Source organism: Eleutherodactylus coqui, chromosome 4, assembly GCF_035609145.1.
Source record: "Eleutherodactylus coqui strain aEleCoq1 chromosome 4, aEleCoq1.hap1, whole genome shotgun sequence".
Classification (NCBI taxonomy): Eukaryota; Metazoa; Chordata; class Amphibia; order Anura; family Eleutherodactylidae; genus Eleutherodactylus; species Eleutherodactylus coqui.
The window spans coordinates 113534138-113606226 of NC_089840.1; the positions used below are offsets into that span (position 1 = coordinate 113534138).

Sequence of the window (72089 nt, forward strand, 5' to 3'; positions counted from 1 at the left end):
CTCATGACAACCTGGGCGGGGTGGCAGTTCTGGATTAGGACATTGTTGGAAAAAAATCATACATCAAATATGGATAAACAGATATGTAATACCTGTATAATTTGACTGCACTGTGTATTATATGCAGACCTATTATAGGAAGCCTAATAAATAGAGATGAGCGAACCTACTTGGCCACGCCCCTTTTTCGCCCGAGCGCCGCGATTTTCGAGTACGTCCGTACTCGGGTGAAAAGACTCGGGGGGCGCCGTGGGCGAGTGGAGGGTTGCAGCGGGGAGTGGGGGGAGAGGGAGAGAGAGGGCTCCCCCCTGTTCCCTGCTGCTACCCCCCGCTCTGCCACGCCTCCCCCCGCCCCCGGCCCCCCCGAATCTTTTCACCCGAGTACGGAAGTACTCGAAAATCGCGGTGCTCGATCGAGTAATTACTCGAAACGAGTATATTCGCTCATCTCTACTAATAAACTTTAGTCACAGTTGCAATATAAGGGTATATTCACACTGAGTGGATTTGTTGGAAACATTCCTCTGACTCTCCCCTTCATCTGAACGGGTTTTACAGAAATCCATGCCTTTGCCACTGAAACAACTTAATTCTTATGAGTTCCATGAGGCTTTCCCTGCCTGTGAATATGCATGGATTAGGGGTGAGGGGTGTGGGGGGGGGCAGAATGAATGGCTGGGTCTACAGCAGTGTTTCTCAACTCCAGTCCTCAGGACCCCCCAACAGGTCATGTTTTCAGGATCTCCTATAGTAAGAACACCTGTGGCAATGTCTGAGGCGCTGACAATAATTACATCACCTGTGCAATACTGAGGAAATCCTGAAAACCTGACCTGTTGGGGGGTCCCGAGGACTGGAGTTGAGAAACACTGGTCTACAGCTAGCTAAGGTGTAATCTTTACTTCAGGTGGCTATAGGTGGGCCAACTATTGACCAAATAATTGCTCAGAGAGAGAGAGTGAATGCTAAAGACAGGGGATCCACGTAAGCATGGCCACCAACTGGGTGCTAAGTAATAATTTGCTCCCTAGTTACCAGTAGTTTCATTTACACTCACCTAAAAAAAAGTAGCTGGTTGATCGAAAGTCGTTTGGTGGAAACTCGCAATTGTTTATATTGGAACAACTTGTGAAGAATTTGCATGGAGATCCCCTCTATGAATGTTATCTTACGATTAGTGTTCTGGATAGAAGTTTCCCAACAACTGTGACTTGTAGGCTTCAGTGACTTTTCTGAGCAACTATCTGATAAATAGTTGCTGAGGGTAAAGGTACCTCAGGCAGACCAGTATGAGGAAGAGAGAGATAAGGGAAGAATGTAGCCTGCACAACAATGCACATTACCAGTTGAACCTGGTGAAAGCTGTTTGGCATCCCATATTGACACTGCAAGGGCCTTTTGTCATTTTATCCCTGAAATCCATTGTTCATTGGGTCAAATGTTTTCTAAATATCACATACAACTAAAGGACCTTAAAGTGGAAAATGTGTATGCAAAATACGTAGAGCAAAGAACTCATTAATTTCAATAGGTTTGTTCACATTTCTGTCTTTTGCGCGTGCATTTCGTGCCCCCCCAAAAAATAGAAAATGCTCTTTTTTTCTGTGTATCTACGCACCAAAGCTCTCCATAGAAGTCAATGGGGGGTGCACAACTGTGTTTGCAATACGCAAGGAGATGTGTGAAACAACGCTTATGACCAAACCGTAACTGTCCAATATTCCTCAGCTCTGCCCTTAACCTCTTAAGGTCATGGCCTATTTTGACCATAAGAATGCAAAGATATTGGGGGGATTTTCTTCTCCCCTTTTCAAAAGCCATAACTTTTTATTTTCAATTTTTTTGTGTGGTAAAAATTGTAGTTTTTATTGGTACCATTTTTGCTACAATATAGTGCATCATAAAACTTTTCTAATTTTTTTTTCGTGGGCAGGGAGAGAAAACATCAATTCTGCCATTTTTAAAAATTTTTTATACAAAAGAAAAAGTTTGCAAAAATTTTTTTTTTGTTATTTTTTTACATATTTACAGGGACATGAACCATAAAATCTCTAATCAGTATGATAATGCATGGCAATACTTGTAAACTGCAATGCCTTATCACTCATAATAGCAATCATAGGCCATGGTAAGCCGGCAACCCTTCGCAATTACATCACATAAGTCCTCTGTAAACCCTTTACATGCCATGATGCACATTGATCATGGTATGTAGGGGGTTAGCAGTGGGGATCGCTGTTCTCGTTTATCCCGCTGTTGCAGCAGGAGGCTGATTGTCAGTCCCACTGTGTGATGTAGTGGGCTCAGCATCTGAGCCCGTACCATCCATGGGACATAAGTTCACGTCCTGTTGCAAAAACTACCACCCTACCAGGACATACACTTGGATCCTTTCACATTAAGGGTTAAATGACCACTTAAAAGACCTAAGATATCCAAGTACATATGAAGTTCAGACTGTAAGACAGAACCATATTGTCATACTAGCTGATATACCCGGCTTCACCAGAGTTAACTTGGTACAGGTGTTTACCTGTTGTTGCACGGAAAATTTTATGGAGTCATGGTTACTGCAGAGGAACCGAGGAATAAAATATGTATACACATAGAGGAGCATTAGATTCTCCTCAGGCTGAATGTACTGATATCCCTCTGCAGAATGTGCCACCCCTCCCACTCTCCTCACTTTTTACCCTTAAAGGTAGCACCTCTTTTTATTCAAATTTACCCCCAGACTGGAGGTTGCAGCCTTTTTTTGGCCTTAACGGAATGCTCTATCCCTGCAGTCCATGGCTCCTTCCTTATGTACTTTACAGCCTTTCAGTATATGCACACAGAGGTCAAAATCATTGCCTGCATGTAGATGTATCAGTTTGTCATATCATGTCATGTGGTATGAGTGAAAGTATAAATAGGAGTGCTTGAGAGCGGGAAAGGAGTCCATCTTCAGGAGGAGAGAGTGCTAACACAGAGTCACATGGAAGCACCTTCAGCTTCCATGAAGGTGAAGATGGAGGAGGAGGAAAGACATCCCATAGCGAGTGAAGTCTGGATGTGAATGGAGTGAGAAAGAGCACTTCAAACTAGTTCTGTATAGAAGAACCCATCGAACAGGTACCAATTCACACTACAAGCTTTTCCTGTGTGTCTGTCCAAAGTCTGGATCACCGCACAGGCGTACTCTACTAAGTCACACCCACGCACCTGCAATGCAGGGTGTTATTGCTATGTTTTTTGCTTTAAATAATTGTCTGCCAGAGAGTCTGCAGAGTGACCCCTTCCTCCTCTGGAGTGCTCCCAGTCCAGGAGCGGTGCCGTACGGATAACGTGGACTATAGGACCGGTTTTCATCCTGTGTATCCTCCCTGACCTTTGAGCTCCAGCCTGCTAGCACTTAAAGAGAATTGTACCTGCATTGCCTTGAATGCCTGTTTGTAAAAGTTTATTCATTTATTAAAGTTATACCGGGCCCTAACTGTTCCTGGGGAGCCGAGGTACTATACACAAGTCTCTGTGTTATTATTCTGCCGTGTAGCATACTGATGTGTGGGAACGGTGGCGTCATGAGTGATAACTACTACTACTCCCATCAACCCGTTTATTGGCATTCCCTATCCTAGGGGTGTCGAAGGTGGCCTGCAATACTGCTCTGGCCTTGGCTGCGTGTCATTCCTCTGGGAACAGAGACTGGTAAGTGATGCCGTAACAAGCCAACACTTAACTCTCCTAGCTCTTCACGTTAGTCAAGTGTCCGGGGTCATCCCTCTGGGCTGTTGCAACTATGGCAGCCAATTGTGTAACACAGACAAAGGACAGGTCCTAACTTTTTGCGAACAAAAATTTTGTGCTGAAAAAAAAAACAGTCGTCTGAACAAATCTATTGAAATTGACTGCATTTTTTTGGCGCGTTATATGGGTGAAATTTGCACGTGCGGAAATGTCTTCGCAAATATGCTCGTCTAAATCTGCCCTCAGCCTGTTTAGGGCCATCACAAAACCTTTTTCATGCCTAAATACACTCCACTGCAACAGGCATATTTGTACAAAGCACATATGAAAACTACATTTCTCCTGGGAGATAGTGAGACCGCAGCAAGATACAAAAAGAAAACAAAACACAATGATTAGTGCAAAACAACAAAAAGTAACAAGAAATCAGGAAGTTCCAAATAGACACAAATATACAACTTGGAAACAATGCAGAAGGGAGAGCTTCAATGACACAATAAGATACATTTGCTGGTCCTAATGAAACATGAAAAACTCAAGCAATGAAAAGCATACACTGTAGATCCAGTAAAAGGGTTGTGTCGAGCATGTTTATTCTGCAGTAGAGTTTCATGAAGTGTATAAGTTCAGATGAAGTCTTAGGTTAAGTGCACAAGTTGTACGGATCACATTGGCTCAACAGAAGATTTGTATGAGGAACATAATATAGTTTGAGAGAAAGTGTAGTATGGAGCTTGTAGATTCAGTGGAAGAGTAAGGGCGATTTCAGATGGCCGTAATCACAACTATGCTCGCCAGTACAAAGCGTAGTTGCGCATTACCATGCTTTTTCCCCCCTCATCGGCCTTTCAAACTCCACTGCATAGCGCAGGAAGTTGAAAAAAATAGTGGGAAGATAGGACCTGCCCTATCTTTCCCCCGCACATAGTGTTAACTATGTGCAGGAAAGATAGGGCAAGTCCTATCTTTTCTCACCTGTGCAATTAACAGGTCAGAATCCTGACAGTGAAAACGAAACCAGTGAAATCAGTGTTTTGGTTTTGTCCCATTATGTGGCCGTGATTATCGTGGCCCCATAACGGGAGAAAAACACGTTCATGTGTTTAAGCCCTTATGTAAAGCACACAGATGTAGCAGAGGAGATGTACAGAGTACTTATCTTTAGCAAGAGAGTCGTAAAGACTTTGAATATTTAGTGGAGGAGTCAAGGTATCTTTACACGGCCAATAGTCACCTGAATAGTCCCTCAAATGAGCAATTATGGGTGACTGTTGGTCCGTGTACACATGGCTCCCTACAGGACACTGAGTGAAAAGTCAATCAGTAGTCACTAGTCATTTCTTTTCAGTGAGCTGAAACAGAATGACCTTGAGCAACTTCTCACTCAACTGCCTATTTGTAATCAATGCTCCTATGTGAAACAAGGAACGATAGACGCTGGCATGGCTATCAGGCACCCGACAGTCATACTGTATATAGGTACCTTCAGGCTACTATACACATAAGATAGCTTGTTTTACTCTCTCTAGCTCTCTCTCTTAATCTCCCCATACTCATGCATGCTCAGCTCGGCCAATTGTGCATGTGGTAGTTGTGGGTGCAAGACCTTCGACAAGAACAGACCTCTCCACCACATCCCATAAATGATCAATTCGGCTAATGTCAGGTGAATGTGTAGGCCACACTATTCATAGGGGCTCTCCAGAATTCTCATCCAACCAATTCTGGACAACTGGGGCCTTATGGCACATACATCATCCTTCCGGAATATCCTATCATTGTGGGTGTACATGAAATTTCTGAAGGGCCGCAAATGGTCAACAAACAGTAAAACGTAGCGGGTACTGGTCAATGATGTGTTTAGGCAGACCAGTGGACCCAACCCATGACATGAGATGACACCCCACACTAGTAAGGAACCACCACAAGCTTGCACAGTGCCTTGTTGACAATGATAACTAGTATCCATGGCTTCATGGGGTCTGCGCTACACAAGAACTCTACTACCGGCCTGAAACAATTGGTACTGTGACACATCAGACAACGCCTCATGTTAGCGGTCCTCTAGGGTGCAGTTATCAAACCTCACGAGCCCAAGTGAGGCGTTGTGTCTTGTGTTTTTAATAGGCACTCTGATGGGTCTTCTTCTTCCATATAGCATCAAAGCTAAAGAACTCTGCAATGACTTGCTGGGTATGTTTGTGGAGCTTCCAGCATTGAATTTGGATGTTATCTCTGCCAGAGTCTCTTGTCTGTTCGCACAGACAATTCTATTTAGACACTGCTGGGTGCAATCATTAAGCACCCATGAACAGCCATATCCCATCTATCTGGCACCTGCTATAATGCCTCATTCAAACTCTGATAATTCACGTTGCCTGCCCATGAGCATGCTGGCCAGTGTTCAACTTCAGAAGATTTCATAATCAATTTACATCTTCCTATCCCATGACTTTTGGCATGTCATTGTAGTTAGCAGTGCAGGCAGGAGAATGGCGCTCTAACAGTTTATAATTACTATTAGTAACAGCTGTATAATTACCTCTTCTGTCACAGATTAAAACTTTTATTGTTGGATGTCCTATTTGAATCTGGAAAGGCCCCTAGTTGGTGGAGGCCCCATGGCAAATGCCCCTTTTGCCAGGGGTGTAACTATAGAGGATTCAGGGGATGCGGTTGCACCCGGGCCCAGGAGCCTTAGGGGGCCCATAAGGCCTCTCTTCTCCATATAGGGAACCCAGTACTATGAGTAAAGCCTTATAGTTGGGGGCCCTGTTACAAGTTTTGCATCGGGGCCCGGGAGCTTCAAGTTACGTCTCTGCGTTTGGCCCTCCATATAATCTGACCCTGATTACAGTGACATGCCTTGTTCAGTAGAACTAGATAGAAATAAAGTCAATTCACAGCTTGAGTCATTATAGAAAAACAGAACAGCAGTGAAAGACTACTTCCCAAAAATACTACCAATTAACTTTATGGACCTCTAAAGTCTTTGCCTTTGATCATGTTATAAGGTGTCTAAATGAAGAAGAATGTGGAATGTCTGAAACATTCAAAATACATTTGGGTCTTTCTCCTCCAGTCCACAGGCATACGTCTTATTATCAGGATAGTAGGAACAGTAGCTGTTGTGAGGCCCAACAACCAAAGGGGCTGGTTATTTACCTTGCTTGGTTCCAGCGGTGAGTCTCTATGGGTGGCCAAGGCACCTCTTCATCCCCTGCTCCAGTGATTCGGCCACAATCCCTGTTTCTATCCATTGGTTATGTTATGTCACCATGATGACCAGCGAGCATTGCTGATGTCAAGCTTGGAGACCTATTTAAAGGAGAAGCTGCCAGGGGTCTCATTCTTGCAGATCAAGTTGCATCCTTGCCTGGCTATTGATCCTGTTTCTATATGGTCTCTGTTCTCACCCTGATTGCTATTCCAATTACAACACCCCGATACGTTCCTGACTTTGCTATAAGTTCTTTGCTACAGAACAACTGTTGCTAATATGTGACCAATCACTGCAACCTGGGACTGTAACTGGAAAAGTGCATAACTCCTTGAGGAGGTGGAAACTGGGGAGGTTGCTCACACTGAATACCCAAATGAACCAGTGCTAAGCCAAACGCAGTTTAGAAGAACCACCTCACTGAGGAGTAACATAAGAGGGGCACATTTCCACACTAAGATAAGATGCAGCCCATAATCAGTTTGGATAATGGATGGAGGTGTGGACAATTGAATGCAACCCCACTCTGATTTTTACTATGGAGTCCCTTGGTTAGCCATGATGTGTACATTATTATTTATCGGCTAAATTACGTTTCACATTATTTCTGTACTGGGATCTCATGTATGCATTATATCTGCATGATATCTGGGTTTCTTTGACCTATTCTGTGATGTCACCGTGTACATGTTGACATTTTTCTGTGATTTATTCCTGTGCTATAAAATCATTGTGTCTATTATCCCTGTACTGTGACATCACTGTTCATATAAATCCTGTGTTGTAACATTACCCTGTACAGTGACATCAGTTTGCAGATTATCTCTGTGCAAATTATGTCACCAATGTGACATCACCGTGTGCATTATCCCTGTACTGTGACATCACCCAGAGCATTATGCCTATATTGTGACAACACTGCATGCATTATCCCTGTACTGTGATATTACCGCGTGCATTATCCCTGTACTGTGACATCACTGTGGTTACTATCCCTGTACTGTGACATCACCCAGTGCATTATCCCTTACTGTGACATCACCGTGTGCATTATCCCTGTACTGTGATATCACCCAGAACACTATGCCTATATTGTGACAACACTGCATGCATTATCCCTGTACTGTGACATTACCGCGTGCATTATCCCTGTACTGTGACATCACTGTGTACATTATCCTTGTACTGTGACATCACTGTGGTTACTATCCCTGTACTCTGACATCACCCAGTGCATTATCCCTTACTGTGACATCACCGTGTGCATTATCCCTGTACTGTGATATCACCCAGAGTATTATCCCTGTACTATGACATCACTGTGTGCATTATCCCTGTGCTGTGACATCACCGCGTGCATTATCCTTATACTGTGACATCACCGCTTGCATTATCCCTGTACTGTGTTATCACTCAGTGCGTTATCCCTTTACTGTGATTTTACTATGTGCATTATGTCTATGTATTTGGGGAAACCAAAATAATTATAAGCTTTGTATGAACTTTTTGCTGAAGGAGGTAATGGTGGGATGTCCTGTTGACTACAAAAACATTGTTGAGTGAAGATGTGAAATATGACCTAAGCAGTAACAAACATAGGTACCTTTGTACAACAAATAAATACCTGAATATATTGTATCGCGTTAGATTAGATAATTAGAGCATTATCTAGTGAGGGAAGTTGACTTGGTTAAAGTACACTGATTGTAAAGAAAACAAACCAATCCCTCCCTAGAAGTTGTCAAATCTCTGTGTGATTGTAACGTTGATATATGTAAGTGATTGCAAGATCAGAGCAAAAGGGTCTTTTATTGTGAAAAACTGGACACTTGAAGGGAGGCTCTAGTGCCCTGTTGTACCGGCACTACTGACAGAACATGCCGCGATTTGTTTTCCGTGTGTGTTTTCACATGGACAAATCGCGGCTGTGTGCATAGGATTGCGTTTTACAATGCAATCCTATGCAAGCGGGCACGGGCGGAAATTCTGCGGGAAATCCCGCTGCAGAATTTCCGCCTGTGTGCAGGGGGCCATACGGACGCGCATGGAGGCTCTAGTACCCTCTTGTACCACGTCTAGCTTGGATACAAGATGTGATACAGGTGGGCATGGAGGCTCTAGTACCCTGTTGTACTGCCTCTAGCTTGGATACAAGATGTGATACGGGTGAGCATGGAGGCTCTAGTACCCTGTTGTATCGCCTCTAACTTGAATACAAGATGTGATATGGGTGGGCATGGAGGCTCTAGTACCCTGTTGCAACGCTTCTAGCTTGGATACAAGATGTGATACTGGTGGGCATGGAGGCTCTAGTACCCTGTTGTACTACCTTTAGCTTGGACATCAGATGAGATACAGGCGGGCATGGAGGCTCTAGTACCCTGTTGTACTGCCTCTTGCTTGGATACAAGATATGACACAGGCGGGCATAGAGGCTCTAGTACCCTGTTGTAATGCCTCTAGGTTGGATACAAGATGTGATATGGGCGGGGGAATGGAGGCTCTAGTACCCTGTTGTACCACCTTTAGCTTGGATACAAGATTTGATACAGTTGGGCATGGAGACTCTAGTACACTGCTGTACCACCTCTAGCTTGGATACAAGATGTGGTACAGGTGGACATGGAGGCTGTAGTACCCTGTTGTACCACCTCTACCTTGGATGCAAGATGTGATACGGGCAGACATGGAGGATCTAGAACCCTATTGTATCACCTCTAGCTTGGATACAAGATGTGATATGTGGCATTGAGGCTCTAATACTCTGTTGTACCACCTCTAGCGTGGATACGAGATGTAATATGAGCGGGCATGGAGGCATACAAGTTCTATGATATCCTGTGGCATATTATCCGTATTTGCTGTAACTGAGCCTATAGATCATGCACTATTGTAGGCTATGGAAGTTGGCATCCCAGGTAGTCCCATACATGTTCTACCGGCAATAAATCTGATGACTGGGCAGTCATGACAGTGTGACAATGTTGTTGGGACATTCCTGTGCCACGCTTTTGTATGCGGCAGAGCATTATCCTGCTGGGAAATACATCTTGGAAGTCGCCATGAGAGGAACACATGTGGCTGCAGGATGTCCTGAACATATCACTGTGCTGTCATTGTCCCTCATACTACTACTAGGGGTGACCGACTGTCATATGTAATGGCCCTGCAAACCATCGCACCAGCAGTAGGGGCAGTGTGCTGCTCCACAGCAAAGGCAAGATTGAGGTGCCCACACCAAGGTCTACAGACACGAACATGACCGTGAACGGTGCCCAAGCTAAATCTGGATTTATCGCTGAAGACAAACCGGTTCCACTTCAAAGTAGTCCAGTTTCGGGGCTTCCAACCCCACTGCAAATGGATTATTTTAACCAGTTTAAGAGATTTGGGGTGAGGGGACCCAGGGAACTGCAAGAGCCAGGAGAAGATCGGTGAGTAGAAGATGTGGTAACCAGACTGCCTGGGGAGGAATAGGTAAGTGTAATTTTAATTTTTTTTTATGCCCAAACTCCTATAAGGTCTGTGGGGTATTTTCGGTCTATAGGACTCAATGCAGCTTAGTTTTTCTAGTACAGCTGTTAGCTCAACAAGTAAAAGTTATGCGGTAGTTAATCAATGCCATTTTTGCAATGTCTTTTCATAACCAACATGGCCGCTTAGCCAATCACAGACTTCAGTGGTGACTCCACCATGATTACTGAAAGTATAACTAAACTTTCAAAAAACTTTTGACATAGTAATGGTGACATTATGTTGTTTTGATGTTTTGATTGCCAATGGGCTGTTTAAGCTGACTACATTCAAAGTAATAGCCCTGGTATGTTTTGCAACCCTGTGTCATTGTTACTATAAAATCTTATTTGCAGTCATAAACTGAAGATAAGGAAATGAGCAGCACAGCTGCTTAGTGACAAGCAGAAGTGCCAAAAATTCTTTCGTTTTCAATTCGTGATGTCAGGATTGTTTTTTTAATTCAAATGTCAAGGGAACTTTCTAATATTAAAATCCCATTGCACAAAAATCACAAAGCACAAACTTGCGATTTTTGTGCGATGCAATTTTAACATTAGAAAGTCCCATTGACATTTGCATTAAAAAAAACGCAGCGATATCGCAGCGTTAAAAAAAACACTAGTGGGTAGAAGCCTTAAAGAGGACCCGTCACCAAGTCCGTTATAGTAAGTATTCATATTCTTCATGAAACAACAATTCTGGAGCATTTTTTCTTATGAATAAATTGACAACTGGGTGTTACCAGTTGCAATGTTTCCTGACACACTCACACTGTGCAATCCTTGTTGTCACTGTCACACAGTGTAAGCCACCCCCCTTTGACAAAGAAAGTGTTAACATCTAGTTCCCAATTTAATCATACAAAATTCTGAAGAAATAACAAAGGAATGGCCCAATGCAACAGTTTTAGGCCTAATCACATGGCCAGGTCGGATTCCGTTGCGGGATGCCACATGTGGAAACCAACCCTGTGCTCGCCCAGGGACCCCTGTGTACCTGTCCGTATTCTTTTCATCTGTGCTGCGGATGTGCCGGCCGGCGTGCATGCGCAGTACAGATAATGCCGGGCCATCACTAGGTGATGATGCGAATCCTGTGGCCTTTCCACAATGATGGTTGCGGAAGGGCCACAGGTTGGAGGTCTTCTATTGACTTCAATGAAAGCCGACCACATGGAATCCGGCTCAATATAGAGCAAGCTGTGATTTTTTTCACCGAGGGCAGAAAATCGCTATTTATTTCCGCTCATGGGCATGAAAACTCACTTTTACATTGCATGCTTATTGCAGGTATTTGCTGCGAAATCTGAAGGTGGACGCCCACTTCGGATTCCGCAATGCAAATCCGGCTGTGTGCATTGGGCCTTTATGTACATTCACATTTCATCTTCACACCCATTTGGGGGTTCAGTCTTTTGTGACAATACGGTGATGCTGAGGTTTATGAGTGTCTGAGGGGAAATCCTAAGATTCTGCTTGAGGAGGCCTTTGTTGATGGTATTATAGATCAGAAATTGTCTCGCTTGTTGAATGTGTCCTCCCCCTTGGTGTCAGTATTGTATAAACTCCCTAAGATTCACAACATTTCGGAAAACCCTCCTGATCATCCTATTGTTTTGGGACATGGTTCCCTGTTTAACAATATTGCTAGATTCCTTGATAGGGTGATGTGAATATCAGACCCCTTTATGGGATACTGGAGATTTTCTCACTAAGATGAGTAATTTTAAGGTGACTGATAAGTGGAAATGATCAGGGTATTGGGTTGAAAATAGGTGGAAGAACCATCAGTAATCTAAGATACGCAGACAATACGACCCTGGTAGCAGAGACAGTGAAGCATCTAAAGACATTGATCCTGAAACTAAAAGAAGAAAGTAGGAAGATGAAACTTTGCCTGAACATCGAGAAGACAAAGCTCATGGCCACTGCCAACAAGGAAGTCTGCATAAAGGTCAACAATGAGGAAATTGAAGTGGTTAATAGTGTCGTATTCCTAGGACTCGTCATCGATCATAGTGGCAGATTGACAGGTGAGATAAAGCGTCGATTAGCACTGGGGCATATGGCCATGGTGAGCATGGACCCAATATGGAAGTGCAAGGATGTCTCAGTCACCATCAATATAGATTTATTACAGCCATCGCCTTCCTAATTGAAACATATGGCTGTAAAACGGGAGCATTGAGAATAGCAGACCGAAGAAAAATTTATGCTTTTAAACTGTAGCGTTGAAGAAAACTTCTACGAAACCCTCTGGACAGCTGGGGTCACCAACACAGCTGTCCTGGACCCAGAGGTGTCCCTGGAAGGCAAGATCACGAGAGAGAGATTGACTGACTTTGGGCACGTGATGAGGGTGAACTCACTAAACAGATAGAATTGGAATTGATAGGACCATTTGGCCTCTTTTGTTGTGGTGAAGTGCTGAGCTAGAAGCACGCAATCCAGCGACAAAAGGACCATTTACACGGGATGATTATCGTTCAGAGTTGTTCAAAGCCCCTCACTCCCGCAGGAGTTTAAGCAATAGTAATCTAATGTAAATGCATGCAGCGACTGAATGACTGAGTTGTTCAGTCGTTCAGTTTGTGCATGCAGAAAACTGAACACGTGTTGTTCAGTGTAAACAGCAGTCATTCAGTTCTGAACGAAGTGAATGGAGATGGAGGGGAACGCTTCCCAGCCACCATGCCTGCAGCACTTTCAGCAACATTCACTCCTGTGAAGCAGCACTGGAGTGAGCATTATTTGGGAGGCGCTGTTGGGCAGAGTTTACCCAACAGCTCATCCCGATTGGGGTAGAACTCCTGTGTAAATGCTCTGCACAAGTGCTAACGACCTTAGCGGTGATGTCAACAGTTATGCAGTCGTTTACCCAACTGTTATCTGAGCACGTGTGCCATAGGTTCACCACCACCGGACTAGTGTGCAGGATGAGGAGTCACTAAAGTAAACATGACTTTTTTCTTTTTTTTCACAACATTCATGGCCTTAAATTATCTTTTTTTGAGTCCTGAAAAACCCTTTTAAGCATGTGCATTGACTGCTGTATGTATACGGCAAGCGGTCATTAAGTGTAGTGGCCCCCTCCATAAATGTCATACATGTATTGTCTTATGTGGATGCACTGTGCAAAGCTGTCATGTCATTTTCTGTATATGTATTGCACAGCTGCAGCGTCTGAAGGGTTAACTGTAATAAAATCCTTGCCTGTCAGCTCTGTCTGCTGAATGTAGCTATTCTGTTGTGTCATGTGGTACAAGTGAGGTGATAAATGAAAGAGATTGAGAGCAGGAGAGGAGTCCATCTTCAGGAGCAGAGAATGCTAACACAGAGCCGCATGGAAGCACCATCAGCTTCCATGAAGGTGAAGATGGAGGAAGAAGAGCGACATCCCAGCGCTTGGAGTGTGGATGTGAGAGGAGTGAGTCCCTGCAACAGAAAGAAAGAGCACACTACCCCAGTTTCTGAAAACAGGTACCTGTTCACACTACAGGCTTTTCCTGTGCGGCTGCCCGTCATTAGGATCACCGCACAGAGGTACTTGATTGAGACACCCACGCATCTGCTGTGTGGGGTGTATATTGGCTAAGCCTTCCTTTAATAATTGTTTTGCCAGAGTGCCTGCGGAGTGACCCTTACCCCCTTCATCCTCTGGGGTGCTCCCAATCCAGGACCGATGACATACAAATAACATGGACTATAGGGCTGTATTCATCTTATGTATCCTCCTTACCTCTGAGCTTTAGCCTGTAACTCCTGAAAGTGAATTGTACCTGTATTACCTATTATACCAAGTTATTACCAAGTAAAAGTTATACTGGGTCCTAAATGTTCCTAGGGACCCGAGGTACTACACACAAGTCTCTGTGTGTATTACTCTGTCTCATAGAATAACGGTGTGTGGGAACGGTGGCGTAACGAGTGATACATACTACTACTCCCCCATCCCATTTATTGGCACTCCCTGCCAAAGGAGTGTCGAAGCTGCAATCCTGCTCTAGCCTTTGATACGTGGCATCCCCCAGGGCCAGAGCCTGGTAAGTGCCACCGTGACAAGACAGCACTTATCCCTCCCAACTTTTCACGTTAGCCAGGTGCTCAGGGTCACCCCTCTGGGGCGTTGCATAAGCAGCAGATAATAACAACCGTAAAAATGTACTACAATATGTAACCTGTGATTTGCTATTGAATTTCTAGTAAGTCTAATGAGTTTTCCTAAGTAAGTTTTTTTCATAGTGCACAGAAAAAAAACCATTAAAAAGATAAATTCAGCTTTGTTCTGTGTATAAAGGCACACCAATAAATGAGTCGGACTTTACACACTGATGAATAACACATTCCTACCTTGGACAGTGCTACAACTGTTCAGCTGACTACATGCATTCGTAGGAATAGGCCCGGGCATGTTTCACAGCTCTGTTATTGTGAGTATTAAACCTTTCATCTGCAGTCATAAGCCGGAGATAAGCCGCACAGCTGACAAACGGAAAAAGTGCCAAATATTCTTTCATTTTCATTTCATGATGTCAGAATTGTTTGAACACACTTAGCCGGCTGCACACGACCGCATGCATAAACCCCTGCATGAGTTTAACTGCTGTGAAGATGGTGGTGAGCCGGCCCCTCGCCGCGTATAGCAGCAATATTGTACTGCGCATGACAGCATATTTCACGCAATGAAATTGCATATGGGCGGGTTTGATTATACACCCATAGAGAACAATGGGCTCTCTCGTGCGGCAAAATAGAACATGTTGCGTTCTTTTTGCGTTTGCTTGTTATGCAATTCCTACACGCAAATGTGAGCGAAACTGCGAAGGGCAATCTATTTGATTGCCTGCAAAATCGTACATCACATGCGTAATACTCTGTGAACGTACGCACGTGTGAGCCCGGCCTTAAAGAGAACCACTGCCATTCCTGACAGGTCTATTACAGAAAAAATATTCATATTCTTCATGAAACAAGAATTCTGCGGCATTTTTTCTTAGAACTCTCTGTTGTTCCTCCTGGAAATTTATGGACAAATCACAACCGCAAAACGGGCCAAAAAAAATCCATTGATTTCAATGGTTTCGCTTTCAGTAGCGGGATTCTCGCTTGTTAATAGTACATGCAAAAAATGATAGGACATTTTTTTCAAACTCATGTAGAGTTTGAATAGTCGAAAAAAATAAAAATCACTGGTTCATACATTGAATTACCCCATAGTGGCGAGCACCCTTCTATTTTAGCTCTTAGGGTGGCTTCATGTGGGTGCATTGGTTTTCGTCTCGATTTCAGGAGGTTTTTGCACTTTGGCTGGACAGAATAGGTTAATTGACCACGAGTGGGTTTTGCTGAAGCTGAAAGCAGGTTGGAAGCACAGTCACGCCATTCCTCATATAAGCTTGCATCATGAATCTAATTCCTCTAAATATAAATTTACGGTACCTTCAGACAGTGCAGTTGTGTAGTTTTGAAGCTTGGACAGCAGAAAGCGTTTTAAAACTTTTGCAATTAATGGTAAACTTGTGGGGTTTTTCCTATACGGCACCGTCTGAATACACTAAGAGCTCCTGCACACTGGCGAAGGCAATATCGGGATAGGATTGCCGCCCCGATATCGCTCTCACAATCCTTCTGAAGCCCTGGATGCGAGGCGTTTCCTCAGGGAAACAGCCTCCCATCCCTGCAGGGCTGAAGGAATCTCCTGCTGTGGCTATCACAGCTACGACAGGAGATACTGTTCTTCCCCCTTTGTTTCCAAAGGACTCGGCGGCAGCAGCACCAGTGTAATTAAAACCAAAGGGACACGGTCGCGATGCTCTGCCACTGCTGCGACAGCAGTGGCAGGGGACTCTCCGCGACGAGGATTTTTAGGGGGGTGAGGGAGCTTGAAATGTAAGCCCTTCCCAAAAAATAATCCATAACTGTAAAAAAATAAATAATTAAGAATACATCATCTTAGTAGCGCTGTCATCAGCGGCACGTCTTCTTGCAGGTCCTCGCATTCTTTTTCTGCTTCTCTTCTGGCCTGCCGGGGCTTGAAAATTCCCACCTCCTGAAAGCGCTGCCTTTGATTGGCTGACCGCTGTGACCAATTAGAGGCAGCACTCAGCTGTCATTCATTGCTGAGCGCTGCCTCTGATTGGTCACAGTGCTCAGCCAATCAAAGGCAGTGCTTTCAGGAGGCGGGGATTTTCAATCCCCGGCCAGAAGAGAATGCACAATTCCAACGGCAGTGTGAAGCCACCCTGAGACTAACTTCACATTGGCGAGCGCAATATGGGGCTGTGAATCCAACCCCCATATCACGCTCCCCACCATGTGAAATCCAAGAGAATGCGAGGTGTTTTCATGGCAAAACAGCCTCGCATCACGTTGGGTATACAGCGATCCTCCGTCGGAGGATCGCAGAGTTTCTCCTATTGTTTCCAATGGAAGACTTTGCATTGCATCGCGTGCATCTAGCATTTGGTGTGATGCTGCCGCCGGCCCCATTGAAGACAATTGAGTGGTGAGATACGAGGGTATGCAGCAAAATAGAACATGCCGCTATTTGTTTCCCACATCACAACGCCATGCAGGAAAATGTTGCTCAGGTTTGTGCGAGATTTGTGCGTTCTGCAACACACAAACCTCCCGAGATTCGGTGTAAGGGGGGCCTAAGGGAATGCTGCCACACTGCAAATTTTCCACAGTAGAAAATTAGCTGAAAATTCTCAGCAAATGTACAGCAGCAAATCTGCTGTTAAGGCTCTCATTGATGGCTATGGGACCTTAGCTCCACCCACATCCTGCCCCTTGTCCACAGCTAGCAATGGAAAGAGGCGGGATGGCACTTAGCTCCGACCCATCCCGTGCCCTCCCATTGCAAAGAGCCAGCAGGGAGAAGAAGAGATGTGAGCTTGCACGGGGGGGGGGGGGGGGGGGGGGGGGGGGGAGGAGAGCATAGGGAAGGAGTTTAGCAGCCACGCTGCTAAACTCCCTTCCATCTCCTGCCGCTGTCATGGGCTCCCATAGGAGCTCATGCAGCGGCCAACATATTACGGCCCAAAAGATAGTTCCAGGACTATCTTTTGGGCCTGAGGTAAAAACGCCCAGCGCCATATTGGGGTCTGGGCGCTTTTACGTCTCAAGAATTCGGCCATGTGATCTGATGCATTGAAATCCAATGCATCAGATCACAGTGTATATCAGCTGGCCGTAAAAACGGACGACTGATATTTGCTCGTGGAAAAGAGCCCTCAGGCAGTTTCAGATGGTCATAGGCACAACTACGCTCACTGGTACATAGCGTAGTTGTGCATGAACAAGGTTTTTCTCCAGCCATTCAAACTCCACACCATAGCTTAGGAGTTGGAAAAAATAGGAAGATAGGTCCTGCTCTATCTTTCCCACATGTAGTTAATACTAAGTTCGGGAAAGATCAGGCAAGTCCTATCTTTTCTCGCCGTATAATTAATGGGCGAGAATCCAAATAGTGAAAACAAAAGCAATTAAATCAATTGAAATCAGTGGATTATTTTTGTCCCGTAATTATCACAACCGCATAACCGGGAAAAACACGTTTATGTGCTTAAACCCTCAATCCGCAGCTGATTTTGGCAAAGAAAGACTGCGGATTAGCTGCATATTTCAGTGAATCTCCATTGGTCCAACTGAAGTGACTAGAGCAGTGATGGCGAACCTTTTAGAGACCGAGTGCCCAAACTGCAACCTAAAAACCACTTATTTATCGCAAAGTGCCAACACGTCAGGGGGCGGGGCTTATCTTGACGTATAATTTTACCCCCGTCGTTCTAAAAAGGACAGGGCCGCTTCAAAATAGACAGGGAGTACATTTTGACTGCTTTTAGGATGCGGAAATACTGCAGAATGTCCTCAGCGGAAATTTCTGTGGAAAATTCTGCAGCATTTCCGCATCCAAAAAGTAGTCAAAATCTGCACCCTGTCTATTTTAAAACAGCCCGTCCATTTCTGCCACCTGTAAACATACCCCAGCGGTAATAGTGACACCCCCCAGCAGCCCCAGCGGTAATAGTGACCCCCACACCACAGCGGCCCCAGCGGTAATAGTGACCCCCCACAGCGATAATAGTGACCCCCACCACACAGCAGCCCCAGCGGTAATAGTGACACCCCCCAAGCAGCTCAAGCGATAACAGTGACCCCCACCCAGCAGTAATAGTGACCCCCCAGCGATAATAGTGACCCCCATATCACAGCGGCCCCAGCAGTTATAGTGACCCCCACAGCGGCCCCAGCGGTGATAGTGACCCCCACCCCACAGCGGCCCCAGCGGTAATAGTGACCCCCCACAGCGATAATAGTGACCCCCACCACACAGCAGCCCCAGCGGTAATAGTGACACCCCCCCAGCAGCTCAAGCGATAACAGTGACCCCCACCCAGCAGTAATAGTGACCCCCCAGCGATAATAGTGACCCCCACATCACAGCGGCCCCAGCAGTAATAGTGACCCCCACAGCGGCCCCAGCGGTGATAGTGACCCCCACCCCACAGCGGCCCCAGCGGTGATAGTGTCCCCAACCCCACAGCGGCCCCAGGGGTAAGTGACACCTCCCACAGCGGCCCCAGCGGTAATAGTGACCCCCCACAGCGATAATAGTGACCCCCACCACATAGCAGCCCCAGCGGTAATAGTGACACCCCCCCAGCAGCTCAAGCGATAACAGTGACCCCCACCCAGCAGTAATAGTGACCCCCCAGCGATAATAGTGACCCCCACATCACAGCGGCCCCAGCAGTAATAGTGACCCCCACAGCGGCCCCAGCGGTGATAGTGACCCCCACCCCACAGCGGCCCCAGCGGTGATAGTGTCCCCAACCCCACAGCGGCCCCAGGGGTAAGTGACACCTCCCACAGCGGCCCAGCGGTAATAAGGACCCCCACCCCACAGCGGCCCCAGCGGTAATAGTGACCCCCACCCCACAGCGGCCCCAGCGGTAAGTGACACCACCCACAGCGGCCCCAGCGATAATAGTGACCCCCACCCCACAGCGGCCACAGTGGTAATATTGACCCCCACCCCACAGCGGCCCCAGAGATAATAGTGACCCCCCACCCCACAGCGGCCCCCAGTGCATTAGGGACACCCCACAGCGGCCCCAGAGATAATAGTGATCCCCCACCCCACAGCGGCCCCCAGTGCATTAGGGACACCCCACAGCGGCCCCAGCAGTAATAGTGACCCCCACCCCACAGCGGCCCAGTGGTAATAGTGACCCCCACCCCATAGCGGCCCCAGCGGTAACAGTGACCCCCACAGTGGCCCCAGCGGTAATAGTGACCCCCACCCCACAGCGGCCCTAGAGGTAACAGTGACCTCCACCCCACAGCGGCCCCAAAGGTAATAGTGACCCCCACCCCACAGCGGCCCGCAGTGCATTAGGGACAACCCCCAGCGGCCCCCGGAGTGCAGATCATCTTCTGGTGTAATTATTAACCAGCGCTGAACGATATGCTCCTTCAGGTTCGGCGTTCCTTACCACGGCGGATGATCTGTCCATGTAATAGGATTCTCAGCTATTGAAAAACTACAGATATGCAGGTTCAGAATGATGGAGGGATTGACACATGAGGTAAGACATCCTGGTATACTTCACACAGAAGCGAGAAGTGTGGATGGGAACTTTTGTCATTTCTACACAGCTTTTATCATGAGCTGATAGAGAAAACAGTTTTCCCTGGTACAGAGTAATAAGAAGCCGTTGGATTGTGTTTGCTAGTAGTGCAAGTAGGAGAATTTAGAGTATTGTGATAACCTCTTGATTACATTAAGGGCTTATTCACACAAACGTATTTGCACTGCTTATTATGCGTATAAAATTTGTGTGCATTTAGGTCATGCAAAGAAAAAAAAAACAGTATGCCCTTTCTTTATGCACAAAAATAGCACATATTAAACTAATTAAAGTTACAAGGGGTGGACAAAAATATGGAAACACCATATGAAATGCATGGGATTTTAATCATTAGCACTGAGCTACCCTCTTGACCCCTGCTTGGTGGCTTAGAGCTTTCCCGCAAAATTTTTGTTTACTTCACCTCTTGCCATGCTCTGGGTGGTTTTGGGAACCAGCTGGTAACAGCAACTGAGTAGCTCAAACCCCTGAGCAATGGAATCTTGTTCCTCAGGCAGATGTTCACTTCTGCCCGGCAGTATCTGTGCCATATTACCTCCACTTAAAATCGGTCTCTATATGTCTTATTGAAATATTATTAATAATCCCATGTAACGTAAGGCTTGCATTTTGTACGGTGTTTCCATATTTTTGTTCACCCCTGTACTTTCCCATTGAAATGGCAGCATACTTGCGTGTTTTTTTGTACGTGTAAATATGTTCCGGCTCCACACAAGGTGGGTGCAGTCTGTTTCTTACAGCTGACAACCGACCGCAACAGCTGAGATCAGCACTACCACTGATCGCAGCTGTTAACCCTTTAAATGTCACCATCAATTCTGAAATCCGCACTCTCATGCCTTCATTGGAGTTTTGGCGTCGCGAACAGCCCTCCATAATTAGATCACAGGGTGAAGTTCAGCTGCTATAGCAGCTGGGGGCCTATTGAAAACCCCAGGGATGCCATAGCAGATTGCCTGTAGTGTGGCTTGCTTGTCAGATTGTGGTATAATGTAATACTATGGTATTACATTTTACGGCAGGAGAGATCAAACTAATGCAAATTCTTGTCCTCTATGGGGAATTAAAAAAACGGAAAATCAGTTTTGGCAGGCGTACCCAGGGCTGGTTCAAAGTCTGTGAAGGTCCATGGGCAAAGTTTTTGTGGAGCGTCTCCTTTTTTGGATGAATATGATGAAAGATGTATGAGCTACTCTATTTATCACCATGGGGGACCCCTTTATATACAGATTATATAACTCGGACAGCCCCTTTAATACAATGACAATCTTACATCCTACAGCTTGTCTAGCTTGACAAAGGAGAATGTATTTGATGAACTCATATAGTAGGTTTTGGAGAGGGAGGATTACCATTATTTCACAGAAGAGGAAGTGTTACAAATTTGGATCATACTCAGACTTTATGAGCAAGAATATTTAGAGTAATTGCCAAGAAAGCCTTCTCTGAAAATACAACACTTGATATGTAACAACACCCGAAAGGAAAACATAGCACAACCCATCTCCTCAAATAAAACATTAACCCCTTCAGGACGCAGTCTGAGGGCTTGTTTTTTGTGTGGCAAGTTGTATTTTTAATGGCACTATTTAATATACCATATAATATACTGAAAAACATTTAAAAACTTCTATGTGGAGTGGAACGGAAAAAAAACCCGAAATTTTTTGGTGGAAGGGTCTTGTTTCTACAGCGTACATGCTGTAGCAAGAATGACATGACGAATTTATTCTATGGGTCAGTACGATTACTACGATACTAAATTCATATCGTTTTTTTTTGCTGTACTACTTTAAAAAAATAGTAATAGGGTAACTGGAACGACTACTATGTCTTTTTTCAGCCTTGCATACAATGATACTACCGTATGTCTGTGTGTCAAATTCTGCAGAGACAAGTTGTACCGGTGTGCTGGTGCACTTGCGCAGTACAGAAAATTCTGTGCCGTCGCTAGGCAATGACGCAGAATCCGCGAAACCTTCCGCAATGGTCGTGGATCGGGCAGCTTCCATTGAATCAGTGCTAGAATAGAACACACAATTGATTTCCACTCATGGACATGGAAAATCGATTTTCCATAGCATGTCTATGGCCGGTATTTGCTGCGGAATCCGGTAGCAGATGCCCGCTCCGGATTCCGCAATGGAAATACGCCCGTGTGCATTGGGCCCTAAGCCGGGTGGTTCTTGCTGATGCTTTAACCTTGACAGTTTTTGTTGCCCCTTCAGTGTGCCAGTTCTTACTGCATCTTCATTTAGGTCAGTTCTTCCAGTCACGCAGACAGTTCTAGCAGCCCCTTTATCCTGGGCAGTTTCTGTACCCCTTTCAGCCCAGAAAGTTCTTCCTGCTGCTTCAGCAGCAAAATTTCTTATAGTTCCTTCATTCTGGACAGTTATGGCCCCTTTATCTCAAACAGTTTTTGCTGCCCCTTCATCCCCGTCTGTTCTTCCTGTCCTTTTATTCCAGAAAGTTCTTCTTGTTCCTTCATCCTTGAAAGTTCTTGCTCCTTCAGACCTCACAAACCAGACAGTTCTTGCTGTCCCGTCCCTCTGGACAAGTAGTGGCACTGACAATGGAATCACTGGAGCTCCTAGAACACTTTGTTTTACCCGTCAGTTGTGCAAGTAACACTAACAACATCAATTATTACAGTTTAACTGGAGCCAAATCCCAATGAAGCTGTAAAAGTCACTTACTCAAAACTAAATCTACCTTTCTTGACCCTGGAAAAGCTGGGTAAAATGCACAAGAAAACATCTTTATCTGGTACAGTCTCTTCACTCACAGTTCTTGCTGTCCCTTCCCTCTGGACTAGTAGCGGCACTGACAATGGAATCACTGGAGCTCCTAGAGCACTTTGCTTTATCCATACGTTGTGCAAGTAACAATAACATCAATAATTAATTTCACTAGTTGCAATGTCCAGTCAGACTTCAAAGGATAAGTCTGCCTAGCTATAGTATACAGTGTTATACCTGACGTAGTGTAACGTGACAGATTTGTTATTCAGGGTCCCGAGAAAGATGGGTAACAAACCATGCAGTGTTGTAATAGATATTACTGGATACTAATTCTATCTAAATAAATACCCTTCCTTACTTCCACAATGTGCTAATGCTAGGCAGATTTACCTTTTAGGGATCTGAGAAAGATGGGTATATTATATAAATAAACATCTTCATCCCAGTCTGTGCTTGCTACCCCTTCATCCCAGTCTCTTCATGCTGCCCCTTCATCCCAGTCTCTTAATGATACCCCTTCATCCCAGTCTCTTAATGATACCCCTTCATCCCAGTCTCTTCTTGCTACCCCTTTATCTCTGTCTCTTCTTGCTACCACTTCATCTCAGTCTCTTCTTGCTACCCCTTCATCTCAGTCTCTTCTTGCTACCCCTTTATCTCAGTCTCTTCTTGCTACCCCTTTATCTCAGTCTCTTCTTGCTACCCCTTTATCTCTGTCTCTTCTTGCTACCACTTCATCTCAGTCTCTTCTTGTCACCCCTTTATCTCTGTCTCTTCTTGCTACCACTTCATCTCAGTCTCTTCTTGCTACCCCTTCATCTCAGTCTCTTCTTGCTACCCCTTTATCTCAGTCTCTTCTTGTCACCCCTTTATCTCTGTCTCTTCTTGCTACCCCTTCATCTCAGTCTCTTCTTGTCACCCCTTTATCTCTGTCTCTTCTTGCTACCCCTTCATCTCAGTCTCTTCTTGTCACCCCTTTATCTCTGTCTCTTCTTGCTACCCCTTCATCTCAGTCTCTTCTTGCTACCCCTTCATCTCAGTCTCTTCTTGCTACCCCTTCATCTCAGTCTCTTCTTGCTACCCCTTCCTCTCAGTCTCTTCTTGTCACCCCTTTATCTCTGTCTCTTCTTGCTACCCCTTCATCTCAGTCTCTTCTTGCTACCCCTTCATCTCAGTCTCTTCTTGCTACCCCTTCATCTCAGTCTCTTCTTGCTACCCCTTCATCTCAGTCTCTTCTTGCTACCCCTTCATCTCAGTCTCTTCTTGCTACCCCTTCATCTCAGTCTCTTCTTGCTACCCCTTCATCTCAGTCTCTTCTTGCTACCCCTTCATCTCAGTCTCTTCTTGCTATCCCTTCATCTCAGTCTCTTCTTTGTATCCCTTCATCATGAACAATTTCTGCAGCCCTTTCAGCCCAGGCAGTTTTTGCTGCCCAGTCAGCGTAGAAATTTCTTATGCCCCCCTCATTCTCGTTATCTGGGTCAGTTCTTACAGTCTCTTCACTCAAACAATTCTTGCAGTCCCTTTAGTCCAGACAGTTCTTGCTGCCTCTTCATCCTGGTCTGCTCTAGTTACCCCTTCATCCTGGTCTGCTCTAGTTACCCCTTCATCCTAGACAGTTTCTGTAGCCCTTTCAGCCCAGACAATTCTTCCTGCCCCATTTCTCATGGCCCCATCATTCTGGACAGCTTTTGTTGCCACCTTATCTGGCAGACTTCTCACTGCTCATTTAGCCCAGAAAACTTTTGCTGCCCCTGTCTAATCTTCCTGCCCCTCATACCGTACAGTTGTCGCTGCTCCTTCATTCTTGACACTTCTTGCTGCCTCTACAGCCAAATCTGCCTAGCTCTGCAATAACCTTTCATAGTGTAACATGTGACAAATATTCCATTCAGGGTCCCAAGAAAGCTGGGTAACAAACCCTGTGGAGTTGTAGTAGAGAATACTGAATGCTAAATCTTCCTACACAACACCTCTTCCTCACTCCCAAACTGTGCATTGCTATGCAGATTTGCCTTTCAGGAACCTGGGAAAGTTGGGTAAGAAAACATTTAGATTGTAAGTTAGGAATATGTCTTATTCCCCTTGATATACAAGCGCTATGCGACATAAATCAAAGGTTAACCCTTTGTTTCCACAACCACCGGTAGCCACATGTGTATGTATTACATTGGTTTGTATCATAAGGTTGTGTTATATCAAGACATCCTATATAGAAGATTGTTCCAGATACCTCTATATAATACATATATGACCTAATAATTGCATGTAGCGAGTATATAGCAGCAGACAACTGCCACAAATCTGACCTTCCTCTTTAAATACAAGTTTTCCAAGAAATAAGAGCAGTTAGTAAAACTTTAGTTAACTTTTTTAAATAAACAATGTAACAAGAGGAAGTTGCCATCCCGTTGCTTGTAGACTTCTGCCCCCCATGAAGCATGACTTGCTACATATGTAACTATGATGTCTTGATAGTCACAGTGTAACGAGGTGCGGAGCTTCGGTTTTGGGTGCACCAATGCAGTGATTCCAGCCAGTTTGGTGACAGCTGCCATCACAACACAGTATGAATGTGACACAATCTTGTATGCACTTTCATAAGTCTTGTGCCTATGGCCATCGGAGCAGACGGGGAGGAGCGGACATGGTGAGAACGCTGAGACCACGCCCACTGGACGCTGAGAACACGCCCACGGGGCGCCCCGCCCTCCCCGGGATCTCCAGTTTTCTGACGTAATCCTACTCAGTTTAAATAGCCGGCTGTGGGGAGATCTACAGAGAACGTACAGTGAGTGCTGGAGAGCAGATTCCAGTGGATCCCTGACTGCTGATCGCCCGACAGGTAGGAAACGGTTGGAATCATGCAGAACGATGATATTGGAAGTATTCTAGATCTCAGACATTGCCTGCCGGTTGGATGGGTTAGAATACACCTGACATGACTGTGCTGCGACTTGTAGTGACTCTTGGAGATGACTTGGATGTGGCAGAGGGAGAGATGAGCTGCTGATGAGGATGTCTCTGCCCAGGCTTTTGCTTTGTAGAAGTACCTGTCTGTCACCTAGTAATCACCCTGCCATCAAAATCTTTCATTTCTTTCTACCTCCCCCCGCAATGTCCATTCTGCCTACCTCATCCACCAGTATCCTTTTTTCCTACCACACCTGCCAGGTGGCTCCGTCCTTTCTATCCCCAAACCAGGACTGTCCTTCTTATGCATCACCTTGTCCTTCTTGTCTCTAATCCGGGACTGTTCTCCTGCCTTCGACATGCAGCTTCATTTTTTATCTTCTGCTCATCTTGGCCAATTCTCGTAGTTCTTTCTTCCTGGCCACTTCTTGATGTCTCCTTTTCTTCCTGGCCACTTCTTGATGCCCCCTTTTCTCCCTGGCCACTTCTTGATGCCCCCTTTTCTCCCTGGCCACTTCTTGATGCCCCCTTTTCTCCCTGGCCACTTCTTGATGCCCTTTTTTTCCTGGCATCTTCTTGATGCCCTTTTTTTCCTGGCATCTTCTTGATGCCCTTTTTTTCCTGGCGTCTTCTTGATGCCCTCTTTTCTCCCTGGCCACTTCTTGCTGCCCTTTGCTTCCTGGCCACTTCTTGCTGCCCTTTGCTTCCTGGCCACTTCTTGCTGCCCCCTTTCTTCCTGGCCACTTCTTGCTGCCCCCTTTCTTCCTGGCCACTTCTTGCTGCCCCCTTTCTTCCTGGCCACTTCTTGCTGCCCCCTTTCTTCCTGGCCACTTCTTGCTGCCCCCTTTCTTCCTGGCCACTTCTTGCTGCCCTTTTCTTCCTGGCCACTTCTTGCTGCCCCCTTTCTTCCTGGCCACTTCTTGCTGCCCCCTTTCTTCCTGGCCACTTCTTGCTCTTTATGGTTCTTGCTGTCTCTTCACCCTGGACAGCTCTCTTGACCTTTCAGTCCAGACAAATAATGGCACTAGCTATGTAAGTCCTATAATATGCTGCTTTACTCACCAGTTGGGCAAGTAACACTAATAACAGCATTAAGCACTATATATACTGATGTAGATGCATGTACGGATATGGGGGTATACTGCAAATTCCAATAAAACAGTCTATGCAATTATTTTGAATTTAGAATTTCACTATTTTAGTTTACAATCCTATAATACAACAATAGTATTTACCAATGCAGAATAAACAGCTAATATTTAGTGACAGCAAATATGTGAGCTGAACTGAAGATCTACAAGTTATACTAGTTAATGTCTAACTAGATAGACAAAAGCTTATTACATCCCATGGAGTGTGGCAGGATGATCAGCACAGGCTGCTGTGTACAGGGCACACTGGTGCTTGTAGTTCCACCCTCAGAGTAGATACAGGATTTGCCTGGACTTGTTTCAGGCTATATATTGCACATGATAAGGATAAAGCATGAGCTAATCCTCCCTTCGTAGCTCCCAGACATGTTGTAAACAGACAGACGAAAACTATTACTGCAGTAGTGATATACATGAAATCCTCAGGTATCACAGTTGAGGTCAGGTAATTCCACACCTCCCAGCTTGTGTGACAAGGCATTTCAAACATTTGGTCTGTAAGATAGCAATATGCCTAGTTGGAAGCTATTATGCCTCGATTCCTCTTTTTGCCATGTGTGCTATATGATAAAAATTAAAGGTTAACAGTTTGCTTTTACAAGCGTTTGTGTTCTCGTCTTTCACTTGAGACAAAATTGTCCGCAGGATGCAGATTTTGTCAATTAGTGTGGATTTTGTTGCATTTTAACTGCGGAATGCATTCTGTGGAATCTCTTGCACTTTTTCCCGCAAACTTTAATTGTGGAATTACATCTCCTGTATGTTAGAAATCTGCAACAACAATTCCACAAGATTTTCCGCTTTGGAATTTATTCTTGTGGTTTTGAAGTAAAGGCATGCGGATTTAAACAGGTGCAGAATTCAAGCCCCATAGGGATAGCATTGTAACACAAACATGTCCACGCTGCCTAATTGTGTCCCATGTGAAATGTCCCATCTTATAAGTTTGTGCCGTAATGTTTTGTTGCTGCAAAATGTCATGTCAAGGGACCATACCCAAAACTGCAGACTTTTCTACATATAATAATACATATACTACCTAATAATAATATATATGTGTGTGTATATATATGCAGAGAGTTGTGACAAATACGACTCGTATGACCTTCCTCCTTAAATACAAGTGTCCTTAACTTGCTATTAAAAGAGTTTTGTAATACGCAGTTGCCATTTCATAGTACTGTCCACCCTTGAGGCATGTCTCGGCATGTAACTGATGTCTTAATAACAGTATAATGAGCTACAGTGCTTTGGCTTTAGGTGATGTAACCTTGAGTAGACGTTGACTAGAACTTAAGTCATGATTCCCAGCCATTCTGGGAACACCTGCCTCCACCTAAGCACACGTTGGAGGTGACACGTCTTGTATGTTTGGTGAGGCGCTATCCTAATTTGGATTTAATATATGACTTTACTTTTGGATTTGCCCTCAATAGTCCTGGTGAGATGATGTCATTAGGTATGTCCCAGAAATGTAAGGAAATACCCGGAACTATAGTATATTGATTTCTAAGGCTGGATGTAGTATCTTGTCATTGCTTATTTGAGGACTAGAACTCACATATTCTAAGTAGGCATGAGAATAACTATAAAGGACATCTAGTGCCTCACAGAGTTACCAAATGGCAGAAAATGAAACCCCTATAGTTTTGCAGACCAGAAAGAACTTTGCTTCCACAAGGCAGTAATTCCCAATCGTCTTGACAACTGAAACCCCCTGAATTTTTTTATATAATTTTTTTTATTCTGGGATACCCCAACAGCAAAGGTGAAAGATCTTGCCGTCTTTTGGGGATTAGGATTCTAAGGTTACATTCACACCTGCATCAGAAGCTCCGTTTGGAGCCGTTGGCACAGATCCAGCAGAGAATCCAGTATGAAATGGGACACTAAGCTGCACTATTTCATCCAGAAAAATGGCAGCCAACATGATGGAAGTTGGACCAAACTCATTATAGTCAATGGATCTGTCCAGTGCCTCTCAGATTTCGGATGTGCAGGATCCAGTGGCTCTAGTATTTTCACTGTTGGGCTCTAAGGATGGAGCTGCACAATGGATGTAACACAAAAGCCCAAACACAAGTGTATCCTAAAATATACACAAAATGTATCCCCTATGCATTTTACACAGAACGATTCTAGTTCAAAACAATCTTTCAAACGAGCAAAAATGAACGATAATCGTTCAGTGTAAACGCAGCCAATAATGGAACAATAAATCGCTTGCTTTTTGTTCGTCAATCATTTCATGCAGCATAAAAACAATTGTTGGCTCGTTCGTTTATCGTTCGGTTTAAACGGCGATCGTTCAGTCTCTCAAGTCACTTATACAGCGAATGTGAATGACTGAATGATTTCTCATTTGAACGAGCCAACCATGTATCTGCTGTATAAACAGCCTGCATCAGGGAACTTTGATATCGTTGACTTATGCAAAAGACAAATCCTTCGGTGGATATGGACCCTAAGGGCTCTTTCACATGAGCGTGTGTTTTTATGTAATTTTATCGTAATTTCGCATGAATGGATGATTTTCTGCGATCACAGCCAGAGATAATTAGCATTTTCTCATGCATTCACACAACCGTGAGTGACGTTTTTAGCGAAAAGATATGTTGCATCCCGGAAAACCCTTGCTCAGCATAAATCCTCTGGATGCCTTCAAATGCCTAAATAGAGGCACCTGTAAGCTGTTCCCTGCTTTGGACACTGCTGAAATGTCTCCCCCTCCCTTTTTTTCTAGCTCCCATGGGAGTCTATGGGAGCCGCCAGAGTATATCGATCAAAAGATAGAACGAGAACTATCTTTTTACCCACTGTATGTATTCGCCGCCGTATTTCGGTCGCGCATGTATCATTTTTTACAGCGCAACCTTTTTTCAAGGAGTACATTGGATTCAATGCATTCCTTCTGATGGCTGTCATATTTTTGCGGGTAAATAGCTGCGTATATACGCTTGTGTGAATAAAGCTTAAGGCTGGCTTTTCATGGGCATATGCACTTTTGCGCGTGCATGAATGCACCATTTTTGTGGAAGAAACATTGCACTTTTGTGTACACAACTGGATTTTTTTGCATGTGCAAGTCGTACAAATTTGTGTATGCAAAAAAATATGCACTGATGCTCGCAGCCATGGAAATGGCTAATTCATCTGACTTCAAGATATGTTACTTTCCTGCACAATTACGCAGCATATCACGCATCGTCTAGCGCTTTGCATGTATGTTTGTGCATCTCTATGGGGACTTTTGGTGTGCAAATGCGCCACGCTGCGTTTTTTTTTTTTGTGCCCAAAATGTGCAAGAAAAATACAGGTATCTGAATGAACCTATTGAAATCAATGGGCTCTACTAATTGCGTATTGTGCGTGTAAACTCGCTCATGTGAATCTGGCCTAAGAAACTCTGCAACTGTATAATGGTGATTGCTCTCATCCTAATCTAGGATGGCAGTAGCTGAAACAAACTGGATTCCTGTGGTGGCAGTTATGTCATTATAATGATGCATTGTGCTCCTAGTTGTTGCAACAATTCTTAAAACAGCCTTTTTACCCCCAGATCACATTATAGTAGTGTAAAAAGGCATGTGTGGCTTTCTTGCAATATTTCCTTGCACATCTACAGTACCCGATACTGTTCTGTAGTCTTCATAAACATGTTGAATAATTTTCAGTTTTATTTCTTGAAATTGTTACATTAAATGCAATTGTTATGATTTTTCTTAACATCTGAAGGCTGAATAAAGTAGCGAGTCTTTTTCAGCATATCCAAACAGACCTCATCTGAAATACTGTGTCCAGTTCTGGGCACCCCAATTTTAAAAAGACATAGGCCACCTGCAGATGGCCGGCTCGGATCCCCTGCTAGAATTCTCGCAGCGGGATCCGACCCGCATCCCTGCAGGGACCAGTGCGGGTCTCACCTGCTCCTGTGGCTCTAGCTCTGTGATGTGCCGACTGCCGGCCAGCCGGCGCATGCGCAGAACGGAGCTGGCCCGGCACTACTGACATTTCTGTTCGGGCGTCTGCGAGACCCGCACAAAAATAGAACATGTGATTTCACGCGGACAAATTGCGGCCGTCTGCCTAGGATTGCGTTTTCTAATGCAATCCTATGGCAGCTGCCACGGGCAGAAATTCTGCATGAAATCCCGCTGCGGAATTTTTAGCCGTGTGCAGGGGGCCATAGACAAACTGGAGCAAGTTCAGAGAAGAGTTACCAAGATGGTGAGCGGTCTGCAAATCATGTTCTATGAGGAATGGTTAAAGGATCTGGGAATGTTTAGCTTGCAAAAAAGAAGGCTGAGAGGAGACTTAATAACTGTCTATAAATATCTGAAGGGCCATCACAGTACAGAGGGATCAGCCCTATTATCATTTGTACAAGGAAAGACTAGAAGCAATGGGATGAAACTGAAAGGGAGGAGACAGATTAGATATTAGACAGTGCGGGTGATCAATGAGTGGAACAGGTTTCCACAGGAGGTGGTGAGTTCTCCTTCAATGGAAGTGTTCAAACAAAGGCTGGACAGACATCTGTCTGGGATGTGACATAGCGAATCCTACACTGAGCAGTGGATGGAAATTAATAGATTATAGAGTTGAAGGTTGATTTTTGACTCTTGCAGGTTATGAACATACCATTCTATAATGTCACTGAGACTTTGTATGGTCTCTGTGGTTTCTGTAAAATTCCTGGTCTTCCCTTCACATTGTAACCTCTTCTAAAACCTCAATGTTTTCCCTTGAAGTTAGCAGAGTTTTCCAAGTCTTGGTGTCCTCTTTTCTTGTATACAAAACATTAAACCTTTTACAGGTCTCTCATCCACGACTACAAAGATCTCTAATTTACGTTTTAACCTTAGACGCTTTGGTAATAATAACCCATAATTTCTTTAGAAGGGGGAAAAAATCTGCTTAGCTGTACAAAGTATTAAGTGGAACATAAGGAGTGGCTGTGGCAAGCGCAGCGTCTCCTGTGGCTTGTAGAGACCTAATGGTAACTTATGCATAAGCCCTAATTAGAGGTGACACACCAAATTATCGTGCACGCTATCATAAACATGTCATTTAAGGCTTTGCATATTGTATCTGTGAGAATTATAAGACCAGATTAACGAGACAGTCTCCTCCCTAGAGATGCCGATTTCCACATCATGGCACAATGTATTCATTATATATTCAGTAGATACCTACTAGCAGGTGGTTTTGATTCAAATGACAGCAGTTTTCATTGTACGCTTGATCTTTATTATGTTCTTGGATGATTTCTTTAGGCTAGGGTTGTACCTATAGTGTATGTACTTTTTCTACTCTACAGAGTAATCAAAACTTTCACCAGCGAATATTCAAGTATTTCCAAGCAGTTTTTTTTAAGACTCTTTGGAGGCAAAAAAGTAGTTTCTGCCTTTTAAAAGTGATTAGAAATCTCAGGATATAGCGATTTAAGAAAAAAAAAAATCACTAATGACTCGCTTGCCTGCAGCAACTCTAAGAGACTTTAAAGCTATTTATTGCATTCCTATGGACAGGGGTTTCACAGCAATTGTTCTGGTGACAGATAGTCTAGATGTAATCTTAATATATATATGTGGAAAGATGAAGAAATAAGTTTGAATTGTACAGGTTATGGCATCATTATCTGGAGACAAACCCCCTTTTAGCAAGGGCGTCTATAGATACCCATAAAGGGTTAAAAAGTGGGTATTAGGGAAAAACCCTATATAGCACCTGGAACCGAATTTGAAGTGGTTGTACACTCTGCCAACTGGAACGGATATTTGAGGAAAATAGTGGGGGAGATTTACTAAGGCTGCTTTCACATCTGCATCAGGTTTCTGTTTTCCTGCTCCGTTCTGGAAGCAGGAAAGGGGAATCCTCTGGCGGAATGGGTCCGTTTTATGATGGAGTCGTACAGCGCCGAACAGAGCTCATTGACTATAATGAGGTCCATTCGGTTTTTGCTGAGCTGCCCGGCATTTTACCAAATGGAAAAAGCGCTGCATGCCCCTCAGGGCTCCTTCACACGAACGTATGTGCATCTGCGCATGCTGCAGCACATTGTTTTTGCGCTATGAACGAGGTTGGCTTGTGTGCATCAGTGCATTGTAATGTACTTTTTGCGTACACAGGGCATAGTCATTTGCTCATGGCAGACAAACATACCACAATATATGACTATTTAGCCTAATGATGTGCAGATATGTCCTTTTTTTTCTGCAGAATTATGCAGCATATTGCGTATATGAGTGTACATTTTCCCACCTCCCATAGTCTTCTATGGGACCCTTGCTGCGCAAAGGCACAACAAAATAGAACCACTCCTCACGCGCTCATATACTTCAGTGAGAGTTTTACATTTCATCAATTGGGCTACCTTGCACTTGGATGACACTTATGCATTAAAAATGCAATAACGGAACAGAAATAGAGATGAGCGAATATACTCGTTTCGAGTAATTACTCGATTGAGCACCGCGAATTTCGAGTACTTCCGTACTCGGGTGAAAAGATTCGGGGGGCGGGGGGAGGCGTGGCGGAGCCGGGTGGTAGCAGCGGGGAACAGGGAGGAGCCCTCTCTCTCTCTCCCCCCCACTCCCCGCTGCAACCCCCCACTCATCCACGGCGCCCCCCGAAAAAGGGGTGTGGCCGAGTAGGTTCGCTCATCTCTAAACAGAAACTGATGTGAAATGCCGATACACATAGTAAATTTGGTCAGTTTTCACTGAACAAATGTGCACACACCTATGTGCATAAGGCTCTATGGTGATCTCCCAATTAGGCTACTTTCACAGGGCGAGTGTGATATTGGGCCGAGAAACCCAGCCAAATATCGCGCTTGCCAACATGCGGTTTTTACAGCGATGCAATGTGTTTTGTTTAAAAATCACATTGCTTCTGTGAAATTGCAATCTTTATGTGTGTGAAAAGATCGCAAGTGTTTCCCATAGACTTCAATGCAATATTTTTTTTGATTTTTTTCGCCCCGAGGTCCCATAGCGAACACCAGGCGATGCCTCCTGTGGGAACACCCAAAAGTAGAATCGCTGCGAGGAAAAAAAAATCACTTATGTGAATAAATTCATTCAAAAGAATGGATTTCATATTCGTGCAAATTTTAAGCGCCTCGCGCAGGTGTCTCGTTCGTGTGAAAAAGCATAACAAAAGGTTTCACAAGTCACTGTGCAGGTGGAATAGATGTTCTAGTTTTGTACTGGTATAATATTTGTGTTACATGCTGTATAATATAGAGGAATATGCTTGGGCATGCCCAAGACCGTATCTATCATCCACCCAAGTGTAACTAAAACTGGGACCCAGATGACAGTGAATGATGCTGTAGTATAGCCTGCGGCCAGCTGAATCAGCCTTCGACATCAGCATGGGAAATCTCTCTGTTGTAGGAACAAGAAAACTAAGTAGTCATATAGTGTGTTAATAAGGGATCATTTTTCTTTGCATCTTCCTTTAATTCATGTTAGATGTCTCTTACCCCATTATCGAGTCTACTCTTCCTGATGACTAGCCGACGCTGTTTGTATTTTAACATTATAGCTCATTGCACTATAGCTATGATATCTCTAGTTCTATAATGGAAGAACAAGCGTATTAGATTGGTCTACTATTGCAAATATTTCTTTCTCCTACCATTAATATATATATAATACACATATACAGTACGTACACATATATGTACTTCCGTGTACTCCCTTCCTGTCTGCTTTCGTGATACGCCTTCTGACCTATTGCTAACCTTGGTCCTTCGGTCGATGACCCTCTCGGTGAGGAACAGTGAGTCAGAACTGTTGGCTTGGAGGTATCGAGCTGCTTAGCAGTCACACCAGACCAACTGTACCAGATTCTTTGTTCCTCCCTTACTTCCCAAGTTAACGTTTCAACAGTGTCATCATGCCTAAAGGCTCTGCTGTACCCAATCGAATGGAAAGAGGACCTTGATGTACCCCATGTTAATAGGACCACAAAAACGTGGTACCTGTTCTGCTGTTTGAAAATAAAACTGTTTCAGCATAGTCTATCTCACGGGGTTTACTACATTTCTATGAACCCTCAGACGCTTAGCAAGTCACCGACTCTATTATAAAACCCAGAATTCACCTGAATCTGTGTGGTCAGAACTGGGCCACGAGTCCCTAGTGGCACAGCTGCCAAAATATGAAGACCAAGGGACTTTAATCTCCCTAACCAACCTCAGTCTAGCTCTCCCCATTCCCAATTCTGGCCAGCCTAATACCACCTGCACTGACCTCAACCTGGAAAGCACCGAACCCACTGCATACAGTCCCCTACACCAAATGCTGGTACATACTAGCTATAGAATAACTGTTAGTCATTTTAGCTAGGACCTAGTTTTAATGCATTTTGTACTTGACCTGTCACCTCGTGTAGCCATCCATTCTTTCAAGGTTTTTGGCTATGACTGATATGTTGGAAAGCCGTAACCCACAACAACAGATTGTTACATGGTTACAATATTGCCTGAAGAATAATCAGCTGTCTAGTAATATCTGAAGGGCTGTCACAGTGCAGAGGGATCAGCCCTATTCTCGTTTGCACAAGGAAAGACTAGAAGCAATGGGATCAAACTAAAAGGGAGGAGACACAATTTAGATATTAGACAGGGAGGGTGATCAGTGAGTGCAACAGGTTGTCACGGGAGGTGGTAATTTCTCCTTCAATGGAAGTCTTCAAACAGAGGCTGGATGGACATCTGTCTAGGATGATTTAGTAAATCCTGCATTGAGCAGGTGGTTGGACCCAATGACCCTGGAGGTCCCTTTCAACTCTACCATCCATTAACACTTCAGCAGTGTCGGCAGAGTAGTCAGACATGCACTCAAACTTTTAAGTTGCCCTCTGTCATAGACCTACAGTGCAATAAGATTATGATTGTTCCTTTTTCTATGAACATAGGGAAAGATAGCAACGTTTCCTTGAGTAATATCAAGTGCTTCTAAGCCCTCGCTTGTACACATGGCTCGTTTTTAATCCAGTTGTTCTCCACTCGGGATGAAATTTCAATTTCTGTACTGTAGGACAACTGTGTACGGCTTTTCCTTAGGCTGCTGTTACAGTTTTCACAATTTCTTCCGTGTATTCTCACACAGGGGGTTTCAGTATCATATAATTCGTGCTAATAAAAGTTCGATAGTGTTATCTATTCTAAAGGAGTTAACATAAAACGGAATACACCCTACTGTTTAATTTCTTGAGATAAAAAGTCAACAACGGGCGAGATGCCAATGCATAGCTGGTTACCTCATAGTTACGGTACATAGTTATTGAGATTCAAAAGGCTGATCCTACAGTTTCACCCCTTAACAATAATAATGAAGGCTATGGCGAGCAAGAGGAATGGCACAATAACTCCATAGGTGGGTAAGCCGTCTGTTGGATTCATATAACGAAAGACCAAAATTTTGTTTTCCTGATCGCTTGCCCATTGACTACTTGAATCCTCCCTAACTGTAAACGTAAAAGCTATAGACATTCCTTGCAAGGGAGGCAACCAATCCTACCATCTGTTTCATACTTATTTATTTGTAGTCTGTAACCATGAAGCTCTGCATTATCTAAGAGGTGTAGATGGAAATACGTAAGATATATTTACCCAACACTGCAAAATTTTCTTCATTTTTCACCTTCAGTGACACTGTAAATGTTTGTAGATCTGCGCAAATTATTCAAAGAGGTCAAATCTTTACAGACAACCCCTGCAATCTGATAGCCGCTGCAGTGATCAACTGGTCACCATGGATCGAGCTTCCAAGACCTCTGGCAAACAGCTAATTTTACTGTAGGAAGTGCTGTTGGCCGCCTATTCCCTGCAGTGGCAACTGCTAGAAAAATGGTTAATTTACATGTGACTATGTCCGCAGTGATGAGGAGATTAATTGGAGCAGCAGTCATGCATGTGCAATGCTGCTCAATTCATTTGAATTGGGACTGCCTGAGATAACCAAGTCCAAGCGCTCAGCTATTTCCATTTGCCTCATTGAAATGAATGGGGCAAATTTAATCTGACAAAACTGCAGGTGAGAGAAGGGATGCTGCAGTGACAAAAAAGAGAGGGACACAGGACCCCCATTCTTGGGATCGGTGGGGGTCTCAGTGGTGAGACCCCCACTGATTAGACTTTTTTTTCACCTATCGTATGGATAGGTGATAAAAGTTGATTCTATTACAGCTCCTATAAGTTTATTCCTCTGAACATTGCATGTACCGGGTGTTCACAAGCCTTGTCCATATACTTTCCACTAGCCGCAGCACATTTATTATAAACTATTAACATATTCTCTATTTATTTAAGCTAATCATTATACAAATTAGTAGGACCCCTTTAATGTTCTTTTTGGAGTGAACTTGGATCTGATCTTCATATAAGATAGTAAATGTGTCTGTCATCAGTCCTCTGTATTAACTAAAGAAAAAAAGTGTCACAAAAATATATGTGCACACCAATAATAGAAATTTACAATTTTTATTTGATTACAATTAAGGAAACTGGTTAAAAACACTTAAACAAAACAATTGCAAAGAACACCAGAAAAGTCCTTTTAATTAAAGGCCGATTCAAATTGCAGCCAGGTCCACAGCCTTAGACTTCTTTCCCACTAGGGCATATCGTCCGTCCGTTTTCACGGCCGGACGATATACGCTAGGTTAGGGGGCGAAAAAACTGGTGAACGGACGCACAAATCAAACGTTTGTGCGCCCGTTCATATGGCTTGGTGAGGCCGGCGCAAATGCACCGACCTCACCAGGCCGCATATTTTTATATTCCACAACAATTGTGCTCGACCCAACTCAAACAAGCAATCACTGTGAATCAGCCAACCCAAACAAGCAATCACTGTGAATCAGCCAACCCAAACAAGCAATCACTGTGAATCAGACAACCCAAACAACCAATCACTGTGAATCAGATAACCCAAACAACCAATCACTGTGAATCAGACAACCCAAACAACCAATCACTGTGAATCTGCCAACTTAAAGGGGTTGTCCCGCGCCAAAACATTTTTTTTTTTTATTCAATAGGCCCCCCGTTCGGCGCGAGACAAACCCAATGCATGTGTTAAAAAAAACAAAACGTTTAGTACTTACCCGAATCCCCGTGCTGCGGCGACTTCTTCCTTACCTTAGCAAGATGGCCGCCGGGATCTTCACCCACGATGCACCGCGGGTCTTCTCCCATGGTGCACCGTGGGCTCTGTGCGGTCCATTGCCGATTCCAGCCTCCTGATTGGCTGGAATCGGCACACGTGACGGGGCGGAGCTACGCGATGACGTGTAGAAGGGGGCGGGGCCAGCACTCCACTCGTGCCGAGACCCAAGAGAAGGGAGAAGACCCTTCTGCGCAAGCGCGTCTAATCGGGAGATTAGACGCTGAAATTAGACGGCACCATGGAGACGGGGACGCCAGCAACGGAGCAGGTAAGTGAATAACTTCTGTATGGCTCATATTTAATGCACGATGTATATTACAAAGTGCATTAATATGGCCATACAGAAGTGCTTACCCCCACTTGCTTTCTCGGGACAACCCCTTTAAACAACCAGTCAGATCACAAATCGAGCAGAAGTGTTGTGGAATATGATAATATGCCACCAGGCCATCTCCAATTTCCCCTCCCTCCCCATTGCAGGCTCACCTCTCTTCCTCCCCGCTCATTCTCTGCAATGGGAGGAGGTGGGATGGGGAGGAGCTAAGCACCGTCTCACCCCGCCCCTCCTCTCCTATTGATGGCTATGGACAAGGGTCGGGTAGAGGGTAGGTGCTTAGCTCTACCCATGTCCCGCCCCTTGCCCATAGCCATAAATGGGAGGACGCGGGGCGGATCGGTGCTTAGCTCTGCCCTCATCCCGCCCCCTCCCATTGCACAGAACGAGCGGGGAGGAAGAGAGGTGAGCCTGCATGGAGAAGAGGAGGAGAATAGAGGGAGGCTGCTAAATAGAGCGTGGCTGCTAAACTCCCTTCCACCTACGGCCGCTGCCATGGGCTCCCATATTGGCTTGGCTGGGCATTTTTACGTTTCACAAATACGCACATTTGATCTGATGTTATGGAAACCAATGCATCAGATCACAGCGCATATCGGCCAGCCGTAAAAACGTCCGGCCAATATGCGCTCGTGGTAAAGAAGCCCTATTTTGATATCTTTCTTGTTTGGGCTCCCTGGAAACTGCACTCATGCAAGATTGAGCTCCTATCACACCCTAGATTGCCTATCACACCCCAACACATCTCACTACCACCACTGACCGTTTCTGACAAGTAGACGTCTGCCACCTTGGTTTCCACCAACTGGCACACAATTAACACTCTTCGGACCTATGGATTGCGTTAAGTATTCAAGAAAGGCTAAATAAAGTTTAAAGCTTTATTCTAAAAATAGTTAGCAGTGCTTAGAAAAAAATATGAAAAAGAGATCTTTACATAAGTGTAAGGAGCATACACATAATACAATAATAGAAAATATCAGTCTGTTAAGCCGTTTCAAATATTCCTAGACGAGGAGCATGGGGGAATGTGGACAGGCCTGCATTTAGATGCATCTCCTGGGTCTGGGTGGGGGTGGGGGGGGGATCTCCCTTTAGTTCCTAAGACCCTTAGGGTCCCACCTCCACCATCCTCCTCATGACATCACCATCATGATCTTTTGGATGGAAACCCAGTTTAAAATTTTGGCTATATTTCCCTAGCAGGCACTCCAATAGGGAAGCTATGGCCTCCATGTTTCATATCAAGTGGATACCAAACTTGATATGCAGCAGATAATTAACTTTGCAGGTATGTGATTTTGTGGGTTCCAGGGGGTTGGACAGAGACCGGAGTGAATGCACTGCATCTCTGGTACATTCATGGTTTCGAAAATATAATTGCTGTTAGCTGGGACCTTTGAATACTCCATAATCCCTGTTATGATTTTTTTTTCTTTGTCCCATTTTTGTGGTTGGAAATTGCAGTCTGCAAGTCTAGGGGATGCGTATTGGAGGGGCAGGGAGACAGCAGAATCTTCTGCAAATGGCTAATAATATCATCACATGGTACAGGTGTGAAAGGCAGTTGAATGAATATTGATGAGCTCTGCTTGGCAGTAAATACACCTAAATATCTGCCTAAATACACAATTTTTTCCTGACCAGAAAAGTGGCAGATTGACATGCAAACATGGGTGTCAATCTACCAGTATAATTTCATCACATACTGTATATTAGATTATTTATCTCATTAATTTGGGAGATTGGCTAACACACTATAACATGCACATTACTATACTTTCTTTTTTAGGATATATTATTGGATGTTGTTTATGGACTCACTATATACCTTAGTAATTCGGATGAACTCTCGGAGGTATTATATAGATTAATTTCCTATTTATGTTGCAATCATCTATTTATAATAAGGATCCGTGTGTATACTGCTGAATTATATCTATATGATTGCTATTTAATGTTGCTGGTGGACCACCTGTGGATTATATGGCTTACTCATATGTCTTACATGGTTTGCCTGTAGTTCCAATTGTCCATTATTATAAGGACTTTCCTGCTTCTTTACAGTTATTTTGCTTTTAAGTGTTTTTAACCTGTTTCCTTAATTGTGATCAATAAACATTATTATATTCCTATCTTTGGGTGTGCACAACTTTTTGTGTCCCTTTTTGTCTTTGGTTTAAACATGGTTCATGTGGACACATTAGTAGCACCCCATTTATATAACCTCTTCAGTAGTGCCCACTGTTTTTTTTTTTAGTTCAACATATTGTCATTAGTCTTCTTTCACAGTTATCCCTGATTGATTTTCATATAGTGTCATCTCCGGTCAGTGGTCTTAAATTAAATCATAGGATGGATGGGAGTAATATAAACTGCATGGTTGAAAAAAAGGAAAGAAAACCTTCATAATGACCTGTTATCATCCGCTATTAGAGTACTTTAATGCGATATAGTGTTCCCTGCATAACCGTTAAAAAAGGTTGGAGTCCAAGGTCAAAGTGGAGATAAGAACATATGATTTGTTGTAAACAACTGCAATTCTGATTTTTTTTTTTTCTTCCTTGTCATGTGTGACAAAGTGGAGTTTATGGCAGCTCATCGGAAGGGAAATTCCTATCTTTCTCTTCCATTTTTAAGTTTCATGTTCTGAGAACTTTTTACCAGTTTGTGTGAAGGAATAGAAAGTTGAGAGAATAATAAGACCTGGTGACATCATCTGAACCAGTGTGAGTTAATAATGAGGATGATAGGAAATATATTAATAATAACGATGTAATATGACATAATGTCATCATTCATGTCCATAAGTCAACACAATCTTCAAGTCCATCTCTTTACAGCATATGGGTCACTTGTATACTGAAGGTTTCCAGGAACTTGCATGCACATAGGTGAAAGTACCATGTGCAGTATCTTGTAGGATTAATCGTGTCCATGTTTGATCAACATATTGAAGAAGGGAGGTGAATTTCTGATTAATAAAAATGTTATCGCTGTGTATTCTGCTACAATGTATTGCCATCTTGTGGGCAAAGTACAATACTGACATCAACAATATACGTTAATCAACACGCAGTGAAATCTGGGACCTGGCGTGTGCTTGCCCTTAGTTTTCTTTAATTCTTCAGTAATAGCATTGTCTAACACTGTCTTATATTCATCTGTTTTAGATGCTTTCTTTATAGTGAGATGAGAAGTAGTAACGAAAAGCTAGAATGTTATTGTGTGCTATCACCATGGCTTACCTGCGTCTGGAGTCATGGTCAGTCGCTGCTGTTTCTCTCCTCTCACAAGTTAGGCTTTGTCCTTCCCATGCTGTGCTTAGTCCCAAGACTCTAACCGTAGGGCACGCAAATGCTCATGCCCCTTCTCTTAAAGAGCTCTCTCTAAATCTGTACCCATTCAATCCTGTCCTTGCATCTCCCATGTTAGGCATCCATACCCTAGGGAGGGTGCCTAAGCAATTGGTTGACATCAGCTATTGTGACAAAGCCCCTGTTCATGTTTCTTCTGGTTTTGACTCCTTGAGTACTAATTATTCTGGCTTCTTGCTCCCTGACCTCAGCTCTGATTGGACTTTGCAATTGCTCATTGCCTGCTCTGACATTCTGCTTGGACTTCATTATTTCACTCGTACTGCCAGCCTTGAACATTGCTACACCTCTGGATAAGCTTCTGTTCACACAATCATGTGCCGTGCCTCGGCCCAGTGCAGCATCAGCCACCACACCACCGGGACTATCTGTTGGAGTAATGGCTTGGGGACCTCATATCTCATTTGATGTTGTAACCTGTCTGATATGGGATAAGTTGGGGCCAGTAGAAAGTAGTGGCTAACAGATACTCTATTTTTTACCACTGTGCCATTTGAGCATCTTGGCAAGATATCATACTGTCTAGTCAATTGTCTTGTTAAAGAATGGAGAAGGTTTTCATCTGACCTAGTTCTCATTAGGATGGGCTGTTTTTGTTTTCCAACTTTGCACATACAGGGTCCATAGTGTTGTATATAACAATTTAATATTTCTAAGTTAAGTTAGTAATTTATTCCTCCTGGTCCCTGGCCTTTTTATTTCTTAGTAGCCATCAATAAGCACTTGAAGGGATATATATATATAAGGCGGTTTTACATCTGCATTGCAACCTTTGATGGGAGGTTCCGTCGCAGATCCGGCTCAAAGTACCGAATGAAAAAGGGCTGCATGCAACACTTTTTCTGCCATCTAAAAGCCGGGCAGCTGAGAGGAAACCAAACAGACCCCATTATTGTCAATGGGGTCCTATTGATGCTGTTTGGTTCCATCTTGAGACTGAGCTGTTCGTTTGTGGGGATTTCTATTTCTTGCCCCCTGAACAGAGCTGGAAAGCAGAACCCCAGGTGCAAGTGTGAAACTCGCCTTAACATGAGTCCTGGTGGTCCAGTGGGGTAGTCGGAGGCCAGCTGTTTGGCTATTCTTTAGTTCAGTTTTGATTGGAAACAGAGACAGAGCTGCTGGAACATGAGTTTCTGTGAGCTTCACACTTGGGTCGTCTGGAAAGAGGGGGGTCGGAGAAAGGTGATCCACAGCTAAATATTACCAGACTTTTTATATGCTGATCCCTATTTTGGTGTTAAGAGTAGTAATCCCAGTACCTCCTTTGATACAGAAAAAAAATCTGTTATTATCCAGAACATTGTTTTTTGTATTCTTGCCAATAAAAAATGTTTATATGAAAATGTAATATAGTATTTTTTAAATCAGTTTTCTATTTTTTAATTAAAATTGTTTTCATATATGGGATTTCTACATATATAGAAAGGAGGACAGTAAAAGACTAGGAACCTGTAGGCAATGAGAAGATGCTAATGGAGGCATCAGCTAAATAATACTCTATAGATAACCAAGTTTTCAAGAAGTAGTATTATTCAACTGATGCTTCTATTAGCACATTTGCATTCCTATAGGCCTTTTACTGTCTGTCGTTCTCTCTATATTCACCAAGGCTAAGACGACGTCTGGTTGATCAGCATACCTAGGCCGGCAGCAGTTATACCCACATCCATATAAACCTTAACTGCTGCACGTCCATCCTTTTCTTCCCATCCAAGACGCTCCAAGCATGCTCTGCCCCTTTCCTTGGTCTTTCTACTACACCATCTACATATATAGAAAGACTTAAAGGGAATCTATCGCCTAGTTTTAGCCCTTTAAGCTAAGCCTATGAATTTATGGTCTGAAAGCAGGTGACCCACTGAATATGGGTATGTAAGCCAATACATTGAGTGGTGTGCTAATGTTATACTGGGTGGACAACTCAGCAGAGTCACTCAATACATTGAGCAGCAGCTTTCAGTGCCGACCTCTTGGGATCAACAGAGGAGATAAGCATAAAGCCTGTTGCATAAAGCCGGTTATGTGTTGGGCCTATTTTGCACGGGCTACAAAATTACACGATTTTGTAGCGATGCAACATTGCTACAAAAGGCATGTATGTGAAGCTCATGGTTTCCAATGGGGTTCTTTCAGTCTACAAAACCTCTCTCATGTGAAAGAACCCATTGGAAACCATGGGCCTCACATACATGTGTTTTGTAGCGATGTTACTTTGCTACAAAATTGTGTGATTTTTGTAGCCCATGTGAAACCGGCCTAACACATCACCGGACTCGGCAGATCACCTACTTTTAGCCCATAAACTTAGTTTATAGGGCTAAAAGTAGGTAACCGAGTCTCCTTAAGGAATGAAAATGGTCAAATTGCTATTTACTATTGAGGACTTAGTCATTTATAATTCTGACAGTCTGAAATTCCTGAAAAACTAGCTGCAGCAGAGTTTGATTGCGGGCCAATGGCACGTAGCCAATGTTGTTCATCCAGCAACTCCCGTAAGAATCTCAAAGACCTTTTTCCATAATGTATTAAAGAAATAATGCATTATCTTCCAGCAAGTATTAAAGGGGTGATCCCATCTGAGATAATCATGACATATCCACAGGATACACCTTGAAAGTCTTACAGATGTGGGTCCCACACCTATCTCTAGTTTTTGGCTGGATGCAAATACCAAGTTACGTACATGGCGTAGCATGCTGTACTACACCATTTCTCTAACGGCTCCCTTGCACAGCCATATTTCCCATTTGTGTGTTTTCACATGGACCTATTATAGCCAATTAGGCTATTCACAAAGGTGTTTTTTCACAAGGCCAATAGTCCATGTGCAAATAATTGCAGCATGTCCTATTCTGGTCCGTATCATAGACAATAATCAGACATGCAGTGTCTACTGTCCGCGGAGAGCAGACAGCACACCAACGGAGTGGCCATGTACTGCCCAATGTGAGCATCTTGGGCACAACTCAAATACCCTGTGTGAATGGGATCTTACTCCTATTGACTTCTATGGGAGTTACGGAAATATTGCAGTGAATATTGCATAAAAGTATCAGATAGAAATTCTCATTTAATCCATAACTATATTGTCATATGCATGAAACTTCATGGAAGGGGTGAAAATGAAAATAATCATCAATCCAGTAGGTTGCAATATATAAACTGGAACAGACATAATCTCCACAAAAAATAATCCTTCCTTTTGTCATTGAAATCCTATATTCTGCATTTCCTTCAGCTGTAGACCTTTCAAAACAAGCGTCTCAATGTTGTCGAGATGACCTCACTTATCCTACAGAGAGTCCCGGTTTATCATAGACGTCAGTGTGAGTTTTCCATAGCTTCCAGCTGTTTTGGTTACTATAGATATAAATAAGCCAGGACACACAGAGCTCCCGATGGAGACGGAATTCTATATGGCATCCGATAGACTAGTGTGTGTTGCACGGGTTTTATATGATTTCTGATGTGGAGCTATAAGCATCAGCATTAACACTACAAACAGAGATTGAATAATGATTCCTAGATTTACCCTGATAATACTTTTATCTGCATCATAAAACTTTTAATGCTCTGTTTATCGCATGTTCTACTTGGCTTATTGCCCTGTGCATGGAAGGTATATACCCTTAGGCTTTGTTCACATCTGCATTGGAGGCTTCATTTACGGCTCCCGGAACAAAAATTCTGCGCAAAATCGCACATCATGCTGCTCTATTTTGTATGAAAAATTGGCAGGTGGCATAACAGAAACCCAACATGCAGCGCTATTTCTTCTGGTATTTTGTGCCGGATCTCCGATAGAATAATAATAATAATAATAATCTTTATTTGTATAGCGCCAACTTATTCCGCAGCGCTTGATAGAGCCTCCGAACTGAGATTCCAGCGTGGATCTGAACTCGGCCATACAGTTATCTATTTGTGTAGTACACCTCTCATTCACTTAATATTGTGCTGCCGCTTCTTTGCACCTAGCGTCCCAACATGCAGTATGTAAGGGCTCCTTCACATGAGCGTTGGCATAGATGTGCGGGAGATTCTCCAATGCACAAAATTTGCACAATTTTCTCGCACGTACAAATGCATTCTTACACTATTAGCACAGCATGCTGAATGTTGGTTCGGCGCTTGCTGCAGCTGTAAGTTAAGGTTACTATTACTTATTCCAACCACCACCCCAGGTTTGTGCATTAGACTGGGGAACCGGAGGAAAAATCAAAAGACCACAACCTGCCATTCCAGTACAGAAGGAAGTGGAGTTTGTTAATCTTGTTAATCTCTTGTGTTCTGCAGAGAAATTCACTTCTGTTTTTTTCTGCAGTGTTTAGGGGGGTTTAGAGAAGGGAAGCCAAGAAAGGGTTAAACAACTCGTAGGAAAGAAGGCTTGGTCAACCTATAAATGCCCCCCACCCCACCTTTTCATTGACTGCATTAACCCCTGGGACTGCCTCTTTGACTGCCTAATATAATATATTAGTGTTCCTGTACTGCCCATCCTAGTAGCTAGCAAAGCTTGCTGGGAGCTGTAGTTTTCTGCTGACCCTGCATCTCTAACCTCAGAGTCTATGAGAGTTTCGAAGCATTTACAGACACGTTCCTTCATGTAGAAGGACAAGGTGCATGTTTGAGCAAGCTGGAACATGCCTGACTCACTGCAATGATGTCAGCACAAGACTGGGTGGGAACAGTAGTAATATGATATGGACAAACAGGACTATTTTTATCGCCTCTGTTTTCCTTTCTTCAGACCACAGGGTTAATGGCAAACAGTTTTTTTGTTTTTCTATACAAAGGGGGTAGCCTGTACCAATATTATGTGAATGAGGATGCAAGGACAATCCAGCCCCTGGGCTCTGTGGAGTTAGGATTCTCAGGCTATGCCTCTGCAAAACTATGAAAGTTTACGAGAATAACCAGAAGAAAAGTTCAGACTTATTTGCTGGCACTCATTTGCAAAAGTGTATTTACCTGCGGTATAAAGCTACATGTCCACGGGCAGGATTCCGCCGGCGTTAACTTACCGGTGAATCACACTGTCTGAAGCTTTCCATAGTGTTGCTATGGAAAGCGCAGCCGCGGCGCCCACAAGCGGAGAAATATAGCGATTCTCCGCTCGCAGGATTCAATGCTGTGATTCTCCGCGGTGAGTCTATCTGTCAGATAGGCTCAGTGCGGAGAACCATCAGCTGTCTCCTGCTCCCTGGCGGAGATCTGCCGCAGGATATCGCTACGCCCGTGGACAGGCAGTCTAAAGTGTAGTTCTCAACTCTTATAGCAGATTTCACATATGTATTTTCAATACCAAATATGCCTTGCTTAAAAAGACTCTGACGCCATCATTCTGCACCCCTCTCTGAGAGCAGCGTAAGGGAGTGGCTATCAAACCGATTACAGTGATATGTCTGCTGTGTGGATGTGTTTGGGAGAAAATTACATTTTATTAGTAGCAGTACATGCATAGAGGGCTATTAAAAGTAGTCCTGGATATTCATGAGCTGTAGGCTCGCCACAGCTAGCCACACCCACCCTGCCCTCCAGCCAATGATTGACTGTTGTCTATTACTATGCATAGCAGAGAGCTGCCAATCATTGGCTGGAGGGCAGGATGGGTGTGGCTAGCCTATAGCTCATGAATATATCCTGGACTACTTAAAGGGTCATTTACATGAATATGCAGGACAAATTGAATCGGGTAAGTCTGATACGATTTTTGCCAAGAATCGTGGGAAGATCAAATCTGCAGCTATGATACTGGACATAGTGCAATTTTAATTTGTGCTTCAGTCCTTGTAATTCCTCTTGTCATAATTTTTTTGTTATTATTGTCAGTTTACTCAAGTATTACTATTTTATGTGGTATTTGTAATTCATATTTTATCATTTTGTTTTCCTCTGCAGAGAATATGCATTCAGCTAGTGCCATCTTCCAGACCAATGGTGGTAGTGAAAAGGTTTGTCGAAACCTTTTTGGAGAAGTCGATCATGAACAACTTAAAAGGGACTTTGAAGCAAATATGAATGAAATGTTGGAAGAAGCCAAATGCACATGGAACTTTGACTTTGTGAATGAGACCCCATTGGAGGGGGATTATGTGTGGGAGAGAGTGGAAGACTCACACAAGGAGACTACAACAGAGGATGGTGACATATCGGCCAGCCTTGAAACAGTCTTGGAACTCGAAAGTAGAGGATCAAACTCTTGCAAGCGAAAGCAAAAGCTTATCACCGGTAATTAAAACATGCTGTAGGGGTTATTGCCAATATATGATCTGCAAGCTGTAATGTTATTAACGGAACACTCTGGGCAAACTGTGTACACTGTATTATATCTAATGAGGGCCTGAAGTGACATGGTTTCAAAGAACACCTAAAATGGAATTCCTTAGTCAAGCACCACCGTTATAGACTATGAACTAGGCATGACACATCGTATGAGTTGTGCTTGAAGAGTTCCATTAAAGTCCCCCATTCCAAAAACTAATTGACCCCATAGCAAACAATGGCTGTAAAATGTACGAACGGTGGTCGTGGATGCCAGCTATTTCTGACAAATGACATCTTCCAATACCCAATCAACACCCATTGTGACACAATTGAGGGGGTGCTGATTAGTTCACAGGGCAGTCTAGAGCTTAGTGAAAGCTCTCAGGGCTGCCATGTATTGCAGTCTATATAGCTCTGCCTGCTGCAGGGCTTAATTGACTATGGTTAAAATTACAATATACTACAATACTGAAGTATTGCAGTATATTGTAGAAGTGATCAAAGTGCTACAAGTTCAAGACCCCTCTGCAGATTAAAAAAAAAACTTTGTAAATATAAGTTATATAACATTTTAAAAGTTCAACTCAGCATTCCCATTTTTCACATTAAAAAAATAAGCATAATTGGTATCACTTCTTCTGTAAAAGTCTGAACTATTAAATCATATAAGTGTTTATCCTAAATTGTAAATGTCGTGAGAAAAATGTCATAATGCCAGAATTACCTTTTTTTCTGGGGTGGGGCGCACACTTTTTTAAAATAGAAACTGAATAGAAAGGGAACAAAATATTGTATGTAACCTAAAGTAGTATTAATAAAAATTACACACCACCCAACAAAAAACCCCTCACACAGTTACAATAATAGAAAATTAAAAAAAAAACTATGGGTCTCAGATTATGGTGACAATTGTTTTTTTAAAGGTTCTTTCATTTCCTAAAAGCAATAATACATTAAAAAAACTGTATGAAGGTACATGCATATGAGCGTTTTAAACGTTGCACCCAAAATTCTCAGGTGATGCAACTCTGCATGGAAAAGCCACAGCATTTATGTCTCATGTTGCTTTACTCTTAAAGAGGTTTGCCTACCATGGCATATCCAAAAGCTATGGTAACTTTGGTGAGACCAGGACAATTTGAAGGGGTTTTCCCATTTAAATTGGGTTTTCCCATTACTTAAAATTGCTCCACAGTCACTCTTTACTTCCTGGTTGCTGCTGACCAGGACATATGACTGTTGCAGCCAATCACTGGCCACAGAATTAACCTTCTATAGCCAGTGATTGGCTGCAGCTGTCACATGTTCTGGTCAGCAGCAACCGGGAAGTACATAGTGGCTTTCGAGCAATTTCAATTAATGGGAAAATCAATTAACATAAATTATACATATACAGGATATCTTAGTACTGCTGTCCTATAATAAAATAACAATAGTTTACTTAAGTATGAAGGCATGGGTGCCCTACTTGATGGTATTGAGCAAGGGCCCCTAGGGGCTCCAGAACATGGATTTAAATTTTGGGTTGTGGCCGCTGTAAGAGAAAAAGTAAAACCCAACTGTAAAGTTGAAGAGTAGCAAGTGAGAAGCAGAAACCCACTTTCCACATCTCTCTAAGTCTCATGGAACTGTGGCTATCACTGAAATGTAATCAAAGTGGCCTCCTTCTGCTACGATACATACATGGAGCCGTTCGACAGAGCAGTCCAGGGCCGACACTCTCATTGCAGGACCATATTAACAAAAGACAAAGTGCCAATTTAGTGTAGATACATTGCAAATTACTAGTAAGGGTATGACCAAATCAGAAGACAATGCAAATTTCAGCGTGAACGTGTGGATTGGAATTTGGCACAATTACCTTGTCGGACCTGTGTTCATTCCAGGGACTTAACGCAGATCGGTGCATGATCCTCCTAAAGATTACGGGTGACTTCCTGGATGATCTGCCCCTATCGTAGCAGGAGCAGGCCATTTCCAGTACGCTTTCCTTACTTCAGTCCCATGGGGCCTAGAGAGACAGGGAAAGAGGACTCCTGCTTCTCACTTGCTACTCTTCAACTTTTGCAATTGGGTTTTACTCTCTCTTACAGGTGCTTCAACACAACATTGAAATCCATGTTCTGGGACCCGTGTGCCATACCATCATGTAGCGCATCCATGCCTTCCCATTCAAGTATACTAGATATTACAAAGTATAGAAATTAACCTGGGTGAAAAACGTTTTTTGTGCAATAAAACTTTATAGGAGACAGATGATATATTTTATATTGCAATGAGATGTAGAGATAAAACCCAACAGTTAATAATTTCTTCTTTCTTTGCTCTTTCCTCAGACTACTATCAAGTGAAACGCCGCTATTCTCCGCTTCCTTCACCAAGTCAGTGTAGCCCATGATTGGATTTGTTCCACATTATACACACGCTCTTTTCCAAGTGTCCTTCCTCAAGACAAGTCAAAACTTTCCATACAAGTATCTCCGTTTCAGGAAGTAAATCTTTGCTTTGAAGACCCATAGACGTGACCTGGAAAATAAGAAAGGTGGAAATGTTGATGCACTTCGTAAAGGCCCTGGAGAGCAATTAACCACTTTAGTTGCCATCGCAACAAAATTTAGCTCATAAGGAGTCTTTTTATTTTGTTTGTACAGTATGAAGAGTATTCTCCATGAGGGAATATGAGTCCTATCAAAGTATGTATTGTATGTATGGGAGGAAACACTGAGGGCTGTGACCTTTGTCATTTTTGTATTGGTTCATACACCACTGATGGATGTACGTGCCATATGCTATGTCATCAAGTGTCAGCCCCTTTACCACTGTTCTTATTAAGTTGCACTCCCTGGAGAGGATAGAGTTAAAAATTCTAAATCCTGAAAACTGGGATAGTAGTTATTAAGGGTGGAGCTGCTATCGAAAATCACATCATGATTGTGGCTTTTGCTTTCGAGTTTTCCCTAGTATGTTTTTCTTCATTGAAGTCATTGGAGCTAAAAGTCACAAAAATGTCAGGGTTAGGTGTGCTCTGGTATAAACTCCTGCTTGCCCTGAAACACTGAGGCAGTGCCCCACATAGAGCATTTCTAAATGCCTCCTCCCTGTTATCTCACATATGGCAATTAAAGGAGGAGACGTGCAGCCAGATCTTATCACACTGGTTTGGTAGCTAAAATCAAAGGGTCTGGAAGGGTATCGCTTCTCCTCAGGGAGAGCACCTGAAAGGTGTGAGGAGACTTATAAGGCCATCCATGCTCCTCTGGGAAATATGCAAATAAGGGAGATCAAACAATACCTCTACAGCGCCACCTATTGGAAGGCAGCCTTCCTGCAAGTCAATGTTAGTCTTTTTAACAAGCCTTGTAACAATGACTGGGAATTATGAGCCAAAGCCAGAATAACCTACTACTCTAGTCAAGCCAGAAACCTACTGCACATTGAGGGGCAAGCACCCCAAAACGGCTGTCTGTGCATGATTGGCTTTGACTCATAATTCACAGTCAATGTTACAAGGTTTGTTAAAAGGTCTTACATTGACTTGCAGGAATGCTGCCTTCTATGTAATTCCATGATAAAAATTAACTCCATCATGTGTGCTTAGTCGTAGCAATAAATTCAATCCCAAATTGAAATTGGCTGCAAATTCACTTTGATTCTGCAGATAAACTATCTTTGCATCCTAAAAGGGTGCTGCTTACTTTTATTGAGATTTTTATCAACTTTTTTCAATGTATACTGTACAGATTTTTCATTTTGACTTAAAGGGGTTGTCCCATGATGACAAGCCTTGTACATATTAGGAGATGTGGATAGACCTGTACATAGACAAGGATGCTCAGGACCTCTGTATTAGGCAAAGCAGAGAGCTAACAAAAATTCTAATTATAAAAAATTATAATTATCTGTCACTTTGGCAAACTCGTCCCGTCCAAGTATTGCCTGCTCGGCCATTCATTTGGGTGCCTGGCACGTAATACTACATTGACCCTGGAGGGGTAATATATATGGCTTGCTGCAGCTTTCTCCGGGAATAACAGCTGATCAACAAGTCTTGATGAGAAAATCTATTTTAATATTTCTTTTCCAGCTTTTAGTTCTGTAAATTGATGTAAAACTACTATGTAACTTGTATATTGTATCTTGAAGACCTGACAAGAGAATTGTTTTATTTATAAATGGGAGATTGCTATCTAAGGTAATATTTAGAGATGAGTGAGCCTACTCGGTAAGGCAGTTACTGGATCGAGCATCGCTCTTCTCGAGTAACTGCTTAGTGATCCGAGCAGGCTCGGGTGGGCTGCGGGGGGAGTGGGGGAGAGCGGAGCGGGAGGAAAAGTGAGAGAGATTTCTTCTTTCCCTCTCTCTTCCTCCCGCTCTGCTCTGCTCCCCCCCACCCCCCCGCTCATCCGAGCCTGCTCGGATCACTAAGCAGTTACTCGAGAAGAGCGATGCTCGATCCAGTAACTGCCTTACCGAGTAGGCTCACTCATCTCTAGTAATATTAATGCTAATATAAGGTAAGGGGGGTATATTTTTTATTAAAACATATATTAATTTAATTAAATTTCTTTCCATGACTGTGGCAGCCCTCAAGAAATTGAATTATTTTCTATATATATAAGGGCTCTCAAATTTGAGCTACCGATCTCTACATTGCTTGTTAGTGTGTACTACTAATGGCTTGCAGAAACCTATTTAGTCCATCTTCATTCCAATATTCAGATACTGTAGGCTTCTATACTCTAAAATATAGCAGTATAATTGAAGATCAAAGGGAACGTTGGACAGGCTTTCTATACGGGTTATTTAATATTCCAATGTCCTCTACAATCTTTTATAGTTTTGGTCTTCTTTCATTAGATAATGGTCAAAATCGGCTTGTTAATGTATACACTGAATATGTGCAGGTATAACTACATAGTCACAACAATCTTTCTTCTGAATGAAAGGGGTTATTCGGGGACCAATCAGTTTTTTTTATCAAAGCTGTAAAAAATGTTACACAGCTGTGAAATCATTAGTACGGTCAAATAAAAATAATTGGTGTATCCCATAGAAACTAATGTACTGCTACAGGCTACATCACTTTTTTTCTCCTGCTGGCCCATTTCTTAAATACACTGAGCAGGGGGTTGGACCCAATGACCCTGGAGGTCCCTTCGCACTTTACCATTCTATGACTCCCTCTCACGTAATAGTGTCTACAAGTCTAAGGCCAGATTCATATGGACTTTTTTGCTCATGCTAAATTTACGCACGCAATACGCATAGACTAGAATGTATTGATTTCAATGGCTTCATTCACATTTCCATATTTTGTGTGCGCATTTCAGTTGCAGGAAAAAAATGGAGCATGTTCTATTTTTCTGTGCATTTGTGCACCAAATGTCCCCATAGAAGTAAGTGGGGGTCACGCAAATACACGTGCAATACGCAAGCAAATGTGTAATACACTGTGTAATTTTGCTGGACAAAGAACACATCTGGAGCTCATTAGACAAACTGGCCATTTTAATTGGTGCGTCTTTTTTTACCGTGTGCAAATGAACATGCCTTGTGGGTGCAAAAAGTATAGTAAAATACGCAGATGTGCGCCCAAAAAAGCATAGTTTGATCAGCAAAAACTCTACACTCATGCGCGTGCAAATATGCATACACTCGTGTGAATCTGGCCTAAGGGTCCATTTAGACCTGCCAATTTCTTGTTTGAACGAGTGAATGATGTCAGAGTTCGCTCAGGCAGCCTGTATATACAGCAGATCCATTGTTGGCTCTTTCAAACAAGAAGTCGTTCACATACGCTATATAAATCAGAAGGACTGAACGGTCGGTATGTAAACTCTACAATTTGTGAATGAGCCAGCGATGATTCTTAGTCCTGCATAAAATGAACTATGAAAAAAAGTAAACAATTATCGTTTGTTCGACCGTTGGCATGTGTTTAGCCTGAATGATTCTCGGCCACTTTCACTCATTTGAATGATAATTGTTCCATATAAAATGGCCTTAATTCTGAATTTCAGTTCTGTTGTAGGTTAAATAGCTTATTTTATAAATTCTATTTACTTTTTAAAGAAGCTCAGAGATGAGATTGGAGCAAGCAATGTAGATGTGACGTTCTCAGAATTGGGTTTGGGTCTCTGGAAACTGCAGGAGTATGGCTACTATACATCTCTATTGAAGTCTCAACCATTCTGCGCTCTTCTGTCTCGTCTTGCCATTAAAAAATGGAACGATTGAGAAGTGAAGGATAAAGTATTTTATCTGTATAAAGAGAATATGTAAATCTGTAATAAATATCCCTTCATGACGCTGATATGTTCCTACAATTTCATATACTCATGATTGGAGAGTTTGGAGTAATCTGAAGCATTGGTAATTCTAGGATATTTTCACATTGTGAGACTTGTTGAGTGGAGGGAATGGTATGTTTGGTTCCGTCTCCTGCAGTTTTTTGATGTCTTGTTTACTATGAAGCACTTTGTTTGCCACGTTATTAGCACTAATTGTTTTGTAAATAAGGTTTTAAGAGTTTGTTGGATAACAGATATGTGTAACTATTTATTATGAATAAACGACTACAAAGAGTTATTGTGTCATTTGTTTTTTTCTTTACTTTTTATACCAAATTGCTCAAAGCCACTAAGGCTGGGTTCACATCTGCGCTGGAACCTTCGGTCGGAGCTGAACTTCTTCTTCTTCGTTCAGTTTCTGGATACAGAAAGCTGAATGACAGATCAGCCCTTGTAAACAGGCGGTATAATTTATGAACAACTGCCTGTTTACTGTGAATGGAGGCGGGTGGGCTGGAACGATCACTAGCCCTTCTTCCTATCCATTCACTAGCGATGATCGTTCCTGTGCTTTATTGCTGGGACGACCTGTTAGGAATCTGTTGCCCAAGAAATCATCTCATGTAAAAGGGCCCTAACTCATTGCTCCTCGCTCGCTGCCGATCCTCCTCTGGTGCTCCACTTGTTCCCAATGGAATCCAGGTTCAGAATGTAGTGTGACGCAGAGCACATAATGCTTGCCGGTCCTGTGTGCCAGGATGCCTGGAAAGGAAGAGGAACAGTTTGGTCTGGAATTTGAATCTTTTTTTTTTTCTTTGCCCTAGTCTGAGGGCTGAATATAAGATTTTGAACCGATTAATTAAATGATCTAACCCGAGGTCTTAATTTAATTAAGGAGCCTGGTCTGGAATTTGGGTTTAGTTAATGGAGTTTGATTAAATTAGATTAATTTTGGGGCCCGTTGAATTAATTCAGGGTTCTAAAAATTTGCTATGGGGTCCCACCCTTTTTTAGATACACCACTGATTATTTATTTAGCAGCATTGGGCAGTACTCTGCATACAGTAATGTGGGCAAGTATAATGGCCAGGCATGATATGGAAAGTAGCACTAAGTGTTACAGGATGGGGTTCTTATGCTGTTATAGAGGGTGGGGATGCGCTGCAGAAGTGTATAAGGGTTCTATTAGATGGGGCAATTATCATTTGAACAAGTGGCTGACATCATCGTTGGCTCGTTCGCCTGCTAAGGCCTCATGTCCACGGGGACAGATCCACAGCAGGTGTCCTGCACACGGGATCCGTGCCTCATAGGGATGCATTGGACACCCACAGGTAGTTAAATACCTGCGGATGTCATTTTTCCTTGAGGCGCGGATTGCGTGTGCGGGAAATCACCTGCAGCATGCTCCATTTTAGTGCAGGGCTCCCGCAGGCTTCTATTGAAGCCTATGGAAGCCGCCTGGATCCGTAAAACACCTGCAGCTGAATTCCTGCTCTCCGACATGGGAGCGCAGGAGAGCAGGAGTTCGAAATAAGGAAAAAGAGTGCACAGCGCATGCGCATGGCAAGCTGCCGGCGTGCCGAACACATCCGCCGGGCTTAAGAAAGAAGATCTGGCCACGACGGAGGGAAGATCTGCAGCATCTGGACAGGTAAGTAAATCTTCTTTTTAGGCCTCATGCCCGCGGGAAAGGAGGGACCCGCTGCGGGATTCTGCATGAAGAACCCGCGGCGGGCCTGATTTTCCCCGTGGACAGGAGGCCTAAGTCCGGCAGATACATCATTGGCTTGTTTAAATGAAAATCGTTCAGAATCGTTTAGTCTTTCACTTTCGCTATATAAGTGACAGAGAGGGACTGAATGAGCACTGCTTAAATCGAATGATAAATAAATGAGCCAACGATGATTTTTTTTATGGCTGCAGAAAATGAGCGACGAACGAAAAGTGAACGATTCTCTTTCATCGATCAGTCGTTGGCTGGTGTTTAGACCAAACCATTATCGATCACTTTCACTTATTTGAACGATTTTGTGAACCAGAGTTGTCCCGTCTAAAAGTAACTTAACTGAAGACGTTTTGGCAACAAACTGCAATTGTTGGAAGAAGTTCAGTTGGCCTTAAAAGTCATATGACATTGTGTGTATGGACAACACTTTAATTTACAGTAAGCAGAGGACTAACGAGAGATTTAAAAGGATTTTCAAAAGTTAATTATTTTTTAGATGGCCAAACAAAAGCGTTATAAAGAGTTCTTGAGTATTTTCATGCACGGATCTTTCCAGCAGTTCATAAGTCTACTAGTCTGAAGCAGAGGCAGTTAACAGAAGGGTGTGTCTACAATTCTAGATTGTCTGGTTTTGCATATATATTGTTTACAGAAACAATGATAAAATACGGCTCGCCTACAGCGTTGCAGAAAAGCCTTACATGTCTTCGCTTGTATGAGTACATACAACCATATAATCACATGTGCATATATTAGATTTCTTCTAGCCGCATATGTTTATAAATGAGTTCATTATATTACGGTGATATTTTACATTTGAAGTTAAAGGAATGTTTCAAGGTCATCAATATCAGATCTGTGGAGTATCTCAACTCAGGACTCCCACAATAGGCGGAAACACTCAGGGAAATGGCGTATTTCGGTCCATGAATACACTAGTATTCACGGACTGAAATAGACATTCGCCTATGTGAAAAAGAGCTTGTTCACACAGGCTGCGTTAATATGCCGTATGGTTCGCCCGCTCTGGCGTATATTTGTGAGCGCCATTGCACCACGTGTTTGTGCACTCAAAAAAATACACACAAAATCACAGTTATATTGTGTGTATATGTGCAGCAAGTATGCAGGTTTTCTGTGTATGACATGTGCATGTACGCACGCCCATTGATTTCAGTGGACCCTTGTGGTGTGCAAATTCTCATGGGCATGCCGCATATTTTTTCATGTGACCGCACACATTGTGCAAGTACACTCATGTGAACGAGCCTTAAGAGTATAAAAGGTTATGGAAAGAAAATAATTGCAGGATGGATCATAGACCTGAATTGTTGGCTATGATTCTACCATTGCCATGCTTGTTTGGCTCGAAAATGGGCTTTTTATATTGGACATCGCGTTAACAACACGCAGACAAGTGAATATTTGGTCTACCGAATGAATGCATCCTATAACAATAGTCACAACGTCGGGATCACGGAACGTGCAGCACAAGGGAGTGGTGAACGGGAGTCTAGACATCTAAGAACTATACTCAAAAATACAATGCGAGGTCAATGGAAGATCACTGGAAATTCTCTCAGCTGTGTCTTAGGAGGGGTAGAGTTTTTTTCCCGTTTAGCCAGTTTTGTGGATGGTTTCTGTCTGGGCAATTCAGATTTTTTTAATGAAAATAAAATTTGAATAAGCATTTACTTTACGATTAAATATGATCTCTATAAATTACTGTTATTATCCGCAATAGGGCTAATAAGCAGGTACAGAGCGCATTACTATGAGAAAAAACTTTTTTCCCATGCAAAAATTACCACCTTCCAAAAGTAAATGCACATCACTCAGTTGTTCTCATTACTACATTTTATACATCTGTGTGTTTCTGGGAAAAGCTAAAGGACCACTTATGTAGCTGTAATTGCAGCTCCCAAACGAGTTATCGCCAATGGTGGTGGAGGACGCAGGACCCCTCCACGGGAGCAGTATTTACCCTTCTGGTCTCCAGTAGTTGATTTGATGAGAACGAAGTTGTGGTCATAGAATACCTCATAGCTGTGGTGAAAATACCTCACTGGTGTTCTAGTCCATCGGTTATTGTGATTCTTGGTATTCAGTGGTGCATTCAATAGACTTTAGGAAGAGCTGCTATCTCTTTCGACGGTGGCATTGGTCCTCATTTCTACCAAACTGTTGTACAGGTTACACATATGGCATTCACCCTCTGACTGTTGCTCAGATTTAAGAGGACCTACCATGGGATAAAGTCTGCATAACTCTGTAGAAGCGGCCTTGCCAAGTCTATCCCCGATTTTTTTCATACTCGCATCTGTTCGCTTAGACGGGTTCCTCTTGAGGATATTTTACATGGCATGAGTTGTTGGAAGGAGATGCCCAACCGGTTGTCCTAGCGATGATCGTTCCTGTGTTGTTGCACAGGAGTAATCATCACTGAGTGAATGGAGGCGGAGCGGGCAAGGGATCGTCCCAGCCACCCACCTGCAATCACAAGTAACAGGCAGTCATTCATAGCTGAATGACTGCCTGTTTACATAGGCCGATTCCATGTTCAGTCCTCTGCATGCAGAAATTAAATTACAAATGAAAAGCGAATTAATTTTCTTTTGTCGTTCAGTTGGGCATGCATTTACATTAAACAATAATCTTTCCCACTGGTTGCAAAAATCTGAACGATTCATCTGCCCATTTAAAAAGGCCTAAGGGCTCCTTTACACGGACGTATTTGTGCACACTGTATGCAGACAGTAGAAACATTGATTTCAGTGGGTTTGTTTTCATTTCTTTTTTTGGTGTGCACATATTTTGCATATCCCCAAAAATAGAACATGCTCTATTTTGCGCACATTTCCACATCAAAGGGTCCCATTGGAGTCTATAGGGGGGTGCGCAAATGCACGGAATACACAACGGGATGTGCGAAATACAGCCCAAAACCGCAGGGAAAAGAAAACATGGGATGTATTAAGAGAATCACAGAGTCTAGATCACGTGAGGTAATTAATCCCCTCTACTCTTCCTTAGTCAGACCTCATCCAGAATACTGTGTCCAGTTCTGGGCACCCCACATTAAAAAAGACAAACAAACTGGAGCAAATTCAGAGAAGAGTTACCAAGATGGTGAGCGGTCTGCAAATCATGTCCTATGAAGAACGGTTAAAGGATTTGGGATTTAATAGTTGCCTACAAATATCTGAAGGGCTGTCACAGTGCAGAAGGATCAGTCCTATTCTCATTTGTACAAGGAAAGACTAGAAGCAATAGGATGAAACTGAAAGGGAGGAGACACAGATTAGATATCAGACAGTGAGAGTGATCAATGAGTGGAACAGGTTTCCACGGGAGGTGGTGAGTTCTCCTTGAATTGAAGTCTTCAAACAGAGGATGGATGGACATCTGGGATGATTTAGTAATCCTGCACTGAGCAGGGGGTTGGATGACCCCAGAGGTACTTCCAACTCTCCCATTCCAGGATTCTGTGGTAATATGCCAGATAGCTACCTTTGGGCCCAGAAAACGAAATGTGCAGTACAAACAGCTTTTGAAGTCTCTACCAATAGGTACCAGTGGAAGGGGTCAATTTATTCAATGTACAACAGGTTTAGAGTTCCTTCAAAAAATAATACATGTTATGAAATACAGTGTAAGGCTGCCTGTCCACTGACGGGTTTGAATTGCATTCCCCGCGGGGATAATCCGGCCGCGGGGAATGCAGTGAACGCTCTCCATAGCACCCCCCCCCCCCCGTCCACGAGCGGCAATTTGCAGCATGCTGTGATTTGCCATGATTCTCTCTCAGATAGGCTGACAGCAGAGATCCGTCTGCTGGCTCCTGCTCCCGGGCAGCGGTATCGCTTCGCCCGTGGACAGGCAGCCTTCGACATCGCTTTCTATGAGTATTTGATCAAAGCATGTTTCTGATATGTTTGTAACTTTTGATCTGCGGTTTTTTTTACACAAACAAATAATAAAATAACATATTGAGAGAACTTGTATTAATGTTTCATTAATGTAGGTTACATTTTCTGAAACAAAATAATAACAACATTGCTACATGTATTTTTCTCTGGAGTGGCCATTTATTAAACCCCACAATCAGTGTAGAATTAAGTTTGTGTTTGTGATCCATTAGTGCAGCATTGTATTTTGCAATTTTAATATCGACAGTGCAATCACGAAGCAGAAATGAACCGAGCTGGCTTAAACATACAAAGCCAACACCTTAAATAACACACCTATCAACACGCTTCACTGGCAGAGATCTGTTGTTCAACAACAATTTTGGAGTATTGACATCACTGGGTGTTACAGACTTTTGACGGATAATGGCATGATTCATACAAGGTGGGCCCCCTAGTTATTCAGATAAGACCATTTTTTTGCAGATTAGTTGAACTACGATAATTAGTTGCACTACTATAATTTAAACTGCATGGCTGCTTTATTAGAGATGCCTACCCTTTCACAATTGGCTCTTCGCTATATGGAAATAAGACATGTGACCTCAGAGTACTGCATAAAATAAAGGGAGCAAGTTTTCTATGCATCAGTTTCAGTGTGAATCCACATTTCTCCCTTAGGCCGGATTTACATGAAAACCACTTCACAGAGGCAGTAAGGTCCCAATTACTTAATCAAGTCCACTAGGGCTGTCATGCCACTGCTTGTTCTATTTATTTTATGATTTCATTCTGCTTTATCTGATCCTGATAGGGAGGGGAGGGGGGGGGGGGGAATCTTACAACCCTTCACTAGGCTGAGAATTTGCCTGACTGCAGAAAAACCCTATTTAGTGGGAGCTATACTATTGATAGCTTTTGAGTATATCAAAACTCACCTACTAAAAGGATCTAATAGACAGCGATGCATTACCTGGGGAACTTTTTTTAGTGCGCAGACTATCTGGGTATTGACCAAGACATCACTCTAAGTGATAACTGGGCACTGTTCCTCTAGGAAATATTATTAGGCTATCAAGTACCGCATATTAGCTTAGGAGGAATTACTGCAGCGATCACTCCTCATAGTGGGGTGCTAATTCAATACAGTACCTTACCTATACTTACTCATTGCCTCTAATGGATTATAGTCCTAATCTATAAACAATTTTCTATACTCGGTTGATGACTGATAACCTTTCTTCAGGGAATCATCCCAGGAGATACTTGAGCCCCTGAGGAGCCCACGCAGTGGGCGAAACGCGTAGGGAAATTACAAGGTCTATTCTGTACATAAAAACATCTCGTGTCTATTATACATTGGACTATATGAGTTGCATGTAGATTCCGGCTGATTACGATATCATGTTCAGGTTCGGAAAAAATGCATAGGTTTTTTGGAACATTAAAACCAAGAAACCCCCCCAAAAAAGAGCTATCTTTTGGACGTAAAAGACATAATAAAGAAAACGTCCAAGATCGATACTGATCTTGAAGTGTTACTGTATGATACAATTTCACATTCCCTACCGGATAGTGGATTTTTTTGTTTGTTTGTGTGTCCATAAGGTTTTTAAGCAATATTTATTAAAAGTTAATTTTTATGAATTTATATTTTTGGGTCCTAAAAGTGAGCCGGATTCACATGACCATATTAGTGAATGTAATATACATAGAATTCATTGATTTCAATTAGCTCCTTCACATGCGTGTATTTTACATACAAAAATTCAAAAAAAATACAAAATTCTGTCATGCCAAAAAAAGCATCATGTTCTATTTTCGTGCACATTTGCACAGGAAAAGGGCACATTTTGAAGTCATGAACTAATTAGCCATGCCGATGGCTCAGTGGATCGTTGCATTTTTTTTGCACGGGCAAATATGCATGATTTGCGCACTCAAAAAGTACAGTAAAAAACGCAGCTGCATGTGCAAATATGTAACGCTGATGCTCTGTTATAGTTATCACTTATATCAATATTACCATCACACATAAAGAGTTTCATTCGATTCTGAACACTCCCCGGCTGGTAATTACTCAGTGGTACTGCCATCAGGTTGTGCACTCGGGATCCTCCTCCCCTGACCTCTTATCCTTGGTTCCGTAGGAGGAGATGAGAAGGTAGGAGGAGTCCAGAGGCACACACTTCTGCCCGCAGCAATGCCGAACAGAGAATCAATGGTGCTTTGAAGTCCAGGAAGAGGTAAGTTTATGGGTTTCATGGAGGCAATATTACTACTGGGGCCACTGTCACTATTACCACTGGGGATAATTCAGAGAACACTATTACTACTGGGGCTACTGTGGGGGTCACTATTACTACTAGGGTCGATATAAGAGACACTATTGCTACTTAGGCCACTATTGCTACTGTGGCTAATATATGGGACACTATTATTACTGGGGCCGATATAGGGGACACTGTTACTACTGAGGCCACTGTAGGGGTCACTATTACTACTGGGGCCAATATAGGGGTCACTATTACTAGTAAGGCCACTATTGTGGTCACTATTACTGCTGAGGCCACTGAGGGTCACTGTTACTAATGGGGCTGATATAGAGGTCACTACTACTACTGAGGCCACTGTGGGGGTCACTATTACTACTGGGGCCAATATAGGGGTCACTATTACTAATGAGGCCACTGTTAGGGTCACTTATTACTGCTGAGGCCACTGTGGGGGTCAATATTATTAATGGGGCTAATATAGGGGTCACTATTACTACGAAGGCTATTGTGGAGGTCACTACTACTACTACTAAGGTCACTGTTGGGGTCAATGTTACTAATGGGGCTGATATAAGAGTTCACTATTACTACTGAAGCCACTGTGGGCAGTCACTACTACTACTGAGGCCACTATTGGGGTCACTACTAGTACTGAGGCCACTGTGGGGGTTAGTATTACTATTAGGGCCAAAATAGGGGGCACTATTACTACTGAGGGCACTGTGGGGTTCACTACTACTGGGGTCAATATAGGGGTCACTATTACTGTTAAGGCCACTGTTGGGGTCACTAATACTGCTGAGGCCACTGTGGAGGTCACTGTTACTAATGGGGCTGGTATAGGGGTTACTATTACTACTGGGGCTGATATAGGGATGACTATCACTGCTGAGGCGACTGTGGGGGTCACTACTACTACTGAGTCCATGGTAGGGGTCACCATTACTACTGGTGCCAATATAGGGGTCACTTTTACTACTGAGGCCACTGTGGGAGTCACTATTACTGCTGAGGCCACTGTGGTGGTCACTGTTACTAATAGGTCTGATATAGAGTTCACTATTACTACTGAGGCCACTGTGGGGGTCACTATTATTAATGGGGCTAATATAGGTGTCACTATTACTATGAAGGCTACTGTGGAGGTCACTACTACTACTACTAAGGTCACTGTTGGGGTCAATGTTACTAATGGGGCTGATATAAGAGTTCACTATTACTACTGAGACCACTGTGGGCAGTCACTACTACTACTGAGGCCACTGTGGGGGTTAGTATTACTATTAGGGCCAATATAGGGGGCACTATTACTACTGAGGGCACTGTGGGGTTCACTATTACTACTGGGGTCAATATAGGGGTCACTATTACTACTGAGGCCACTGTTGTGGTCACTAATACTGCTGAGGCCACTGTGGAGGTCACTGTTACTAATGGGGCTGGTATAGGGGTTACTATTACTACTGGGGCAGATATAGGGATGACTATCACTACTAAGGCTACTATAGGGGTCACTACTACTGCTGAGGCTACTGTGGGGATCACTAGTACTACTGAGCCCACGATGGGGGGCAACATTACTACTGGTGCCAATATAGGGGTAACTTTTACTATTGAGGCAACTGTGGTGGTCACTATTACTGCTGAGGCCACTCTGGTGGTCACTGTTACTAATGGGGCTGACATAGGGTTCACTATTACTACTGAGGCCACTGTGGGGGTCACTATTACTACTGGGGCTGGTAAATGGTTACTATTACTACTGGGGCTGATATAGGGATGACTATCACTACTGAGGCTACTATGGGGGGTCAATACTACTACTGAAGCAACTGTGGGGGTCGCTACTACTACTGAGGCCACTGTGGGGGTCACTATAACTACTAGGGTCAATATAAGAGACATTATTGCTACTTAGGCCACTATTACTACTGGGGCTAATATATGGGACAGTGTTACTACTGAGGCCACTGTAGAAGTCACTATTACTACTGGGGCCAATACAGGGGTCACTATTACTGCTAAGGCCACTATTGTGGTCACTATTACTGCCCGAGGCCACTGAGGGTCACTGTTACTAATGGGACTGATATAGGGGTCACTACTACTAATGAGGCTACTGTGGGGGTCACTATTGCTACTGGGGCCAATATACGGGTCACTATTACTACTGAGGCCACTGTTAGGGTCACTTATTACTGCTGAGGCCACTGTGGGGTTCACCATTATTAATGGGGCTAATATAGGGGTCACTATTACTACTAAGGCTACTGTGGAGGCCACTACTACTACTAAGGTCACTGTTGGGGTCAATGTTACTAATGGGGTTGATATAAGAGTTCACTATTACTACTGAGGCCACTGTGGGCAGTCACTACTACTACTGAGGCCACTGTGGGGGTTAGTATTACTATTAGGTCCAATATAGTGGGCACTATTACTACTGAGGGCACTGTGGGGTTCACTATTACTACTGGGGTCAATATAGGAGTCACTATTACTACTGAGGCCACTGTTGTGCTCACTAATACTGCTGAGGCCACCGAGGGTCACTGTTACTAATGGGGCTGATATAGAGCTCACTACTACTACTGAGGCCACTGTGGGGGTCACTATTACTACTGGGGCCAATATATGGGTCACTATTACTACTGAGGCCACTGTTAGGGTCACTTATTACTGCTGAGGCCACTGTGGGGGTCAGTATTATTAATGGGGCTAATATAGGGGTCACTATTACTACTGGGGCCAATATAGGGGTCACTATTACTACTAAGGCCACTATTGTGGTCACTATTACTGCTGAGGCCACTGAGGGTCACTGTTACTAATGGGGCTGATATAGGGGTCACTACTACTACTGAGGCGACTGTGGGGGTCACTACTACTACTGAGTCCATGGTAGGGGTCACCATTACTACTGGTGCCAATATAGGGGTCACTTTTACTACTGAGGCCACTGTGGGAGTCACTATTACTGCTGAGGCCACTGTGGTGGTCACTGTTACTAATAGGTCTGATATAGAGTTCACTATTACTACTGAGGCCACTGTGGGGGTCACTATTATTAATGGGGCTAATATAGGTGTCACTATTACTATGAAGGCTACTGTGGAGGTCACTACTACTACTACTAAGGTCACTGTTGGGGTCAATGTTACTAATGGGGCTGATATAAGAGTTCACTATTACTACTGAGACCACTGTGGGCAGTCACTACTACTACTGAGGCCACTGTGGGGGTTAGTATTACTATTAGGGCCAATATAGGGGGCACTATTACTACTGAGGGCACTGTGGGGTTCACTATTACTACTGGGGTCAATATAGGGGTCACTATTACTACTGAGGCCACTGTTGTGGTCACTAATACTGCTGAGGCCACTGTGGAGGTCACTGTTACTAATGGGGCTGGTATAGGGGTTACTATTACTACTGGGGCAGATATAGGGATGACTATCACTACTAAGGCTACTATAGGGGTCACTACTACTGCTGAGGCTACTGTGGGGATCACTAGTACTACTGAGCCCACGATGGGGGGCAACATTACTACTGGTGCCAATATAGGGGTAACTTTTACTATTGAGGCAACTGTGGTGGTCACTATTACTGCTGAGGCCACTCTGGTGGTCACTGTTACTAATGGGGCTGACATAGGGTTCACTATTACTACTGAGGCCACTGTGGGGGTCACTATTACTACTGGGGCTGGTAAATGGTTACTATTACTACTGGGGCTGATATAGGGATGACTATCACTACTGAGGCTACTATGGGGGGTCAATACTACTACTGAAGCAACTGTGGGGGTCGCTACTACTACTGAGGCCACTGTGGGGGTCACTATAACTACTAGGGTCAATATAAGAGACATTATTGCTACTTAGGCCACTATTACTACTGGGGCTAATATATGGGACAGTGTTACTACTGAGGCCACTGTAGAAGTCACTATTACTACTGGGGCCAATACAGGGGTCACTATTACTGCTAAGGCCACTATTGTGGTCACTATTACTGCCCGAGGCCACTGAGGGTCACTGTTACTAATGGGACTGATATAGGGGTCACTACTACTAATGAGGCTACTGTGGGGGTCACTATTGCTACTGGGGCCAATATACGGGTCACTATTACTACTGAGGCCACTGTTAGGGTCACTTATTACTGCTGAGGCCAATGTGGGGTTCACCATTATTAATGGGGCTAATATAGGGGTCACTATTACTACTAAGGCTACTGTGGAGGCCACTACTACTACTAAGGTCACTGTTGGGGTCAATGTTACTAATGGGGTCGATATAAGAGTTCACTATTACTACTGAGGCCACTGTGGGCAGTCACTACTACTACTGAGGCCACTGTGGGGGTTAGTATTACTATTAGGTCCAATATAGTGGGCACTATTACTACTGAGGGCACTGTGGGGTTCACTATTACTACTGGGGTCAATATAGGAGTCACTATTACTACTGAGGCCACTGTTGTGCTCACTAATACTGCTGAGGCCACCGAGGGTCACTGTTACTAATGGGGCTGATATAGAGCTCACTACTACTACTGAGGCCACTGTGGGGGTCACTATTACTACTGGGGCCAATATATGGGTCACTATTACTACTGAGGCCACTGTTAGGGTCACTTATTACTGCTGAGGCCACTGTGGGGGTCAATATTATTAATGGGGCTAATATAGGGGTCACTATTACTACTGGGGCCAATATAGGGGTCACTATTACTACTAAGGCCACTATTGTGGTCACTATTACTGCTGAGGCCACTGAGGGTCACTGTTACTAATGGGGCTGATATAGGGGTCACTACTACTACTGAGGCCACTGTGGGGATCACTATTACTAATGGGGCCAATATAGGGGTCACTATTACTACTGAGGCCACTGTTAGGGTCACGTATTACTGCTGAGGCCACTGTGGGGTTCACTATTATTAATGGGGCTAATGTAGGCGTCACTATTACTACTAAGGCTACTGTGGAGGTCACTACTACTACTACTAAGGTCACTGTTGGGGTCAATGTTACTAATGGGGCTGATATAAGAGTTCACTATTACTACTGAGGCCACTGTGGGCAGTCACTACTACTACTGAGGCCACTATTGGGGTCACTACTACTACTGAGGCCACTGTGGGGGTTAGTATTACTATTACGGCCAATATAGGGGGCACTATTACTACTGAGGGCACTGTGGGGTTCACTATTACTACTGGGGTCAATATAGGGGTCACTATTACTACTGAGGCCACTGTTGTGGTCACTAATACTGCTGAGGCCACTGTGGAGGTCACTGTTACTAATGGGGCTGCTATAGAGGTTACTATTACTACTGGGGCAGATATAGGGATGACTATCACTACTGAGGCTACGATAGGGGGTCACTACTACTGCTGAGGCTACTGTGGGGGTCACTACTACTACTGAGCCCACGATTGGGGGTCACCATTACTACTAGTGCCAATATAGGGGTAACTTTTACTATTGAGGCAACTGTTGTGGTCACTATTACTGCTGAGGCCACTGTGGTGGTCACTGTTACTAATGGGTCTGACATAGGGTTCACTATTACTACTGAGGCCACTGTGGGGGTCACTATTACTACTGGTGCTGGTATAGTGGTTACTGTTACTACTGGGGCTGATATAGGGATGACTATCACTACTGAGGCTACTATGGGGGGTAACTACTACTACCGAAGCAACTGTGGGGGTCACTAATACTACTGAGGCCACTGTTGTGGTCACTAATACTGCTGAGGCCACTGAGGGTCACTGTTACTAATGGGGCTGATATAGAGGTCACTACTACTACTAAGGCCACTGTGGGTGTCACTATTACCACTGGGGTCAATATAGGGGTCACTATTACTACTGAGGCCACTGTTGTGCTCACTAATACTGCTGAGGCCACTGCGGGTCACTGTTACTAATGGGGCTGATATAGAGGTCACTACTACTACTAAGGCCACTGCGGGGGTCACTATTACTACTGGGGCCAATATAGGGGTCACTATTACTACTGAGGCCACTGTTAGGGTCACTTATTACTGCTGAGGCAACTGTGGGGGTCAATATTATTAATGGGGCTAATATAGGGGTCACTATTACTTCTGGGGCCAATATAGGGGTCACTATTACTACTAAGGCCACTTTTGTGGTCACTATTACTGCTCAGGCCACTGAGGGTCACTGTTAGTAATGGGGCTGATATAGGGGTCACTACTACTACTGAGGCCACTGTGCGGGTCACTATTACTACTGGGGCCACTATTGGGGTCACTACTACTACTGAGGCCACTGTGGGGGTTAGTATTACTATGAGGGCCAATATAGGGGGCACTATTACTACTAAGGGCACTGTGGGGTTCACTATTACTATCGGGGTCAATATAGGGGTCACTATTACTACTGAGGCCACTCTTGTGGTCACTAATACTGCTGAGGCCACTGTGGAGGTCACTGTTACTAATGGGGCTGGTATAGGGGTTACTATTACTACTGGAGCTGATATAAGGATGACTATCACTACTGAGGCTACTATAGGGGTCACTACTACTACTGAGCCCACGTTGAGGGTCACCATTACTACTGGTGCCAATATAGGGGTCACTTTTACTACTGAGGCCACTGTGGTGGTCACTATTACTGCTGAGGCCACTGTTGTGGTCACTGTTACTAATGGGGCTGATATAGGGATGACTATCACTACTGAGGCCACTATGGGGGTCACTACTACTACTGAAGCAACTGTGGGGGTCACTACTACTACTGAGGCCACTGTGGGGGTCACTATTACTACTAGGGTCGATATAAGAGACACAATTGCTACTTAGGCCACTATTACTACTGGGGCTAATATATGGGACACTATTACTACTGGTGCTAATATACGGGACACTGTAACTACTGAGGCCACTGTAGGGGTCACTATTACTACTGGGGCCAATATAGGGGTCACTATTACTACTAAGGCCACTATTGTGGTCACTATTACTGCTGAGGCCACTGAGGGTCACTGTTACTTATGGGGCTGATATAGGGGTCACTACTACTACTGAGGCCACTGTGGGGGTCACTATTGCTACTGGGGCCAATAAAGGGGTCACTATTACTACTGAGGCTACTTTTAGGGTCACTTATTACTGCTGAGGCCACTGTGGGGGTCACTATTATTAATGGGGCTAATATAGGCATCACTATTACTACTAAGGCTACTGTGGAGGTCACTACTACTACTAAGGTCACTGTTGGGGTCATTGTTACTAATGGGGCTGATATAAGAGTTCACTATTACTACTGAGGCCACTGTGGGCAGTCACTACTACTACTGAGGCCACTGTGGGGGTCAGTATTATTATTATGGCCAATATAGAGGGCACTATTACTACTGAGGGCACTGTGGGGTTCATTATTACTACTCGGGTCAATATAGGGGTCACTATTACTACTGAGGCCACTGTTGTGGTCACTAATACTGCTGAGGCCACTGTGGAGGTCACTGTTACTAATGGGGCTAATATAGGGATGACTATCACTACTGAGGCTACTATAGGGGTCACGACTACTACTAAGGCTACTGTGGGGGTCACTACTACTACTGAGCCCACGGTGGGGGTCTCTATTACTACTGGGCCTGGTATAGTGGTTACTATTACTATTGGGGCTGATATAGGGATGACTATCACTACTGAGGCTACTATGGGTGTCACTACTACTACTGAAGCAACTGTGGGGGTCACTACTACTACTGAGGCCACTGTGGGGGTCACTACTACTACTGAGGCTGATATAGGGTTCACTATTACTACTGAGACCACTCTATACATGCCAGCATACCTCAAGCCGACTTACGGTATGTTTACACATGGCGGTAATGTCTGCGGCAGAAATTTTCTGGAGCAAATTATGCAGCATTTCTGCATCAAAAAAACAGTCAAATTCCGCACTGCTAAGCCCCGCCCCCTGATGTGTTTGTTCTTTGCAATAAATAAGTGGGTTTTGGGTTAGAGTTTGGGCACTCGGTCTCTAAAAGATTTGTCATCACTGGTTTAGGCCCCTTTCCAATCTATGCAGCAAAGTTTGCAGCACTTCCCCAATATAGAAGCCAGACAGGCTGAGGCAATGATCTACGTATGCACAAGCCAACAAGAGAACAGAACCAACCTCTATAGTAGTCATCCAATGTAATAATCAGAGGGTGGCAGCATATATAGTGCAAAAAAATTTAAAATCTCTTTGTTCCTCCATAAAATTGTTTTGGCCGACGTTTGGCAAGAGCTTGGCAAAGACCGAAGCGGTCGAAACGTCGCAATTTTAGGGAGGAACAAAGAGATTTTTATTTTGTATGCTGCCACTCTCTGTTCATTACATTGGTTTAGGCCCCCTGTCCATGGGCAAGGCGGAATATCGCTAGCGATATTCTGCCACTGGGGAGCAGGGGAGAGAACTGTCAGTTCTCTGCGGTGAGCCTATCTAATAGATTTGAGTCCTGCGAGAGGAGAATCGCCTCGCTCGTTACATATACATTATACATGCTTGCGCCATTCTATCAGTATGAGGCCATTTTCCCATGGCAGGATTCTAGTCAGTTTATTGTATGAATATTTGTCAGTCAAACCCAGAGATTAAAAAAAAACTGAGGAAACAATAGGCCTGCTTCATATGAGCTTACATCGAGCACATGTATGTCTCGGCTGAACCCCGGGTCTACTGCCTCTAACTCAGAGCATCATAAAGATTTATGTTGCTCTTATTTTGGGCCATTTATACTCTTAAGTACTATGAGCGCAGAAATGCGCTTATAATATACTCACATAAGGGCACATTCACACATTATATTCTTGCGCAAGTTTTGTATGATGCAATGCTCACAAAACTCGCACGAACATCTTTTGAATGGATTCAGTCACACGAGCGATTTTTTTCACGCAGCACTGCTTCAAGGAAATGAAATCTTAGTTTGTTCCCTCTTTGGGTGATCCCTCAGAATGCTTTTGCGCATTGTTTTCAATGGGACCCTGAAAGACATTGCATAGCACAGTGTGATGCGATGCTTTCCATTTAAGTCAATGTGATCTTTTCGCGTGTGAGGATTGCAATTTCACAGAAGTAATGTGATTTTTAACCAAAAATGCTTTGCATCGCAGTGAAAATCATATAGTGTATTCATGGACCAAAATATGCTTACACTCATGTGAATAAGCCCCTAATGGAGACAGGAGAAGGAATACAACAAAAGTTGAAGTTAGGAGAAATAGAAGGTGGAGCGGGGTTAGGGCAGGTTGTCCCCTGCAGCGAGTAGCAGGAGAGCAGAGAGGGACAGAAGATGGTTCAGCGATTTGTATTTCATAGTGGAATCAGGTGGTTTGAGGCGGTCGAAGAAATGTACAAATTCAGGTTCGACTACTGAACACATAAGGGTGTTGACAAATGAGTAACAATAGGTAAAGTCATATCAGCTCAGGTTATTCTGCTTGGAGGGCCGGCTGTAATAGAACATTCAGCCTCACATTACAGGAACTGCTGAGGAGACAAATGGAAACAATTTTTGCATCAGAACTAAAGCTGATTAGAGACGTTTTACATGGGAAGGAATATTCCGCAACAGCCTTGGGAAATATGTCGTCCCTGAATTCTGCACCAAAATCAGCATGGCTGACTGAGGGTTTTGATGTTGCATTGCTGGCAGGATTCTGTTAGTTTCAATTCCGCACAACAATCCACACGTTGGTAGTACAGATTTTGGGGCTGAATATTCCGCGGGAGTCAATTTTCCATAA

The 72089-nt window shown here is 43.6% G+C and overlaps 1 protein-coding gene across 1 annotated transcript; it reads left to right on the forward strand.

The window, feature by feature from the left end:
• The first annotated feature begins 25620 nt into the window (after window positions 1–25620).
• CDKN1A (cyclin dependent kinase inhibitor 1A) lies at window positions 25621–51430 on the forward strand. Its single transcript, XM_066600017.1, has 3 exons — window positions 25621–25706; window positions 47724–48053; window positions 50426–51430. Exons 2-3 carry the CDS (start codon window positions 47729–47731, stop codon window positions 50485–50487), a joined length of 387 nt encoding a protein of 128 aa, XP_066456114.1. The 5' UTR covers window positions 25621–25706; window positions 47724–47728; the 3' UTR covers window positions 50488–51430.
• The last annotated feature ends 20659 nt before the right edge of the window (window positions 51431–72089 follow it).

What these genes read in the sequence shown, in the direction of transcription:
- CDKN1A (XM_066600017.1), top strand. Translation starts at nt 47,729, where the DNA reads ATGCATTCAGCTAGTGCCATCTTCCAGACCAATGGTGGTAGTGAAAAG. An exon ending in AAAGCAAAAGCTTATCACCG is followed by an intron (nt 48,054 to 50,425) that starts GTAATTAAAACA and finishes CTCTTTCCTCAG; the next exon opens with ACTACTATCAAGTGAAACGC.